The 71,709-nt window shown below is 44.4% G+C and overlaps 2 protein-coding genes and 7 non-coding genes across 9 annotated transcripts; all 9 read right to left on the minus strand.

Moving 5' to 3' along the window:
- Window positions 1-11,310: 11,310 nt before the first annotated feature.
- Window positions 11,311-20,218, minus strand: hs3st3b1b (heparan sulfate (glucosamine) 3-O-sulfotransferase 3B1b). The gene is made up of 2 exons (XM_037277915.1): window positions 19,435-20,218; window positions 11,311-13,315 (listed from the first exon to the last, which is right to left on the minus strand). Exons 1-2 carry the CDS (start codon window positions 19,935-19,937, stop codon window positions 12,697-12,699), a joined length of 1,122 nt encoding a protein of 373 aa, XP_037133810.1. The 5' UTR covers window positions 19,938-20,218; the 3' UTR covers window positions 11,311-12,696.
- A 2,474-nt stretch (window positions 20,219-22,692) lies between these two features.
- LOC119138109 (protoheme IX farnesyltransferase, mitochondrial) lies at window positions 22,693-32,518 on the minus strand. Its single transcript, XM_037277877.1, has 7 exons — window positions 32,401-32,518; window positions 31,778-31,920; window positions 30,795-31,113; window positions 30,606-30,730; window positions 24,431-24,501; window positions 23,582-23,814; window positions 22,693-23,483 (listed from the first exon to the last, which is right to left on the minus strand). Exons 1-7 carry the CDS (start codon window positions 32,429-32,431, stop codon window positions 23,086-23,088), a joined length of 1,320 nt encoding a protein of 439 aa, XP_037133772.1. The 5' UTR covers window positions 32,432-32,518; the 3' UTR covers window positions 22,693-23,085.
- Window positions 32,519-33,822: 1,304 nt separating this feature from the next.
- trnar-ccu lies at window positions 33,823-33,895 on the minus strand. Its single transcript has one exon. It is a non-coding gene; the product is annotated as a tRNA-Arg (tRNA).
- Window positions 33,896-33,982: 87 nt separating this feature from the next.
- On the minus strand, window positions 33,983-34,055 carry trnar-ccu. Its single transcript has one exon. It is a non-coding gene; the product is annotated as a tRNA-Arg (tRNA).
- Window positions 34,056-34,321: 266 nt separating this feature from the next.
- trnar-ccu lies at window positions 34,322-34,394 on the minus strand. The gene has a single exon. It is a non-coding gene; the product is annotated as a tRNA-Arg (tRNA).
- Window positions 34,395-34,484: 90 nt separating this feature from the next.
- trnar-ccu lies at window positions 34,485-34,557 on the minus strand. Its single transcript has one exon. It is a non-coding gene; the product is annotated as a tRNA-Arg (tRNA).
- A 408-nt stretch (window positions 34,558-34,965) lies between these two features.
- Window positions 34,966-35,038, minus strand: trnar-ccu. Its single transcript has one exon. It is a non-coding gene; the product is annotated as a tRNA-Arg (tRNA).
- A 245-nt stretch (window positions 35,039-35,283) lies between these two features.
- On the minus strand, window positions 35,284-35,356 carry trnar-ccu. The gene has a single exon. It is a non-coding gene; the product is annotated as a tRNA-Arg (tRNA).
- Window positions 35,357-35,446: 90 nt separating this feature from the next.
- On the minus strand, window positions 35,447-35,522 carry trnar-ccu. Its single transcript has one exon. It is a non-coding gene; the product is annotated as a tRNA-Arg (tRNA).
- Between the last annotated feature and the right edge of the window lie 36,187 nt (window positions 35,523-71,709).

The raw sequence follows: 71,709 nt of genomic DNA on the forward strand, positions 1-71,709 counted from the left end.
ACGGCGGGAGATTGCGCTAAGTGCACTGCGGGAAACCCTCGGCGCAAAAAGTTACAAATCCAGCACGGCTCCTGCAGACAAACCCAAACACGGAGAAGATGAGCAGATAGCCTCTTAGCTCAGCTGAGGTTTCACATGCGGGGAAATCTAAAGATTATTCCTATCCGCGCTGATCTGGAGATTACGACGTCTGGTTTTGAAGCCCTGGTGGAGTTATCTACATGCAAAACAATCCGCTATTTTGGTGATTTATCATCTCCAAAATGTCTCCTTAGTTTTAGTTGAGAGTGGTTCTAAAAGCTGTGATGGAATTCTTGAGGACTTAATGCAAATCTGTTCTGCCTTGGGTTTCCCCTTCAGGTCTTTTGATTGGAAAATCATGTTGTGCAGAGGTCTGATTGGGCTAATTTTGGCTGGCTGGTTCAAAGTTTGCCAGGTCCATGACATGTCTGAGGTGGAAAAACAGCAGAATGCACTTTGTTTCTGCCACCACCTTTACAAGCATCTCAATGGCACATCGGTAATAGATGCTAAATGTGGCACGTCCATTTTGTCTTCTCTCCTACTGCAACTCTATTTTCCCCTAGTCTTTCTATTCTTGTTCCAGCGGGACCTAAAGACACCTGTTCCTGTGCGAGCTTATCAGGGTGTTAAAGAAGCTTCTATTCCACGCTGGCAGTGGATCGTAAAAGATCCTGAAGGTTTCTGCCCTGCGAGGGAAAGGCTTATCTCAGATTTGTACCCAGGGAGACTGGCAGACCTCCAAGAGAACATCGTGAGCCCTCAGCTGGTTTTACCTCCCTCGTATCTCATGCTGGCATACGTGGTCAAGAAAGTTGATTCTGCTTAGTAATTTGGTTGCTACATTTAGCACCTTTCCTGACCCCTGTGGTAATTACTTTTCAAAAAGAGCGATTAATGACTTCAATTCCTGCTAATAAAATGAGCAAAACCACTTGAAAGGAGCTCACTGACAGCAAATAAGTCAGTCAATAGTTCTGAACACTGCCAAAGATCTAAGATCAAAGCTATTTAGTCACAGTGGAAGCAGTGATTTATTCATCTTGGAAAATTGGAAAAAGCTGTATAAAATATGTGCTACCAAGTTGTCTTGCCTCACCTGTGCAACTCTACATGAGGAAAGACAGAGGTAAGGGGGTGTACTTTTATTGTGTTTACATCGCAAAGACAAAAACCATACGCCACAGCAATAAAGAAAAAAATAAGTATTTATGACTGCTATCGAAGGTAACACTGAAAAATAACCGAATGGAACAAATATCTATCTGAAAAAAATAAAGCAAGGGGAAGAAATATGTTCAAAATAATGCCAGTCATTTTATTTTTATATAAGCTAATCATGAAAAAAATGATTGAAATCGAAGATCTGATTTTTGGCCTCAGACTATGCACTGAATATTATTATATTGAATGTATATTACAATCCCGGAAATGGGATTCGATGTCCACAGGGACGACTTGCATTTTTGCATCAAAGAGCTTCATTAGCGATTGTAAGCGACTGTTTTGTCTGCAGGGCCAAAGATATTTATGATTTCGGTTGCCTCAGAGAGACACGCAGAGTTGTTATTGCAGGGAGAAAAACATTTACAGGAATAAAAACAGTAAAAGTCAAACAAAAATAATTCAAAATCAGAAGTCGTAAAATGGGGAATTTGAGTGCAACACGGTTCACGAATGGACATTAGAGTCCTAACCGAATAAGTAGCCAAGTACATGGAGAACAAAAGAATGGGATTGAATTTGCCATTGGACACGGACAAAGCCCTCATAAACTATATTGGGAGGGGCGACGTTAGCAAGCAGCTATGCAAATATAGCGGCGTGTCCTGTGGTCGAACCAGGTGAACAGACTCCTGGTTGACCCAGACGGAGCTGCCACTCGTTGAATGCAGTGATGTTTTGAAATGTGTGTGGTATAAGTGGAGGCGGTGGGGGGGTGCAGTGGGAGAAGGGACAGGTGGTAGGTGCCCCACCCCACCCTACTACCACCATAAAAGTAATGATATGTGCCCTCCTCCCTTCCTAATGTGCTGCAGGAAATCCAAAAACAAATTCCTGCCTTTTCTTATTAAGATAGATGTGGGCCAACGTAAACACCCAACGCAAACATTCCAAGTCTATCGGGACGTTGACCTTTATCCCCATCGCACTCCACAGTGTCACAAAGTGGGCCAAAGTGACAAATAATGAGGCTGGGTTAAAGTAATTACTATTCAAACATTACATTCTTAGAAGAACTACGACGTTTTCTTGTGTTGGCAAAAACGGCTCCCCCATTTGTGGTTCTTCTGTAATATGATTCAGGGAGAGGCCACTGGAGAGTCGCCTTGAGTGGCGTCCCAAAGACCTTTGGCCAATAGGAGGTCAGGCGAGAGCTCAGAGAGCAGACGCCGTGCATCCGTCACATCATCCGCGATCCGGATTCTTGATGGATGGCGAATGTGGTCCAGCCGAGAGGCGTCCATATGGAGGAAAGAAGGTTGAGAGGCCAAAACCTTCTTTGTCTATCTGATGCTGGTACAGCTTTTATTTTTGACTTGTTAGCAAGCAAAACTCACAAGTTTCATTTTCTAGATGCTGCACTGTTCCCGTTAACCAAAAAAAAAAAAAACAGAGCATCTTGTGCGATTGAAGTAAAGATACATTAACCCAAGGCGAGAGACCGAAGGTGACTCTCTGGTTTATTTCTTGACGTGTTTCCCAGATGTATGACAAGGGTGTGAGAATGAGAAGATGCCAGAAGTCCCAGAGCGCATATGAGAGAGCAATCAGGGTAACCGCGTCATCGACAGGCACGGCGAGAGGGTGTTATCGCCTTGAGAACGAGCCGAGAGCAGACGCCGCCACCTCCGGGTAAGAGTGGTGACACTTTTCAGTGGGATGAGATAGGATATGACGGGAGCACTTCCTCTCAACATACCTTTTTGGGGTGGGAGGATAAGACTGAGGGAAATCACAAGGAAGTTCCATTTCATCTCCCCACCAGCCCCCAACTGCTCCAAATAGTTCCTGTAGATAAAAGCATCCTCTTCCCGAACACTGTGAGAGGTGGAAGCTGAGATGTTGACAAAAAGAAGGATAAGGATGGAAGGGAAATATGATAGAAGCTGCTCGCAGCCATGCTGGAATACGAGGTGCTACTATGCCAACAAGGTTCGCCCAAAACAATGCCATAAAAATCACTGCCTACATTTTTTTGTATCTTAATAATGACAAAGAAACTAAGCTAATGATTGTCAACAGGTGAAAATAAATAGATCTTCCCTCAAGTCATTCCTCTTCATCCCTCTCATCCTTCTTTAGGACTTCCAAGAACAATTGAGTTAAGACACTTAAAGTAACAGATTCATGCTAATTGCCTCCAGAGTCTCTGGGAGCTGGCCAGTCCTGAGGGGGGTCAGTGAGGTCGGCATCAATCACAAGGAAAGTGGGCCGGCCACACAAATCCCCCACACAATGGGGTGGGGGCACAATAGGCCCAGAGGAGCAGGCAGTGGCGGGGGTCACTGTCCTGAATGGATAGCGGCCAGCAATGACCCGTGCTTTATTGCGAGGCAGGCTCATGGACAGCGGCCGACGGGGCGGGATGGAGGCGATTGTGAGACATGATGCAATGTTTTCATAATTTAAGTTCCCAAGTGTCTTAATAAAAACTCTCTGACGTCTTTCTGTCAAAATACAAAAAGAATTTAAACATTACAGAATACATTTAGCTTTTAAAAATTAAGCTTCTGCTTTTTTCACCTCATTTGGCAGCTCAGAGGCCAGCGAACCAGCGCTTCATCTTCAAGAGCAAGATTTATCTTTGTGATGACAGACAAGCTTCAACTTTTATCTCTTTGCAAAGCTCGCGTGGCTTTCAAGTTATTTCCAACGGGGCTCCGTGTGGTGCTTGTTTATTTTATGACACTCACGACGGCAGCGTATCTCTTGAGGAGTAACGTCAGATGTTTGTTTGCGTCATTTTCTCACAAATGTGGCACTCTTGATGATTCATGCTTAATTTGATATTAGCAACGTCAAATTGCCTGAGTGTCTGACACTAAGTGGAAGGCCGTCCTGATCCTCAAACCCGTGTAGCTACCTCAACCGTCGTTAGGAGCGCCTTTGATTGGGACTAATGTAAAACACAGGCTGCGAGCACCCGGGGGCTCTTCCAAATGAGATTAGAGACCCTCACATATGGCTCCTAATCCGCTTGATTTTGAGGGGGCCCGGTTAAAGCGTTTCCCATGTTCCCGCTTCCTGTCAACATCAAATGCCCTTGCATGTGTCTAGATAAATGGAGTTAGTGATTCCTCTGGCATCTTGTTTTTAGGATTAAAACATCACATAGATTACCCTTCAAAATAATTTAGTCATTAAAAATGATATCTATTATGAAACATTATTAGAGAGGCATCAATTACTTTACTAACAGCATCGCCCAAAATATTTTACCAGCTCTGTACAACACAATGCCATTGTTAATGCCATTAAGTAATACAAGTCATTTTATTTCAAAACGAAAATGGAAAAAAAACATTTAAAGTACTAATCAAAATCAAAGACGCCCCGGGCAACAAGAGCCTACATTATTTTTGTAGTTTTCAGACTCTCTGATCATGCACCTCCTGCTTCACCTTTTGCAAACATTCCCTCTCTCAGTTCGGGTTTCGCTTTACGTCGTCATTCCAGCTGTCTCCAGTCTGCCCGTCCTGCGTTTATCCAGTCGAGCCTCGTCTCCGCTAGCCCTGCAGTCCCTCGACTCTGACCTCAGCTCTCCTGGCGGGTGTGATTAGACCCCAGCCAGGGGGTTTATGACTTTATGGACAAGGGGGAAGGGGGGCTGTCCAGTCTTATCATCGCAATGTTGGAAAAAGGTTTTGGAAAGGACCTACCAGTGCTAGTCAGATAGCTGTTCAACTTGGCAATGTTGCAGCTCAAACTTTCCGAAGGACATTTGTGTGCATATTGCAATATGGGAGGAAGCTCCCACTTGACTTTTGCCTGAGGGAGTGTGGATCGGAAGTGAAAGGGTTGGCTTTGGGAATGCGGGGAATCCCAGACTTTAGGGGGCAGGAAAGACGTCCCGAGGCCTACAGGTGGGATGAATGAAGCCACCAAGATGAGAGACGTTTGCTAGATTTTGCGCACAATGGAATTTCTGGCTAGAATTCCCGTTTTGGGGAATTTAACTCGTCACCAAGAACCCCGTGACAACTCCAACCCACAGTTAAATGGAGACAACTGGGAGTTGTCAGCAGGTGTAGCGGTGCTACCTTTTGGAAATTCCCAAACATACCTTGAGGTAAAAACTTTTAAAGCTTGCTGTACACTAATAACTATAAGAATGTTTGACATTTCACCACCTAATCAGTCCTACTCAGAAGAAAGGGCACTTGGTAGACATGTCCATCAAACCTAAGTGTCTCGAACCCACGCCGGAAAATATAGCAAGAAAAATGATCCTAAAATAGCTGATTGAAAGCAAAAATGTAACTTCTCATTTCAAGCAATCTTGTCCTGGAGATTTGGAATCATATTTGAACCATGACTATAATAGACAGATGGCAGATGAAGACCGCACACTGAAAAAATTCATCAGCGCCCCCTACTGGAACAACACTCGTTGCTTGCCACTTTAATTAGAGCTCGTGATCATAATTAATCAATCACGTAGATACAACATTTACAACACTTAACCACACGTAACTGTCATTTTGCTAACGACACCGTTAAGCTGTCAGTTGGGAAGCTTCAATGTGCCGTTCGTCCTTGCTCTTATGAGGCCACGGCGCCCGCTCCATCTCCATCTTGGCCCCGGCACCGCCCATAACGAACCTTATACGCACGCTGGGATTAAATGAGTAATAGAATAATGAATCGGGGCACGTACGGGTTGAGTGGCGCGCCTCAGACGGACGGACTGTTAATATCTGCTATGAGATCCCGAGGCGGGAGATGCCAATTACACAGCACGCAATCCTCTGAACCATTGGCCAGGAAAGAAAACTGATTGTGTGAAATTGACACAAAACAATCTCAGCCTTATGTCAAAACAAATGGAAACACGCTTGCCATTTCACAGAGTGTAGGCAGTATTAGCTGGCGTGCTCGCTGCAGGCAGTGTTAAGATGTGGCGCCTCTCCACGGACGCCATTTTGGATCCAAGCCAAAACTATCTGCAGAATCTGTCACTCATCTTACGGTCGTTTTTAGCTCGTTAATATTTGCATCAAGGATGATTTAATGTATTTGTGGTTTATCTGTAGGATGCTACAAAAAAATGCTGCGGAGTTTGACCTCTCAGAGTAAATGCGGACAAGCTGCATTATGCCCATGTGAATTCCTCACTTCCCCCCCATAGATCACTATCATTCTGACATCTATTCTCTCATTTCATTTCAACACCTCCCCGCCACCTTTTTTTGAGTCTTTGAACCCCAACACCCTCTGATTCGTCACAGCCGTCGCAAGTGTTTTTTCCCGCTCTCCCATCACGGCAAAGTAACTCGAAACCACATGTTGCTGTCATCCCGGTACGTACCTGTCCATCAAATCCTTGTTGAGTTTCCCGGCACCTACCTTGGTCGATCCAGATGCATCCATGATATAATAGTATATAGTACATACAATGTATGATCTATACAATAGCAATATAATATCATAATATAATATAGCAATTTAATATATCTTGACATGAATATATTTATATGTGTATATACTTCATACAAACAAATATAGTGGAATAGAAGAAAGATATTAAAGTAGGGCTCAGCTTATTTTTTTTTTTTAAACATATAGTACATGCATAAACACAAACATTTCCAATAGTTACTAGTAGGGTTGGATAAAACCTTGTTGAGTTTCTCGGCACCTACCTTGGTCCATCCAGATCCATCCATAATACAATAGTATATAATACATACAATGTATGATCTATTGCAATATAATATCGTAATATAGAAATATTATATAGCTTTATAAACATGTATTTATACGTATATACTACATACACACAAATAGAAGAAAAATATTAAAGTAGGGCTGAGCTTTTTTTTTTTTAAACATATACATGCTTAAACACAAACATGTCACTAGTGTGGTTGGATGAACTGCTAGCTATACTGTAGCTATTGAAATTTGGTACTCACTCAGTAGCTCGCCTCTGTTCACAGCCATATTGTTCGTGTCAACAACGCACAGCGGCAAGGAAGTGCTTTCAACTGCCGAAGCTGTCAAATAAATCTAAAGAGAGAGAGAAACAAAATAGCATTATGACAAACCCCTCACAAAATAATCAATAAATCAATTGCTATGTGTATGAAAAATTCAAAAGCATCACAACAAGCAGGTAATGAGACCGAATTGTTTACACACAAAATGGCCGCCTTTATTGACCAGGTGTATTTGCTTTCACCTGATCCATTTATTTCTCCCTGCATGTGGCAGACGTTGGCGGTGGCGGGATCTCTCTCCCGCCTGAATCATTGATGAGCGTTCAGCCCGCCGGCGTAATCCCGACCGACACTAAAAGTCTGTCTAGATTTAGCGTCATCAAATTTTCATCGATAAAAGTGCGGCAGCAGAGCTCAGACTCTTTGCTCTCCCAAGATGCACTCTGGCTTTTACCCAAATTTTGCTCTGTTCGTGCACTAAGCTAAGATGAAGTGGCCAAAATAGTAGAAACAAAACAGTCGTGATAATTGTATTGTCGTAAGATTACACTTCAAGAAAAATCTGCAGTACGTATTAGTGTTTTTTTTCTAGGAACTTGAGGAAAAACTTAGATGGAGGTGAATGGTAGCTAATAACATGAGGCCTCTTATCAGACAGGCCATTAATTGGCTGGCGGGGTGCAACTTGTCAGCATCAAAAGAATGTCGCGACGGGTAGATAACCCCTCGACATGGAGGTAATATTTCTAATTACCACCCACTTGTGCCACTGTCGCTTCCATTTTATTCTCAACAATCCCTTCCCCCCCAGGGCACTCGCATTAATGGTGAGAATAAGGCTGAGTCACGCGGTCGATTCCCCTCATCCTCGTTCCAGCACTTTACGCCTAAATTCTACTTCTTCTTTTTCTCTTTCTCCTTTAGCCATCCACTCCTCTTTGGTGGTGAGAGGGAAGGTGGGTGGTAGCCTCTTTTCGGCCACTTGCACCTTGTAAGAGTGCCGCGCTGTAAAATATGCATGACGACACATTTTCAAGCAACCCACTGACTCTTAGCTAACTAGGGAAAAAAAAAGTATAATTAAAAGTTGTTGTTTTTTTTTTTTTTTAAGTAAGTGCATTTTCAACCTTGCAGGTGGAATGGTTGCCGTACTTATTTAGAATATAAATAAATTATTTAATCTATACGGGTAAAAAAAAAAAAAAAGCGTGAATAGTAGCATCAAACTCAATGACAATGCTCACGTAGCACCCTGCTAGAGAGACTTTTACTCTTCCTTCCTTTCCTCATGCAAAAAGAAATTACCGCTATCCGTCTCCAGATACGGCGGCCTCCGGCAGACCCGATGATTCCCCCTGATGATAGCGGTGGCCGGATGCTCTTGCCGTGTGCATTATTGATGGTTGCACGCTGCCACCATTTTAGTGCCTCAGTAGGCGAGCAGCAGGGGGGGGTGAGCGCCATGCATCAAGTGAATCAAGAAACATTCAAAGTGGCACTAACATGTAAACAAAGAAACCCGAGGATTGCGTGGGAAGAGTTATTGATCTTATGGAGCCATATTTATATATCATGATCTATTCTCACCTTTGTTCGATCAATTTGGCAACATCAGCAGCTGTAATGGCACAAACATCTGTCTCGCTTTTTAAACATATTCTCTTTCATCCATGCAGCACACCTGTCGGCCATCTTGAGCCTAAAAGAGAGGGGGGTTATGAGGAAGGAAGCACATGTGAGAAAAACACTTCAAGTCCTGAGATTATACAGGCAAAAATTGGCTGTGTAAAAATAAAAAAATCTGATAATGTCATTCAAAGTACCTGTGATGATAGTTTTGTTGTTCTAGTAGGCTTTTCTTGGCATTTGCGTAAGACCGTTGACTGTTTTGTAATCTAGCCAAGATCGCGTGTGTGGTGTCCGCTGCATCTGCTATTCGAAAAGAAAAGCAAGCATACACAACTAAATTATTAAATTTACCCACCCCCACCCCAACAACTACCTCTGACCCCGCAGCCCTTCTGGCATGTTTGCCGCCTTACGACAAGTGAATGTTGTGCAATTTATGTGAGGCAGCAGGTTGAAGCTAATGCGATCAAACGCACCATAGAGCGAGCCGCTCCGGCGGGACGTGAGGGTTGGGCGACTCGTGAATCGGTGGGCTTGCGTGCCAAGCGCTGCCAGGTGTCTTCGCCCTTTCCTGGAGCACTTGTATCCATAACAGCCCTGGAGGCATGCCGGATGACAACGCGTCGTCACCTGCAGAGGCTACACTTTGTCATTGTGCACAGCCGCCATGTTTCTTTGTTTTGCTTGTGGAAATCGTTTCCCGCCATCGCCTGGCAGCGTGCCCGGACCGCCGTCGCTGCCGTATCTCCTAAAATCAAGTAGAGTGTTGATCGGGTTAGCCAGCAGTAAGTGCAGGTGTAAGTCAGGCGCTTCCTGTTTGTCTTCCTCGTGTCTTTCAGCGCTCCAGCTGAGCAATTATCTCGACATGTACACATCCATGATGGTGTCTGACAACAGGGTTTTTTTCTTCAACTGCCCCCCTAACCTGATTGTGATGTATTGTTAAATATTTCTGTCCACTAAACATATAAATGTTTTTTAATGTAGCTTTTGGGTTAACCAAGGCTTTCGAGCTTGGTAGGATGTAAAGTTAAGGTTTCTAAATATGGTTTCATTGTTGGGTTCCTAAAGTATTTTGCGGCGTTTTAAAACATCCTGAATGGTTGTTTTTGTGCAAAGGTGTTTGTGAAGCTTGTAAACAAAACAGGTGAGCTATTGCTGCTGCCACGTCTCATTACGGCAACATTGGCGGCTTTTACAAGAAAATAACAATTCCCAAACAGCTGCGGGCCATCTGAAACCACCCGTGCTGCTTCCGTCACGGCCCTGCCACACTGGACCAGAACAGGAAGTATCAAAGCACCCATCGAAATTCTATTACACTGATTCACATTAAGATCACGGGTGAACAATAACCTATTCTGGCTGACTGGGCGAGAGGCTGCATGAGTACACCCTGAACTGGTCGCCAGCCAATTACAGGCCCAGCAACTATATACATTCACGACCCAAGTACCATTAAGAGTCTTAAATAGACCTAACATGCATGTTTTTTAAATGTGAAGTGAAGCTGCACTATCGGAAGAAAGCCCACATACGCACCGGACAAATAGGCTGGAAAAAAAGACTGAATTAAAACCTTGAACCTCAGAACTGTGAGACATACTAACCATGTATGTAAATAAATATAAAAAAAAAATACATACAATACTCAGCTTCATGATGGAATTCGTGTCACTGAAAACCGGAGGGAGGCAGCCCAATCTTGACTTGAGTGCTTTCTGACCTATTTGAATAACCATTCAATTTCAAAAATTAATGAACAAACAACAGTCATACGTAAATTCTATCTAATTATTTCACGTTGTTCATACAATTTAGTGACCATACATATACACACCATTATTTCATAAAATAAATGTAAAACATACTACATTCTGACTTATATCTATACAAAAGTAAAAACGTCTTACCTTGGTTACGTAAATGTGCGTCCATTTTGTGAAAAATAAACGAAAAGGAGCGTTTGAACAGGCATCCAAACAAACAAAATGTCCTCGAGGAGCAACGTTCATGGTGTCAGTCTACACGTCCTTAAATGACCACTACGTATTTCTTTTTCTTATCAATTACATCTCCACGATACGTATTAACCCTAATTTTTAGAATAAATAAACAAATTAACACATCAAATTTGACAAATCGTCCGACGTCGTTTCCGGGTCACTTCTGGTTTGGACCGGAAGATCCGCCCTCCGCTAATTGTTCGCGCCTTCACAACCCGGAAGTGGCTCCTGACGTCATATCATGTTTATAATTATTAAACTTAATCAATGTGAATTACTTTTTAGATACGAGATATGTACAGTGCTGTTCAAACTTTAATTATGCAGTATTTTTTAAAAACCTTTGCGACACTTGATAGATTATAATAATAATTCTACAAATACACAAATATGATTTATACCATATTCATTCTGTATAATAGTAGCATATAATGCGTTGAAATTGTATCCTTCATTTGTGGATATAATTCAAAAAGACAAAGCCACAAGAGTTTGGTAAAATATATACTTATTTATTTCTTCATACAAAGAAATATTATGAATGTTTAGTATTTAATTGTCTAGAAACAGCCGCTGCATTTCGCTCTTTGTATGGTGTGTAAAATTCATTCACCAAAGACAATAATGATCTTTTGAGCATCCGTGTCACACGTGTTGTTGTGAATAACACAAACAAGTCAGGTTGAATAAAACTCAACCGCATAAAAACAATGCAGCTGCGAGCGCAGGGTCACTTTTTAATCTCGTTTTGCTTGATTGCGGCGGTCCCATTTAAACCCTCCATCTCGAAAAAACTTCAGTCTTTCTATGCAGGACATGACAACTGTAAATGCTTCTTTAAACATTGCACCGAGGATACAAGATGTGGACACACGAGTTGGAATCCGGGAGAAAAAGCAACTAAAAAGAGACAACGAGCAGTCGAAAAGAGTGGAATCGTATAAATTTAAGAGGCACAACATCAGAACGTTTTTTTTTTTTTTTTTTTTGCTACATTCAGGCCTCACGTTTTAATACGTGACGTCTGCTAATGTACAGTCAAACAAAAAAGCGCCACGACAACCGCGCGCAATCTCCCTTCTTGCATATTAACGATTCAAGTAGAAAACAAACAAGAAAAAGCTAAAAGATAAGGCGGTGGGATATGTGTAATTTTGATGTATTTTGGGGGGCAGAAAGTTGAATAAGGATCGTGAGATGCGAAAAGGGTTTAATAATAAGGCATAAAACATGTTGGTTGGATGCTAAAACACTTGCCTACGAGTGTTAGTAGTTTTACTAGTGACACTATCATTAGAAGGACAATACTGGTAATTCTAACTATGGGCGCTGTAATAGTGATACTAGTAATAGTAGCATAACTAGTATCACCAATAGCAGTAGTTTCATTGATAGTGTTTCTAGTGAAGCTATTAGTTGCGCTACTAGCATTTGTAACGATAGTAGCCATAGTAGAGATTCTAATGATAGTAAGGAAACCTCTGGGAGCACTTTATACCCGTAACATGGCGTTTTTTACTCAGAGCTCTGTGTTCAACCCATCAATGCTTCTGGTTTTCTAAATTGGAAACCAGTGTAGGACATCATGCGGGCTGGAATCACTTGCCAAATGGACAAAAGGAATGTTTATTGTAATAAAGAAAAAAAAATGTGTGAGCCAGATGCTATTAAAATTATGGTTAGGCAGCTTAGTGAATTAATTGCTTAAAAATAAAAATAAATTATTATAAAATAGATTTCTGTACATTTTACATATATATAGCAATATCTCCACATTTTGCCATTCAATTACCAGGGATCTGACAAATAATAATAATAATAATAATAATAGTAATAATAACAATAAAAAATATGGATGAAGTCTTTTTCTGCCCACATCAATCCCAGCCAAAGTTGTGTGCTGTCATCTGGTAGAACTTCATGTTGAAGGGCCGGTAGAAGTCTCTGAGGCGGCGCACGACCTCGGGGCGGATGTCGGGGTGAGTGCGCCCTTTGGTTTTGCCCAGGCAGTGGGGCTTGCTGCTGCCCTCGGCCTTCTTCAGGCACGGGAAGCCCTTTGTCTGGTTGAAGTAGAAGTGTTTGTCAGTGATGATGCGCTTGAGGCCCAGGAAGTCCTGCACGCGTCCCAGCTCGCCGGCCGGGTCGCTGATGAGCCGCTCGCCGCTCACAAACAGGATCTGCTCCATGGGGAAGTACTGCAGCCAGTTGTCCAGGTGCTTGGCGTAGATACCGATCTGGATGGCGCTCCAAGACGTGTCGATGAGGCCCGTAGTCCTGTTCTTGAAGGTGAGGCTCTCAAAGGACGGAATGTCGGGCTTCTTGGACAGAGTCTGGGTGTAGTCCGAAATGGCCCGGGTCACCGGGTCCCGCACCACCACGATCAGCTTGGTGTCCCGCGACATGGCCGAGATCCGGGCGGGCGCTTCTTTGGTCACGAAGTAGCTGGGGGTCTTCTCCATGGTGATCTGGCCTTCCAGGGTCTTGGGCATCAAGTCCCTGTCAGGACAAAAGACGGCAGTTTAGCCATGTTGTGTCACCTAATCAAGTAGATGGAATGTATTTGTGATCAATGACTTACTGAGCCCCACTTAGCCTCATTGGAGGAGTCAAAAAGCAATTAGTTGCTAAATTAACCTGATTAGCTCAAAGCATTAGCATAATCACTCACTCTTAAGACGTCGCTCTTTGCACAGATTGACCGGGGAATTTATAAATGACCGCTAAGATGAAGAATTTCTGCCGTTGTTGTTTTGCTTTGGGAAGTGTGATAAAACTTTTAAAATGACGGTGCATGAAAACAAGTTTTTTTTCTGATATTTATCACTTGTAATTTATTTTTTGAAGACACAGAAAATGTAAAAAAAAAAAAGAAAAACAAGTTTAATCCTACTCGGTGGCGCAGACATTTGGGTTAGCGATTATGCTGATCCGAGCGGCACGAATCCCTCAAAGGCTTTGCGATCGCAGGAGCGTTAAAAAAAGAGGACGCTTGGATGGCGAAACAGTAAAAAAAAAAAAAAAAAAAAAAAAGCGCCAAATTCCTCAAGAAGAGGCCCTTGTGCACATAAAAAAAAAAAACTCTTCACCTCTGACTTTTCTGTGTTGCCAGAAAAGTAGAGAAAAGAGAGCGGGTGGACTTTGGCTCTTTGGGAATAACAATGGCTATTCTCCTCCCTTGTGATTTATGAGCTGATTCTCTTGAAAGATGCTGTCAGCGAGCTCTTGTGTTTCTTGACCGCCTTTTCAAAGCCGGCCCATTGTGAGCTGCGGCAAAAAGGTCCGAAGCACAAGAGGCGCTTATCGAGAGCGCCGAGAAACCTTTCAAGGGGTACGCTTCAAGTGGAACGTGCAAAAACATCCCAACGCCAAAAATGTTTATATGGACGAGAAACCAAAGACTCTTTTTGGCAACGTTCATCCCGCCTAAAAAAAACAGAGACAGAAAGTCAAAAGCAGCGATAAGACACAAAGCAGAGGCTCTTGTCACATGACGCCATCAAACGGAGGTCGGCCGCCCACCATCCTGCACCCCCCCCCCCCCCCTGCTACCACCCACCAGTTCCCAGCTGAGATAAACAGAGAGGAAGTGGGTTATTTCTGTCTGATGTGTCCCTCTTCCTCCTGTCGCGTTTGATTGGACGATAATGGCCCACCGCAGGCTGGTTTCTATTTGATACAAAAGGTTGGGTGCCGAATGCATTTGAATGTCAAATGATTGTTGGATTTGAATGCAAGCAAATAATCGTGCCGGGGTTTGTGTGGCCTCGAAAAGGCAGAGTGATATTTTGTCTCCGCACTTGAATCCAAGATGACCACTAGCCTAGCTAGCTCAGAACTGTATTTTGTCCAGAATCCGTTGAGTGACGGCTGTGCTGTCAAACATGTTTTATTAATACCGATTGTGTAAAATCAGGAAGTACTGAATTCAAATTTAAAAAGACGAGCACTCAAGAGGAAACAACCTTGCGCCCACAAGCACCATCAACACTTGAGTGGGATCCAAAAGCCACTCGAGCGCCACTCCACATTCATTCCCGCCTCCATTGATCCCCGAGATTTCCCGGCAGGCTCCATAGGTCCGACGGCAAAGTGACATTTCTCAAGAGGGGAAGGAAGAAATGAGCACTGAAAGGCTGCCTTTCTTCTCCAGAGAGCCTCTCATCCTTATCCAGATCCTTCACGTGAACATCAAGTGGGAGACCCAACGATTTTTTTTGTTAAAGGATCCAATAAGGATCTTAAACGCCACTCGATTGTTCACATCAAACATGTGCTAATGTTTACACGGGGACGCTCGCCTTCATATGAGCAAGCTTTATTGTGCGCATTCATCATCAGAACCAAGCCATTGCGGGCTTCTGTTGTATATTTTATAAAGTGGCACTTAAGCACAAACAGAAGCCAGACGTCGTGAAATAAAAGTCTGCACCGACACGGAGTTTAACCGCGGCGTGCGGCGTCGCTCGTAAATCCAAAGAAGACGACGCGCTTTGGAGTCGCGCCCGATGCGTAGTTACAAATGTCAATCCAACCCCATAAATTGAATCCAAATACCGAAGAAAGACGACGTAGACCGCGAACCCTTGATGTCATCCAAATAATCGTAGTATCGGGATGACGTCGAACGCCATGACATCTTTGCTGTGTCATCAGAAACCATTGAAGGAGGCCTCTGCTATTGTGAGCTACAAAGCTTATCAAAGAACACGAACAAAAAAAGCAGGATTTCCCCTTTACAGCGACACTTTACTTCGCCGTGCTACCGATTCGCTTGATAAATGCAACTTCGAAACGATGCCAGTGTTACACCGGCCTGGGAACACGCTGACCCAACCCGAACCGGAGTCGACCCCGACCGCTGTAACCCGTCCCCATCCATCATCAAGCTGTTGAGCAAGTAAAAACAAAACAACTACAGAAAGAAATAGTCGCTTCGAATCCACACCGCGTCTTGGAGGCGACATCAGAAAGTAGTGAAGACATAAATAGAGAGCAGAGATGATTGTGGTTGGGGTTGCGGTCGACTTGTGACAAGCTCAAATGATTCAATTCCATAAGTAGCCATCATGCGTCCTCCTTAAAGAAGAAAGCGGGAGCGCCTCTAGCTCGTAACCGCGGCGGCCCAGAATTACCCGGCGCAAAATGAGACCGCGGCTGAGCTAGCAGCATGTGCTACCGAGGAGTAGTTGCAGGTTCAGCTTGGGAGACTTTAGCTGTGTGAAGGTGAAGAGTCAGTGTGAGTCTATGTGTGTGTGTGATTGTGTGGATTTCCCGACAGTTGACATGCACCATGAGACATGCGACGCCTTGATCTCACTGCAGCGAAGATGAATAAAAGATGAAAAAGCACATGCCACCTCAATCCCTGACTCCACACATGGGGGGGATTGTTTTGCATTACTGGTAGTGAAGCTTTGGAGGGTCAAAAAGGTCATGTCGTTTCCAGGAAGGCAGTGTCCCTTTAACGAACGCTAGCTAGTTAGCATTAGACTTACTGCCATGCATGGCCACCAGTTGGTTTGAATACAGGTGAGTCGCTGCTGGCATTAAGCCAGTCGTCTCAGCGGACAGGGACGTCCACATATTTGAGGACATTGGCGAGAGACTCTAATGAGCTCTGCGCTTTTACTGCCTGGCTAATGGAAATCTCAGGAGACCCCAGTCATGTGTCTCCCGGAGGCGGTCGCCCTTCTCCTGCAGCCTAATGGCCACCTTTGGGACTTCATACCTGGGACAAGGAGTGCGGCTTCATCACAGTCGCCTCCTTCTCAAACCAAAATCGTTGGACGGTAATAATGATTAACGTGCGTGTTATTAATATTAGCACAGACTCTAGGAAAAGCTGAAATTTAACGGACTGTGTGTTTATTTAGTAGCGGTGAACTGGAGGGGAGGGGGGGGTTGAAGGGGGTGCGTACTGGCGTCTGAATTATCACCTCGTTAAAAATGAGACTAATTTGAAAGGGACACACAGGGAGTGTTTGTGTTTTTATTGTGGATTGTGTTAACACAAACACTAATGTGTATGTGTTCGCAGCGGCCGTATTGTCCCGATCGGAGTGCACTGGGGTGCTTGAGGGGGGTGGGGGGGGGGGGGTCTTCCCGCTTTCACAATTAACCACTTGTAATGACAGCTTAGGCCAGGACTGGAGGGGGGGGGGGCATACATGCTGACCAAAGGGGGACACTTGTGGTCAGTGAGGCCTGCAGGGAACGTTGCCCCCTCATTGGACGGGTCAAGCGTGACACAGGACTGAATGAGTGAGCTTCACACATTTAGGGTTAGGGTTGATTTGAAAAGATAAATCTATGTATATTGGAGGTGGAAAGCAACCAAGCAATATGGTCTAGGTATGGTAGCAACCGTCCAATGGTCAGATGGTCAACAGATGTGTGACTGACCCTGCACGCCCTCCAATCAGACTCGGGCAGTCGATAGCCGCAGAGCGATTCCCATAAAGGTTCCGCACCAACGAAGATGTAAACCTTCGTGTTGGCAAAACGGCGCCACAGGAGGAAACGCGACGGTTTGATGCTTTTGCGAAATGGTGCAAAAGTTAACAAAAGGAGCAGGTGGGCCTCTTTTTTTTTTTTGGAAGGGGAAGGAAGGAAGGTCACGGGCGATAGACACTGGACGGGGGTCACCTGCCGGGAAACTCAAGCGCACCCCGCTAAGGATGAATAAAAGAGTGAGCAGCCATCCAGGACTGTCCCGGATGCGTCACGGGGGGCAGGAAGAGAGGAGCTTGGAATTTTAGGGATTTGGGGACAAAAACTTTCAAAGTCTGTCAAGTCTGAAATCACAAGACCACTATTGTTATTATAACAATTCTTACCATTGCTTTATTTTTGATCATTTTACCTGGCACTAGTTGATTTCACTCGAAAAAAAAATCTGAACAAAAACCTTGTGTACTCTACTAGCTCCTCACATGCTAACGCTAGCCAGCCACACACTCCAGACCAGCAAACAGGTGCAAAGACAAAATGGAGATGGAAAACAAATGCGCTTTGCAAGGAGAGGCCTTTAGGTGGAATGAGGATTTGTTACAGAGAAAACAAGTGAATGTATTTTTTTGTATGAACAATAGTTAAAAGTGTCGTGGAAAAATATAGTGCCACCTACTGATCACTGTGAGGAGACAATTAAACTATACCAACTGATCTATCCGTTTTCTATACCGCTTATCCTTATTAGTCTCGGGCGAGCTGGAGCCTATCCCAGCTGACTTTGGGTGAGAAGTAGGGAGAGGAGCACACTGGGCTGGTTTTTCAGCCAATCAGAGGGCACATGGAGACAAACAACCATTCACAGCGATGAACAATTTAGAGACGTCAATAAACCTAACATGTAGTATGTTTTTGGAGGGGGAGCATACAAAAGGCCATTGCAAAGATTAAAATCTTAAAATTGTGAGGCAGACGTGAAACCCACTAGAAAATTTAAAAAAAACATGTTGATCAGTTGAAGGTGAATATAAAGATTTCATTTTATTATATTTTTATTTTACAATCTGATTGAATGAAGAACTACAGAAATCGGAAAACATTTACTGATGAGAGAATGAATTTCTGAGCATTTGGTTACTTTTACATTAGATTAGGTAGAATTGTTCAATTGTCCAAAATAGGCGATCAATAAATTTTCAATCACTCGTTGCATCTCTGATGAAGTTACGCAATACAGTAACGCCATACACAAAACTAATACTGCAACACAAAGATTATTTATCCTTTTCGGGAGTGCAATGTGGAAATATAAGTGAAAATAAAAAAATATTCCTGATTTTACTCAGTTTTTGGGTTAAGTTAATTATGATCAACTCAATCGAACTATTAATACAACTTAAACTGTGTCCTTTAAAATTACACAAAATAAATAACTCAAATACATCAACAAGAAGACATGAGCCTATTAACCATTTTAGCACTTTTAGAAAAATAAATAAATGCAATTATGCATTGTTTTGCCATAACAATGTCAAAAAATTGTTTTTGAGTTAAGAGCAATAAAATGGTCAAATTCTGCAGAATTTGGGAAATTTTAAAGTAAAATGTGCCAAACCAAAGCTGCTCATTTCATTCCAACCAAACATTGGTTTCACAGCAATTTATGCAAGTAATAAGCCAGAAGAGCTGCAGTGTTGCACCGCGTCCAATAGAGATCAGTACACGCTGCACATATTTAATAGCTGGAAAAAATGCATAAAAAATGTATTCCAGTTTGTACCAAAGTGCTTTTTTTTTTTTTTGATTAAAGAGTCGATTAAGTCTTAAATGGTAATCTTAAATGGTAAAATACATAAATCACACTAACCAAACAAATTGCTGCAAAAACTGCAAAACTGGATTGCAATCGGCGCCAACGTACTTTTGCATCGAAGGGTGAATAAAGTAAAAAACGTTTTAAGGGAAATATGCATGAAATGGTGCAAAAACTGTCCTAAAGTGTATTCGAATCTGTGCCAAAGTACTTTATTTTGCAATCAAGCGTCATTAAATTTGTAAAGCATGAATGACGCAGACTAGGGAAGGGAAGAACTTGGTTTTTAAAAAGTCGATCAAATGATGCACATCTGTGTAAAATGATTCATTAAAGGTGAGGTGGCTTTTACCTGTACCACTCGAGGCCATTGTCGTAGTTGCGGTCGAAAAAGTGCGGCTCGGCCCCCACTGCCCTGATGTCCGGGTGCACGCGCAGGAACTCGAGGAGCGCCCGGGTGCCTCCCTTCTTCACCCCGATGATGATTGCCTGTGGCAGCTTTTTGCTCCCAGCGCCGTTGGAGAAGCTCGACATCGAGCTGGGCTCCGGCGCCCGGGGCTCTGGTTCGTCGCTGAGCAGCAAGTCCCGGGACGCGGCTCCACGGGCGGCCCCCGGCTCCTCGTACTCCACGTCCTCCCACCGGAGCCTGGAGAGCAGGTCGGCGCGCTCGGTCCTCTCACTCGCCGCAGAGACCGGAGCCCCGTCCCGGTCCCGGGGCGGGTCGAGCAGCACCCCAGTGGAGCAGGGACCCACGCAGGAGTAGAGCACGAAGATCCAGATGAAGAGCATGATGCTGAGGAGGAGCGCCTTCTTCTTGCGGCAACACGGGCTGGGACGCGGTGGGCTATATTCCATAAGCCTCCCCGGTCACAGGCACGTCCCAGCGGGGCATGTCGCCTCCGTCACTCCGGTAATCCGCCTTGACAATTTGCGCTCATAGCTCACCTGGAAACGTCTCAAATTAAGTGAGTTCAATGGAGAATAAATATTTTAGGAGAATATATCCGACAACGGAGGATCATAGAGTGGATTATAAATCATTTTTACACGACTCAAAACAGTGTCAAAGTTGGCAACGTCAAGTCCCTCCGGATACCGACGTAAGTTCACCTCACATCGGAGTCAGGAGATGAGTCGAGCGGAGCTTTATATAGCAGCGGGGGAAATGATTGGCAGCCACAGTGGCCAATCAAAGCGCTCGCTTGGGCAGAACATGCAGAGGTTTGTTGACAGAATCCAGCCAATTAGAAGAGAGGAGGTGTGGCTGAATTCATGGGCTCATCAAGTACGGGCATTGAAAACTATTTTATAACTTACCTATTTCAAAACTACCCACATTCTGACTTTCTTCTCAGAATTCTGACTTTATTCTCAGAATTCTGACTTTAAAGTTGAATTCTAACTTTATTCTCAGAATTCTGACTTTAAAGTGGGAATTCTCACTGGCTCTAATCGTCTTCCGTAAAAAACTGCACTTTAAAGTGTTAGTTAATTTTACAAAGCATATAATTCAGTAAAATTAAAGTTGTACCGATCTTATTACAGTTATAACAAATTAATTGAAGTATCTCAGTCATTAAAGTCACTCAGTCATTAAAAAACAGGGAATGCATGCAACTGTTGCATTTAATAAAATCAAGCGATGATCTTTTATTTTTTCCAATAAGGTTTGACACTAATTCTTTCAAAGGAACATGCACAAGGGCACTATTTTATTTTTAAAATGGTAAATAATTTAACAGCGAGTCATTCATATATAACTTAAATCACGCTGAAATCAACACCAGATTATAGACTATGTGGTAATAAACAAATAACTTTTTCAAAAACTAAACTTGAAAACAATTTAATTTACTCGGTAGCTCGTTTTGATTAGTGTTGCATATTAATTGTGTAAGTGCATGCAAATACATTAAATCAAAAACTTAAAAAGTTGAATCCATTTCTATTACTGCATATTTTTGTAAAACATAAATATGAATTTTAAAATGGTATATTTAATAATTAAGTTAGACATTTTTGGATAGTTATAAATAAATCAAATATTTACAAAATGCCACAAAAATAAACAAGCCCACTGTCTGTGAATGTAGACTAAATAAAAAAAATATGTGCAATTAAAAGTCTCAGATTTATTTTCTTAAAAACAAACATTTGGACAAAAAGAGACATTTTGGTGACTTTTGGAATGTGCATGCAGGCTTACTTTGGTCCAGCTGTGTGTTTGGTCGGAATCGCTGTTGGCTTTCCCATCTAAATATTGCAGTTCAAAGGACACACACAATCATAGACACAACTTTGCCTTATTTTATAAGAACAAATACGTGACATTTTTTCCATCAGCAAACTCATAAATGTCTTTGTCTCTATAATCTACCCAAAAGACAAAAACACAGATTTCTCACAATCAAGTTTTTCCCGTCATTTGCTTCTCAGCACAATTTAATGGTGACAATTTAAAATGCTAGTGAGTGGACTTTAAACATGCCCATCGACCACCGGTTTTGCAACCGAAAAAGGATCACCATGTCTTTGGCAAGGTTCAGCACAAACTCGAGCACTGTAGTGTCGTAACATGCAAACAAAAACATCTAAATTTCAGATCACTATCTTGATGTTTGTCTTAAAAAAATGTAGTACTTTGCTCATTTTTTTTCCCAAATTTAGTCATTTGCTAAATTAATTTGGAAAATAAAAAATGTAGTCATTTGCTCATTTACTTTTGATGTTTTCCAAATTTAGTCATTTGCAAAATTTATTTGGAAAATAACTTGCCATCCAACCAAAACTTTAATGTAAACATTGATTGCTGAATTTCAATTATTTTTTGCTGTCATGTAAATGAGTTTGTGGAGTCAATAAACACCTAAACACAAAAATATGCTGACAATAAATTTGAAATTTTACCAAAGAGACAAAGTGACTTTTTTGATTGAACTTTTTTGTAGAAAAAGGCTTAGTCATTTGAATATGGCCATTCAAAACACATGTTTTAAAAGTGTGCATGCTGGTGTTCTCTTCCCAAAACAAACAAAAACAGATCACATTGCAAACATTTGTTGCAAAATATATCTCGCGCTGAGTTTGTTTGTGTTGAGGGTAAACTAAGACGACAATGTTACAATTTCATATGATTTTTAATGAGTTTCTCAACAGGATGCTGACATTCCCGTATTATTTACCTTCCAGTTAGCATACGGCTAATAAAATCTGAGATATAGTGTTGCGTTCCACACCGATGAAAAAAAGCAAATATGTGTTTAGGGATGGTTGATATCGGATCTCCGAGCAGGTCGCGTGTTTTTCCGTCTTCTTGTTCTTCGGATGAAACAGCTGGCCTGCTCAATCCCCTTTCACCCTCTCGAATAAAACTCCGGATTCGCTTGGGCACTTTACGAGGACGCCTCAGCTCCGGCGGCCTTGGACGAAAGAAATCCCTCAGACCGCCCCTCCCCAACCCTTAACCACGTCCAAACCTTTTATGGCGACGGGATGGGCAGCGATAGCGATGTAACCAAACACCAAAACGTTGGCCTGAAGGGGCAGCAACAGCCCTCGTGTTGACCAACAGGTGGCGGGGCTATTACAAATTCAGCCAATAGCGTTGATCTTTTTTTTTTTTAATAGTTTAAAATGTTATGTCTTAACATAGTTTGCATAGAAACTACAGTGGCATCATTACAAGACATGATGAATCAACATCTCAGTTTTGCGTCCTTCCTCTTCAAGTCCATCTACATTCTGGTTTCAACCAATCAAAAGAATTTACGATTCTTCCATTAGACTGATGGTCATATGACAGTTTTGTGTGATTAAATGTAGCATTTTCTGTACAGTCAATGAAGGTTTTAAGATGGCCTACCTTCGATGTGGGCTGTTTGACACCCCAGCTTTACAAGAGAGGTAGTGCTGGGCCCTGTTATAAATAAATACATATTTACAGTGGAAACACTGAGGCCTTAAAATGTTCCTTGGTGATGAGTCCGTCATACACGCGATTGCGTTAGCTTGTGCTAGCTGTGTCATCGTCGCGCGGCGTCTTGCACGTGAGCGCGAGTAGCAACAGCATGGGCAGGTGCCACAAGCTGCAGAAGAATAGTTTGCGGGCACTAGCCCGGTCACCCTTCCTGTAAAATCGGAAGGCGAGCAGGGTGATGTATGCGTTGACGGGCAGCGACACGAGTGGAAAGGACCACGTGGTGACGCCCAATGCAGGCGCGGCGGCGGCGAGGCCTATGAGCGCCACGCTGTGCCGCAGGGCCACGCGTCGGCACAATGCCGGGTGCGTGACTGACATCATGCGGTAGCCGCCGCGCGAGTAGTCCTCCCTCAGGTTCCAACTGAGAGAGTTGAAGTGTGGAAACTGCCAGCTGTATAGAAAGCCGCCCAGCAGCAAGGCACCTGTGGCGAGAAAGGGGTGGGGCTTAGTGTGTGCCCACACGCTGCTGACTATTCTTGCTGCAAAAATGAAACAATTGGAGATCTTTTCAAATGAATACCTGGGCCCAGGCAGCCCGTGGCGGCCGTCCAGCCCATGATGGGCGGTATGGCGCCCACCACGGAACCAGCCCACGTGTTAGCGATGGTGAGCCTCTTGAGCGGCGTGTAGCAACACGTGTACAGCAAAATGTTGAGGGCGCCCAGGAAACCCGTCAAAGGGTTGACGACGCAAGTCAGCAGCGTAACGCCGGGCACGCCGCACGCCAACGCAAAAGTGACAGCGTGGAGGGGGCTGAAGATGATGATGGAGAAAAAGAAGAGGATCAGGTGATGTAGAATACACACTCACATACGCGTACACACGAGTCAGCAGAGCGTCTCCAAACAGGAGGCTTAAAGAAAGCTCATCTGATAAGAGTTTTAGGCCGGAAACATCGACAACACGCCTAAGATGAAAGCCCGAAAGTAGAAAAAAAAAAAAAGAAGCCTTTTAACTGGATCAAGACCTCCACATTCTCCTCTTCATCCACTTCTCTCATATTGAAAGCGGCTTGACGTTTGCCACTAAACGCTCCATAAATTAGAGAGTGCCGATTAGCATCTTGACCAAACCCGGGCGCGTTCTTCTTCAAAATGAAAAGCAATTTTATTTTGTGGTGGAGGCATTAATGTAATTAGAGGCGTTTTATGTGGCCTGAGTGTGCGGGTGGGCGGGCAAGAGGGGGTCTGGATCTGTGGGCTTCAAGGGTAAGGGGGGGGCTGCATCACAGGGCTTTGATGATGGGGTCAGGTGGGTAACGTCAAAACAACATTTTGGACTGCAAAGAACTCACATTTTGCATCAATTTGTATGCGAGGGTCTTCTGAGGGGGGAAAAAAAATAGCTGCAACCAATCAGAGCACTGTACCTGATTTGTCCTCGGACTAGTGGACGATTCTTGGTTCGGTTCATGTTGGAGTCAAAAGGCACCTCGAAGTACTGCAGGGGGAAAAAAAAATTGCATGAGACAACACTGTTTACTATATTCTATACATCTATAGTGGAAGTGGGTACGACCCCCCCCCCCGGCTCAAACAGCAGTAAGCGACTGTCACTTCCATTGACATAGTGCAGCCTTCCTCTCCCTCTTCAAGCAACATTTATTTACATTCAAGCGACATGTCTTCAAGTGTTATTTTTAGTGCTGATAACCTCAGGAAGGGAGGACATGAAAGGTCAAGCGGTGAATTTGCTGAGCTGACTGCTTAAGAGTTTCCTGTTTTATTGTAAGTCGTCAAAACGCTGCTGCGAAAAAACGAGGTGGTAGCGCCCAACTATTTGAATTGACCAAATTTCCCGCAGCTAACTGAAACTGGCTTCCGGAGCTACATCAGGTTGCTTCGCGCTCACCCGCCACTCAAGTTCGAATAGTTTCAAGGTGGTAGGTGGAGGCGGTTGGGTGGGAGGTGATGCTGGTGAGTGTTGTGGGATACAACTCTGTGGAAAAACGACTAATACTCCCGTTTTATGGTCCGCTCTGGAGAAGGCTTCAAAGTGCTCCCACGAGATTGGCAATGTGTGACTAAAATGCAAACACATGGGGTGCTTAAATACAGGAACTAGCTATTGTGTGCGTGTGTGTGTGTTTGCTTCCCTCATAACGGCCGAGGATAATGAAGAAAACAGATCAAGCGAGTGTGAAGATCGCTTAAAAAAACAAAAAAACAATGGCAATCCCTCTCGCAGTAGTTTTATCAACAGTAGATGGGGCATCTTCGAAAATACGGCAGTTATTGTGAAAATAGCGCGTGGGCGCTAAAATACATCACACGCCCACAACGGCGGTGCTTTTAATGTTCCGTTCCGATCGCACAGCTGCGGCCGTGGGACCTGGAGGTCGGGGCGGAGGTGTTAATTCGATTTCCTGGGTCAGGAAATGCGGCGGGAGAGAAGCCATCATCTTATTGTTGCTTTGCATAATGATAAAGTCAAATAATTCCTAACTAAGAGCATCTGGTTCGCATCAGCCAACCGCCCGGCCCATTTTCATTGTTTCCGCCCGACACCCACCGCGTGTTACCGTCACAGCGTCGAAATATTTGCATGTTAGCAAGTTCAATGACGAACTTGAAAAAGAAAAAATTGCTGTATATGTACATCCAGCCATCAAAACAATGACGTAAGCAAAAAAAAAAAAAAAAGCTTGAAGTGGAGTCTGTTCTTTTAAACACATGTACTACAAAAGTGTAATGACAATTACGTCGCAGACGGGGGACAGAAAACAGGCGACGGGGGAAGTTAAAAGAAGATCAGAAGATCCTTTGAGCTATTACGGCTGAACGTGATCCAAGACCGAGCGGCAGAGGTCCACTGATAACAGACCGCACGACAGCCTCTTCTTACGCAAACTTGACACTAAAGCTTTGAAGATAATAAGGATGTTCCTGAAAATTCCACTATCAAGGGATAGGGGAAAATTAAACGGTCGATAAATTGCAGAAATTTAATGTGAGCAATTGGGTTGTGCCAATCCAATTGTTGTTGATGCACAATAGCTTTAGCGTCAATGACGTTTTGAAAAGACTTTATTGTGGTGTGTTTGTGTCTGTTAAGTTCTATTCGGAAGTATTTTCCCCAATTAAAGTGGCTACATTAAAGCCAGCGTGTGTGCGCGCAGTTAAACAGACGTCAGAGTTGAGCAGCTGGAAGGCTTTGGCTTCCAGAAACATCCGCCGGTCCAAACACGACGTTCCTCTCGACTCGTTTGAAGCCAGCGCAGGTGTTGGGGGGGGGGGGGGTCCCGACGGTAAACAAGACAACGGGACCGCCTCGGCGCTTGTCGGGACATCGCCCCGAGAGGTTCTGATCGAGCGCTAGGTAAACAACGCGCCAGAGATGGACTCCGATTAAGCTCTCGTCACAAGTCGCTTCAATGGCCGTGACGGGTGAGAACGCGCTGAAACTAAACAGACGCTCAACGCAAACAAGGTTGCGTGGAGGTGACTTTGAAAAGGCACCGCTGTTTGAATACAAGTGTTTGGAAGATCAAAGTTAGCTGTACAAATAATGGAGGAGAGGCTTAAGCTAAACAAATTTAAGGGTCATCCATTGTAAGTCCTCAAAATGATCTTTTGATACGAGTCGAAATTTATATTGTCATTCAAACGCGGAGAGAGGTTTTCAAGGGTGAAGGAATTTGCTCCACTGGCACGGAACGCATGTTTGGACTGGAGTGAGAAAAAAAAAAGAAAAAAAAAAAAGAGCGCATCAGCAGCAACAACGTATGAGCCGCAAAACGATGCCAAACCACGTTCCACAAATCCTGCAAAATAGTCCAAATCACGAAACCGCTAAAGGATTGAGCTGAATAAACTTTTTAAGGGCGCCGTTTGTATTTCGATTAAATATCACAAGTTATGATTTAAGAGCTGTCATGGTCATAATTTCTCCGGGGCAATAAATAAAAGCTGGTAGTTTCCAATAGTTTTGCATTTTAGATGGCTACATAGAAGGTAGTCACGAATGCTTTGGGGGGGGGGGGAAAAAAAAAAAGATTACACAAAATTTTGCCACTAAATAAGCTACTGATTAAATATTTCAATCCTGAAATATTTAAAACTAAATACTTAAAATAAAAATATTTGACAAATTCATAAGGTCTAAAAATCTGATCTTTTCTTACTTAAAAAACATCTGCCTCATGCTAGCAGCGATACACCAAACGCTCACGTGCATAAAAATGGATATATTGAAGAACTATTCTTAGCGCAGCACAAGTGACAGAAGTAATGATAAGACACGCTGGGTATGCGTAACAAACTGCGACATAATTTATTCCCCGCGCTCGTCAAGATTACACAAAAATAGAAAATTCTATTATTTTAAGCCTCACGCCAAAAACCTTCCCGATGTGATTGACTGGATATAAAACAAAGCTTGCCTTGATCAAATGGAGAGGAAAAAAAAAAAAAAGACTAACGTTCTAATTTTAGTCTATTTTTTTTTTTCTAACAAATCTCCATCCTCTTGACTGTATTTTCACCAGCAGGGCTCGCAATAATTGCCTGACTAACGTGAGGAGATTCAAGCTGTGTCCCATCCTCTTGCGGTTCATCGAGAGCGTGCCAACGCCTTTATGCCAATCGGAGCGTCGCCAACGTAGCAACTGTGTCATATTTCGAGAAATTTTACTGGCTTGATCTAACGGGTGTGTTAAAAAAAAAAAAAACCTGATAGGAAAAAGGGCTCGGACAATCTGCATCTCGAGTCGAGCGATTGCTTTTAATCAAAGCCATACCGCAAGTCAAGAGCCACTATTATGGTTGAAGGGGCTTCTTCTGCCAGCTCAAGCGCTAATTACAGGGCAACGTTTAAAAGATAATAGGTGCACTCCAGCAGGAAAAGGAGCATCGTGCGTGTAGAAGACCACAACATCGTCTCAGCGTGAACACACAAAGTGTGACTATTTCATCCTCGGGATCTGGGTAAGATACACAAAGGACGGCGTTCTCCTCCTCCATTAAACCTGAGTGGGAGTACAATAAATGGTAGTCTAGAGCCAAAGGGGTAACAAAAATAAAAACGATGTCCGGATATTTTTTCCACAGGAGACAAGGTGGAAATGAATGCAACGAGAACAAGGGCTAATTGTTTAAATGGAGCGTGCCGAACAAACAATTTTCAGATGTGAAACGCTTGAAATGAGCTTGCGATGTTGTCTCGCGGGCATGGCCTGCACTCGCTGGTCTACTTTTGTCAATTATTCACACGTTTTAGCGCCGCCGCTTCCCTTCGACTGACCTGCCTTCAAAAAGGAGCGGGGCCAAAGTTGAAATTCGATTGTATGCTAATGCGTAAAGAAACTCAAGATGACCTAAATATCTCATAACGCTCACACGGCAAAGAAGAGTATAACTAAAGTCTTTTTGTTTCTGCACAAACAAAAGTCTGACTATTGATGTCATCCAATAAATTTGTTGCGAGTTGTTAGTTTAACGCTGACACGTGCAGTAAAATATGTCGACAATCCGTCAGCGTAATTCTTTCACCCCCCCCTGCTGAAAACGGCAACATCGCGACGCGTTCCGCTTTGTTTCTGGACATTTACTCAGCTGTTGCCAAAAACAGCGGCAGAGGTGTAGAAAGGTTCACTGATGTCGGGCGCCGTTCAGTTGGGCGGGTCCTCCCCTTTAGTTCTGACTCAAGTCTGGTTTGTGTCGAAATTTCAGACGGGAGGGCCGTAATCACCGTGTTTTGTGCTCAACTAAAAGGCTAACCAGCGAGGCGGGACCCGGCGCCTCCACCTGTCTAAAAAGCTTTTTTTTTTTTTGGAGTGGAAGGCAAGCACGCGGTGGCGACAAGTTTGCCCCGACAAGCTCGCGGATGGGAAATAATGACACGTTGAGGTCATTGTCAGTGACGTAACGTTTGAACAGAGACTATTTGCGTAAAAATGATTGGTTAGCGGATAAGACTAAACACTAAGCATGTACAAAACTTACAACCTAATTTCTTCTATTTTTTTCCCATAAAATTGAAAAGACTAATTTCTCTTGGCTTCACTGCTTCCTGTATTGTGATTATTCATTTATTTTTTAGAATTTTAGAATCTAATCTGCTAACCTATTCCCTCGCCGTCGGCGCTTATCATGCAATTTTTTTTGTGGGTGTTTTTATCAGAGCAATGCATCTGTCTGCCATCTGAGGCTGCGGGGAGATTTGTGTAGTTCAAATGGACACGAAACAAAAAGGCTTTAAATAAATTAAGCCCAAAACAAGGCGGCCTCGTTAAAGATTCATCCGTGATGGGAGGGCGGCCGTCGAGGAGTCCTCTGCGCGGCAATTAGAAGAAAATAAAAGGACACTGCATGTGTCCTCCGCGAAGCCGCCGGCATCAAAGACGCTCGAGTCAAAGATCAACGTGCGCTTTTGTTTTAGCTCAGCTCGAGGAAAACGACATCTTAAGCGCGGCATCTGCCAGCGAATGCGTCACATGTTCTTCACCTCTAAAGCTTAACCCCCCCCCCCCCACGGGAAAATAGCCACAAAATAAGCTGGCAACACAACGATGCAGGTTGTTACATTCTGGAGGCCATTTTGAGAAATTGTATGAAACCAGTGATTGGTCGCCCGTCGCTGAAAGCAGACGGTTGCCGCGATGACACTCTTTTTACAGTAACAATGCCAATGGCGATAATGGCGGGCGCTTTCAAAAAGAAAACGGTGTCATTACGCGGCTATGACGAAGTTGAGAATGATAATACGAGCGCTGTCATTGTCGCGCATTGTCAAAGGTGCCACAACGGTGGGTCTTCATGAGATTCTTTAAAAAAAAAAAAAAGAAAATACAATAATCTGCTGTTACGAACTTGACGCTGAGTCACAATCTGACAGCTTGGTACAATACTTATGTAGTATAGCAACAGTGATTATTATTTAGATTATACATATGAGCTCAATATTAAATGAAAATATAGCCACTTTTTTTTAAAGAAACTTTACTATAAAATCCAAAACCGTTTCAGGGCTCCACAGACGCCTTGGCGAACGCTGAAATGAAACGACTCCCTATCAAGACGAGGGAGGGCCCTGCCCAAAATGCAAACAAGCAGAATGGTAAATAATGCATGTCTGAACAGGGCACAGTTTAGAGTGGCCAGGCGGGAGGGGAGGGGGGTTGGGGGGTCTTGCGGGGGCTCGCATATGCGTGCCAGCCTCGCGGCGGGAGACGCCGCGCAGACACAAAAGAAAACAGGAAAACAGAAATGACACAAAACGAGCCCGCTCCAACGCGCACAAAAGCAAACACGGCGAGGCTGACTTGGTTTGGAATTACGCGGTGGGGGGGTGGGGGGTCGACACGTCTATTAGACACCGGCTCGAAACTGGTCTAACTCAATTATCCAATTAGCTCACGTAGGGGGGCCAGACTGCAAGGTGGCGACGGCCGGAACACCTGCAGCGGCCAGAGATTCTTTCCAAGAAGAAACAGAGAAACTTTGTAGTCACACCAAAGCATTACAGGAAAAAAAAAAAAAAAAAAAAGACATGATAAATATTTTCTCTATGTACAAAATAGGCTTGTTGCATTCATGCAAATTCACCTGGTTGATGGAATTGGCGGCACTAGAGGCGAGTCCTGTCCCCAGACATGTTACCAAGAAGATGGCGGGGTCAAAGGGCACCGGCGCCATTGCATAACCAGCCGCCGCCGTGGTCACCACAAGCGCTGAAATGAAGAGCAAGTTGAAGTCGCACGGAGTGAACAATCATGGCCGTCCGCACACCCTTACCCGTGAGTTTGATTTTGGCCAATCGGGCGTAGATGTCGGGCAGGTCGGCCGCTTCCACTTTCATTTGCTTCCACTGTCGGTCCAGACGCGCATCTCGAGCTTCGTCTGTCTCCACCTGCACGTGGGGCGTCTCCTTTGAGGTCGTCGCCGGGTTGGATGTTTCCTCAGCGACCTCAGATTTGGACAAGTCCTGCACCGTGGGCTCGATCGTCGGGATTCTTTGGACCTGCCTCTCTTCGCCGCCGTTGTCGTCCACGTCGGCAAGCACCTGTTTAGGGACGGCACGCTGCTGAAGCTCAGCCGGGTTCTTGGACACATACTGACAGGGAAGAAAAAGAAAATGTAATTTATATTGGATCATTAATTTCGTAATAATACAAATGACCACACAAAAATCTATCAAAATACACAAAAGGTCCCTTCACAAAGGAACTCTGCATAGAAGTGCAGAATTTTATTTGCTCTTAATTAGTTAAAATGTGAACCATATTAATATACATAAAAACCATAAAAACCAAATAAAAAAATATCTAAACGTAATATAAATATATGCATGTAGTGAAAAACATTGGCTTAAAAATGAAATGTGCCCTTACACAACATGAAATGCAAATAAACATTTAACAACAATTAAATAATACTAAACTAAAAGAACAACAAAAGCTGCGCTTAAAAGTTTACTAAACTTAAGGAAATCAAAATAAACAAGTAAAATGTAGTAAATTATAAAAAGTACAAGCAAGCTATGAGAATTGGTTAAATAAAATAAACAAAAATGAAAATCTACATAACTAAATTAGATGATGGATGTTGGCTAAACAAAAACACTGAACTAAAAAAATGCTTTAGAAAAACAAATATGATGTAAAAATAATATATAAATGTGTAAGCAAATATTAAGCCTTGTTTAAGAGAAAGCACATTCAAAAAATAATCATGCATAAAATGTGCATATAAAAAGGTGACAAAGCAATGCAAGTTACCTGCCGTTTGAGGAAGTTGAGGTGTTGATAGGTCATCCAGTGTGACGGTTCTCTCCTGTGCAGCAGAACGCGGCTGCGGGCTGTCTGCATGCATCGCAGACCACATCCCACCAATTTTTGCTTTATGTTTACACCAAACAAACCTAGGAGACAAAAACAAGCAGAATACTTAGTATTTGTAGGAGTGATGAACATTCAATCGCAGAGGAATAATTTACAACGGCAACTAGTTGTGGAAGAAAGAAGTGCAGCACTATTTGCTTTCACTCTGACATCTCTTCTTGCATGCCTGCATGTGTGATATACTTCTCTGTGGTGTGCAACAATCAGAAGAGCACGATCAAAATTTTGCTGGAAAATCGTGGAAAAGCCAATCTAAGCTTCACTAATGAAATAAAATTCGGTTACCGTTACAGATCGGCGTGTATTCAATACATATGCAGAAGTAGACGACCTCATTCTAAAGGTCAAGACACAGATTAGGAAAACATTCTTGCATTGAGTAACCGTGTACGACTAGCTTAGCTACCTAGCTCGTCCACGTTGATTTTAAAGGTACGCGATTGGATTACAACAACGAAGATCAACGTGCAGCCGTGCAGTCCGCGTTTGAGAGACGTTACCTGTTAGCCGACTACATTGCGTCTTATACATGATCTTTGGTCAAAATAAAGCCGGTTTCCTTCTTGGTCTCCTTCACATGCAGTGAGCCGCCATTATGACCTCAGGATGTGACGTTACAAGTACGTCCGGGGCATGTGACGTCATGCGACCTTAAATAATAACAAGTTTGGGGCACATGACGTCATGCGACCGCAAATAATAACACCACCACCACTAATAACAATAACAATAAAAACAGTAACAACATTAACAATACTACTACTATTACTATTATGTACTACTACTACTACTACTACTACTACAAATAATAATAATAATAATAATAATAATAATAATAATAATAATAACAATCATCATGTGTATATTTCATTATCTTTACTAATAGATGAAATATAAATAACATTGTTGTGAAGCCCCCGTTTGATGTACATTATTCTTTTGTATATGTTTAATCCTGCTAAGAAAAGCCAAACGCATGCAGGCTTTTATTGCCTTTTGTCCATGAGGTGCACATCAGCAACAGATGGGCGACATGGAGTGGAAAACATTTAACAATGGAAAGTTTGTGAGGCCATTTTCACCCCGACATGCCTTTTGTCCTAACCCTGGGTGCAAACCCAAACTTCGTCTTAAAACACAGCTTTCAAATTGTACTTAAAACCAAAATTTGAAATCCTCATGCACCACATTCATTTATGTACTTTCCCTCCGCACTTGTCTTGATTTTAACAGAATGTCTACTGGTCAAAACACTGACCTGTAAAGAGACCACCTTCCGCGCCACTCCAATAAAATGGCTTCATGGAATAACAGAGACTCCCCCATGCTTGTGCCTGTCATTGCCCCATTTCTCCCACCCTGATTTACAAGCGGTCCCACTGGCTTGCAGTGCCATCTCTAATCCCAGAGGAACGAGCATCGGAATGGCGGCGGAGTAGGAAGCAGACAGTGCCGCATAACTCTCGAGCAGAAACAGATGCGCCGGCGCTGTCCTGTTTGTAATTGATTTTTAAGGGTGACTCTCTTGTTGTCTAACAAGCCTCCGGCCGGCGCCGTGCTGCACGTCGAGCAGAAGGCTTGTGACTGACTACAAACACTTGTAGTGGCCCAGCCCCCAAGTAAAGAAGCAACTTCCTTTTACTGTCTTCTTCAGGACATGTGTCCACCAGATGCAGCTGTACTTCCTGGACACATCCTATTCTTCCTGTATCATAGTAAAGCTAATATAGGGCACTGGCTTGAAACCTTCATTTAAAAACCTAAACCTGCTTTGAAAGTCTGATCTAGACTACCTTGAATCCCTGACCCCAGCTTTAAACCCAAATCTTGACTTTCTTGAACCCTATAGAAGAAAGACCTTTTAGAAATTCAATAGTACAAGACTAAGGAAATGACAGTACTGGAAAATAATTAAAGGACAACACCCCAGATGGGACTTGAACCCACAATCCCTGGCTTAGGAGGCCAGTGCCTTATCCATTAGGCCACTGGGGCACAAAACTGCCTGTTGCTGAAGAGATGTCATACAAATTCAATAGTAACGGCCGAACAAAGTAGTTAAAGACAACAAAGCAAGGAGATCACCCCAGATGGGACTTGAACCCACAATCCCTGGCTTAGGAGGCCAATGCCTTATCCATTAGGCCACTGGGGTACAAAACTGCATGTTGCTGAAGAGATGTCATACAAATTCAATAGTAACGGCCGACCGAAATCACAGTACAGGACAATAAAGAAAGAATACCACCTCAGATGGGACTTGAACCCACAATCCCTGGTTTAGGAGGCCAGTGCCTTAGGGGGCCAGTGCCTTATCCATTAGGCCACTGGGGTACGAAACTGCCTGTTGCTGAAGAGATGTCATACAAATTCAATAGTAACGGCCGAATAAAATCACAGTACAAGACAAAGAATGGACACCACCCCAGATGGGACTTGAACCCACAATCCCTGGCTTAGGAGGCCAGTGCCTTATCCATTAGGCCACTGGGGCACAGAACTGCATGTTGCTGAAGAGATGTCATACAAACACAATAGTAACGGCCGAACGAAATTACAGTACAAGATAACAAAGAAAGGACACCACCCCAGATGGGACTTGAACCCACAATCCCTGGCTTAGGAGGCCAGTGCCTTATCCATTAGGCCACTGGGGCACACAACTACATGCTGTTGAAGAGATGTCATACAAACTTAATAGTAACGGCCGAACCAAATCACAGTACAAGACAAAGAAAGGCCACCACCCCAGATGGGACTTAAATCCACAATCCCTGGTTTAGGAGGCCAGTGCCTTATCCATTAGGCTACTGGGGTACACAACTGCATGCTCTTGAAGAGATGTCATACAAATTGAATAGTAACGGCCGAACATAATTCCAGAAGTTGACAACAATCCAACAACAACATCCCAGATGGGACTCGAACCCACAATCCCTGGTTTAGGAGGCCAGTGCCTTATCCATTAGGCCACTTGTGTACACAACTACACGCTGTTGAAGAGATGTCATACAAATTCAATAGTAACGGCCAAACAAAATCAGTACAAGACAAAGAAAGGACACCACCCCAGATGGGACTTGAACCCACAATCCCTGGCTTAGGAGGCCAGTGCCTTATCCATTAGGCCACTGGGGCACACAACTGCATGCTGTTGAAGAGATGTCATACAAATTCAACAGTAACGGCCAAACAAAATCAGTACAAGACAAAGAAAGGACACCACCCCGGATGGGACTTCAACCCACAATCCCTGGCTTAGGAGGCCAGTGCCTTATCCATTAGGCCACTGGGGTACGAAACTGCCTGTTGCTGAAGAGATGTCACACAAATTCAATAGTAACGGCCGAATAAAATCACAGTACAAGACAAAGCAAGGACACCACCCCAGATGGGACTTGAACCCACAATCCCTGGCTTAGGAGGCCAGTGCCTTATCCATTAGGCCACTGGGGTACACAACTGCATGCTGTTGAAGAGATGTCATACAAATTCAATAGTAACGGCCGAACATAATTCCAGTAGTTGACAACATTGTAACAATAACACCCCAGATGGGACTCGAACCCACAATCCCTGGCTTAGGAGGCCAGTGCCTTATCCATTAGGCCACTGATTGGGCTTCAGTGCAGATGCTATAGAGGGCAGATTTGATAGGAACCTAATGGTAACGGCCTAAATCCTACAGTACTGGACAGCAAAATCGAGACGGGACAGGAACCCAGTATCCCTGGTATCCATTAGGCCACTGGGGCACAAGTATAGAAAATGTTATAGAAGATAGAAGTTATGAAAATTAATTCTGCACCAATTTTCAGTACCAGCCACCAATGAAAGGACAATAGCCCAAATGGGGCACAAAGAACAGAATACGTTACAGTAATCAAATAGTACTAAGGAATTTACAGTACAGGACAACATCCCAGATGGGACTTGAACCCACAATCAGTGAACGTCCGCAGGGATATTTTGGAGCCTCAGCTGCCAGGCTGACACCAAGCCCCGATCAACGGACAGTAGGTGTTCTCAGGCCCCTGATGTTGACCAGTGTTTATGCACTATCTCTTAGGCTAAGCTTGTAATTGGTCACGGCTCATCCATCACGTAGGGAAGCCCCCTTTCACCCAAACCCTCAGGCAAGCATGGGAGATGAGTGGGCCTCGTGGAGTGGACTCCTGAAAAGCCTAAAAGCCTGCTTTGAGACAGGAGGTAAGTTTGTCTATGGTCTTTGGTTCGGGGGTCCACACACAGTGCCTGGGTTTGCTGCGTCATAAACAAAAGTGCGTACGCTCAAAAGGACCGCATCCAATTCCCAGCAGCAACTGGGAATAATAAGTCGTGCCACCCCTGTCGTAAATCTGAGTGCGGCAGCGGCGGTAGCTTTCCGCCTAGGTGAGAGTAAATAGGCCTCGCTCAGTCGCACTTGCCTCCCACTCGTAAATTCTGTGCTGTCTTTGCGGGATCGCTTTACTCTCTGAAGAGGTGTGCACTTCTTCAAAACGCTACCCTAGTCTTGAAACTCCAAATGCCGATCGTGGCTTGAAACTCTAATTTGAAATCTGCAAAGGATCATGTTCAACAAGTTGTGTCCGTCAAAAGGGCAAAAAGAAATCCCAGTCCAGGCCCGGTGAATCAATGATTGCAAAAGCAGACATTAAGAGACAATTCCTGCTGAAGACTTCCCTCCGCTCTGTCGGACGTTTATGGCTTCACGGGAGGAATAATGTCCCATTGACCTAATCATAACCCATAACCTAATCCGGCTGTGTACTTCTCAACCTGCTATCAATCCACTTTACATTGCCGGGAATCTGCCTCTCCATCTGAATTGAACCCAATTGACTTTTAAACTTGAGGAATGACAAGAAAACCGCATCATAAAACCTCTTGAAATATTCTTACTCGCCGATGTTTTAACCGAAGCGGCATGTTTTGTTTTGCGCAATTCCTTTTCTTCTCCTGTAATATCCTCATGAAAGCCTTTGATTGTGTGATCACTCTGCCATACCAGCCCAACTATTTTCGACTTTTTATATCCCTTTCTGTGTTCAAATGCTGGAAGATGTTCTCCTCATCTACGCACTTGACTGCCTTGCTCCTCCCACACGCAAGGACAATGACTCCAATTTCTCATGATTTAGCATTGCCGTCTGTCGAGTATGTTGGTTCCCAACCGTCTGTGAGCCAAGGCACATATTTTATATCAGGATAATGTCACGGCACACCACCAGACAAAATTGCCCCAAAAATGTATTTAAATAATACAGGTCTTTTTTGTGGGGGCTACTCATTCCAAGATTCTTTGTACTCCAGGAAGGAATATGAACCTTGGTATCTTTAAAGCATTGATTAGTGTTTAACCCTCAACAAATAGTTATTTTTCTTACTCTGTCTTTCAAAAGACCTCTAGTTTTTTTACTGAAGCCTGTAAGTTTTCATTGGGCGGATTTCCATCGTTGTTTACGACACAGAGCCAATCCCGACGCCACTTCTCGCTACGGACATTCAGCAAATGGGTTTCTGTGTTGTGGCTTTGTGTGTGTAGGGTGACCAGTTGGAAACTTGAGCTAGTTGGACTCATGAAGGGCTTCTTTCATGTCCCCCTCCTTCTCGTACACTGCCCGGCTGGAATTGTGCTTCTTTATGCCAAATGTTTTCTCCGGTAGTCGGGAATGTTCAACGGTACTTTTGGCAGGGAGGTTTTGTTCTGTCATCCATTTCCATCAACATTCCAAGCTCATCCAAACCAAAGGTCCACATATGCTAAAACTGCCCCGAACACTGCGCCTTATTTTTTTTCTTCTGGTCACAACTTTTTAGGATATTGGTGCCACATGGAAAAGTCATCATCTGGCACTTGCGGCCTAAGTCACAAAAGCGGAAGACGAAGGGGGCGGAAAAAGATGGACATTCCGTACGTTCTGGAATGCACGGATACTTTACAGGGCTGTTGCGATGGTCACCACACGTGCGGTGCGTTTTAACCGCCGGCACTCCCGTCAAAACAAGAAACCGTCTCTCTCTGTGTCGAGGTCGGCATCTGGAGACTTCGAGGAGAGATGCAGTGATGCATTTCCAAATTTCTGTATGTCAATAAATAACAGGAAGGAGAGGTCATGCATCGTGTTAACGTGCATCAATGAGGGCCTTGAGCAAGTCATGCAAATGTAAGAAATACAAGTACGTATGTGTGTTTTTGTTTAATGGCATTCGAGGTAAGGCAGGGCGATATGGTTTAAGAATAATTTTTTTTTTTTTTCACAAAAGCAGATTTCAGATTTTAATGTTTATTTTCAATCTAATTCCACCTATACGATAGTTTCTGCCCATTTCTTCTTGGTTTTTAACATTTTAGCTGCGATACTCGAAATAAACATTGGGACATTATTGGGATTGCCGTGAAAAGTAATAAATGGCTTCAGAGAAGAAGAAAGAAGCCCAATGTGTGCCGTAATGGATGCAGGAAATGGATCGTTAGAGGTGAAATTAGGGCACAGCTCACCCATATTTGTAGAGATTAGCCTTCTGAACATCTGACACTATTTTATCGTTTCGACACATTGAGGAAATGAGGTAACAAGGAGTCAGTCGAGGAAATATATGCCAAAGGAGACATTGTAAGTAAAAGATACAACACAAAACACAAAAATGATTAAAATGTTGAGATTTTCTTTTGGCAGCAAAATGGCAATGTCACGGGTGATATGAGATTTTATTTTCAGGCATCATCGAAACATGGAAATTAGCGACGCTAATAGCCAAGTAATAGAGGAATGCAAGATATGGATAAAATTGCCTCTATGTGGTCAACATTTGCTGTGGGCATTGATCACGCTGACCATCTTGGAGCGCTCTCTGGCACGCCTCATGAATAACTCGTCCGCTTTTCCTCATGTTTAATTCATCTGTGGTGAAGCCGTCTACATGCGTGCTAACTGCCTAGCGCCCGTCGCTTTTATTGGACTTTTATCGCCGCTCATAGATAAAGGCGCAGCAGTGTGTGTTCCCGGCGCGATCATTAAAAGGAAACGAGCGCGTCAGCAGCGGCCGGCCCGCAATTTCTCCATCGCGATAATTTTCGATTAGACTTAATTGGATTATGTCAACACGCTCGTGGATCGTTTGTAGGATATGTTTATGCAACGCTGGCCCAGTAAAAACAGCAATATTTTTGCTAAGTGATTATGACAAGCTTTATGTACATGTTGACCTGCAAAGAAATAAAACATAAATAAATGTCCCTGATGGGTCCGTTTTTTCACACTGGCAACATTTTTTCCTTATCTGTCCCAGAAACCATCCTGTTTCGTTTCTGAGATAATTTCCACTCCTTCACATTTCTCAATCAATCTAAAGCCCTTAATTGGTCACATAGTCTGGTGGGAAAGCAGAAAGGAGGGGAAAAAGGGAGGAAAGTGTGCAGACTGTCTTGGTAAACAGGCAGCGGCGGGAGTGATAAAATTGTGTCTTCTTGGAGGGTGTCGGGGAAAGAGAAGTACTAATGAATCCAAACTTGTGTGTCCACACACAACATAGTAAAAATGTGGAATTCCACGCAAACCCTATACAAAAAGGTCAAAGCCAAGATTTGAACCCAGGACCTTCAAACTAAGGCAGACATGGTAACCACTAGTTCACGACACATAAACGAACCAGTACGGTAAGCAACACTCATGCGGTTGTCTAACGCGGTATGTCTTTGTAGGAGACAAACATTTCACGCAGGAGCAGCTGCAAGACGCAGAGCAGCTGCACCGCCGTTTGATGACTTCATTACAGTGCGTCTACTTTGTCTTCTTCCAAAGTGGCGCCGGCGTCAGTCTGATAAGAAACCGGCCGGCACTTACCTTTATTAATGGCAGTTCGCCCCCCCCCACCACCAGCAACCCCGTGCCAATAAAAGTTAACACTGTCGAGATGAGCGCCCTGCTACGTTTGTATACGACACACTAGTGTCGGTCGTATTTGTACCAAGTCCAAACAAGATGAGTAAGTTGTCCTTGTCCAGACGCAGGTCGTATTAATGTGTCAGAGGATATGATTCACGGCTTGTCCGTCCTGTGCTCAAACTAAATGACTTTTTGCCCGAGCGCCCTTCTCAGAAGGAAAACAAAAAGGTCATAATGTAACGGAAAATAACGTGGCTTAACACGATTGGACAAAAACAAAGCGTAGTTAATGTAGCTAGTTAGCATGATGGCGCAAAACGCAAACCAAGCAGCTGAACATCAGCTGATACTTTGTAACTCATCCATGCTAATACAAATAAAAAACACAATGCCGGGGTCAGTAGTGTTAGCCATAACCGATTCCGGTCAATGAACGGAGGCGTCGTTGCTAAATCAAAAGTAAACTTTGTAATCCTGAAGAGATTTACACGGCTGCTAATCCTACATTTTGACTCACAAAGAATTTAAAGCGCCGCGCACTAACCAAACAAGGATTAGCGTAGACGAGAAAAGACGCTTTTAAAATCTGGTGGCTTAGAAAGTTGTGTGAAAGTATTGACGTGGGGCCTCGCTGAGCGGCCGATTCGCAGGTACCACACGGCAGTCTATTTCACCCAAAAAGACTCCCTCGAGTGCCCTTGATGCTCTCTAAGAGAACAAGCTTGCACAATAACATCTGCTCCTCCTGAAAGTAACTCCTTTGAGGCAGCAAAGTGCCAAAGGGAGGACTTGTAAGGCTGCCAAGAGGAAGTTGCATCCACCCGTAATTTACTATTGACAGCGATGAGTTGCCTGGGTATCATTATAAAAGCATATATTTGCCTAATGTTCTCAATATTACTGAAATAATAAAACACATAAATAGTTAGCTCATCTTGTTAAAGTTGATCTTAAAAAGTTTAAAAAAAAATTCAATCAAATATTTTGATGCATCATAAACATGGCCACGCAATATATTTCTTCTGTTGTCTTAGCATAGACAAACGACAACATGGCACACTTCTTGATTGATAAGCAATTACTGTCCGGCGCGTGGAGCCACGTGAAGAACAGCCGCCGCTGTGTGACATTTTAATCTCGCTGCAGATTAATAGCATGCCGCCACTGTGCGGAATATTTCCACTATTGATTTCTCTTCCCTGATGAATCAAATGCTTCCGTTCAAGTGACAGCTTTCGCATACATCTAGTAGCTATGGGAGATTTATTCATTCACTGTTCATTTAGTCTACTCTATTGCACCAGGCTGACAAATATTTCGTCCGAAAATCAAAATAGCACATAGCAAGCAAAAAAATGTGTGTGACTTTGGCTTTACTACATTATCACCACCATCTTTTAAGCTTTGGGATTTAAGTGAGTGTGGTATTTGTCACTGCTGTTCACAGCCAACGAAGAAGTAAAAAAGCAAGCTGTCAAAGCAGCTTCCCTTGTGATTTACGGCATGGTTTTAATTGTCTTGTAAAAATCAAACCTGAGTTGTTTGAGGAATTCCAAAGTTTGACTCCCTGGGCATGTTTACAGCAGGAGGGAACCACAGTCAAGGACGGTCAGTAGATAGCATGTCGGAGAAAGCGGAGGACAAGGAGATGTGGGAGGAGAGGCCAACGCGATAGGAAGAAAGTCAGTCAGATAAAGACCTCGGTATGACAACGTAAGACCGGAGACAGTGGAACGGTGCTGACATACCATGCCGAAAAGAAAGATTTCAAATACATATACCGCACATACGTGGCAGTAAAAAAATGTAGGCCACACTAAAAGCTAAGAGCAAGCATACTGTGGGAGGAGGAGAAAGGACAAGCTGTCACAAAAGCAGGATGATAGGCGACAAAGTGGTTTACTCCAAAAACTGTTTCGTTTAGTCCCCATAAGCCTCGGTTCAGAGGTGCCAGCAGAGGAGGGACTTGGCCGCCCTTTGGTGTCAGGACAAAGCCCAGCTAAAGCAAAAGACAGCCTCGAAATTAGCCATGCAAATCCTGCAGCGCACAGCGGGATTACGCTTGAAATGAAACTTTTAGGATGGAGAAGACTCTTATTAGGATTTTTATTCCCTCGTAAGGCATCAGAGAGCAGTTTAGAGCAGGCTTGCAAGAACAGGGAGGGGTTTCATCAGTGCCAACATGCTCGTCCACTAAATTGCTGAAGTACCCTTCTGTAAATATTTGTTTTTTGTTTGTGGGCCTGCGTCAAACTAAATTATACAAACAGTAGAAGAAGTAAAAGCCTGGCGGGTAAAAATAGGGTTCGCTTCAGCATCAAAGTAAGGTGTGATGATAATAAAAATGTCCGCCACGTACTCAAAGGCTCGATGCTAAGTCGGCTGTGAAGATTGACAGCTGAAGTGTGTTTGTGTGTGTGTTTGTATTTGTGCGGGTGCGTATATGTGAGGGTGTGTCTTTAAAGGCCGTAGACCAGACAGGGGGGGGGGATTGGTGCTGTCTGACTGCGGCTTATCACCAGACTGGCTGTCACCTGGCGAGATATGAGCTAAGCTAGCTTGCGGTTAAAGCCCCGCGGTACGATGACGAGCCGATGCTATGCTAGTGTTCGGATGAAGCAACGTCAATTCAAAAAAATAAACACGTAGCATTAGCAGCATACAAGATCAGCGGTTCAAAATTCTGTGACTTTGAGGGTTATTTCAAAAAACTTTAGTCACTGCTAAAATCCAGTTGTGTGCCATTGGAAATAAAAACACAAAGTTGGGGTCATTTACTTAAAGCGTTTCTCACATGGCGTGGAATCCAAACTGTGCCACTTTGTTTTTGCATGCCACGGACTCCTGTCCACTTTGTCAATCAAGCGTAATGCGCGGTGTCATTGCGTCACGCTGCAAAAACACACATTTTCCGTCTTCTAAGCGGTCCTTGATTACCTTTCCTCACCTCCCCGAAGTCTTGGTCATACTTTTGGGGGTTAGTTTTAGGGTTTGTGTGTGTTCCATCAGCACACAGGGCGTGTGATGCGTCAGTGCAGTAGTGTTGGAGTAGTAGTGCCTGTAGTTTGTGCACGCTGCATGCTGCCTCTGCTTGCCACTTTTCTGCTTTCAGCTACCGCCACCGGCTAGCCCTCTGTTTCCGGGGGTGAAAAGAGGAGCCGAGTGTATAAGCCTCCTCAGCCGGTACACAGCCTCTCCATTGCCAAGACTTGCACACGCCTCCTCGTGACCACACACGGTAACTGGCACCTTGCGGTCCCAGGCTAAGTTGTGCAGGATCTCGGAGCAGCAGTGGGCCCCAGAGATGTGGCATGTAGGCCCGGGTGTGTGGACACGCCCTACTGCCCATCAACCACTGTCCCGGCTGTGGGTAAACAGCTCCAGCTATGGGTAAATAGTGAAGACCTCAACGGTGGACCAGGCGGAGGATGATGGCTGACCTGAGGGGTGGCGTCACAACGGCTGGGAAGGCGGATGAAGGCTGCAGCAGAAAAGGGTCACCAGTCGTCTTGGTCTCCTTGCCACTGGACTCTGACCCCGATCTGTCAAGGACAGTGTGGTGACTGTGCACCAGTCTCCCCACTTTAAACAAAGTCACGCACAGGCGTCTTTTTCAGGGTAGACGACCCTGAGAAGAAGACAGTCATACTCGTCCCGAGTGACCGCCGATGATGATGATGAGTTTTAGGGTTAGGGTTTAGTTTAGAGCATAAACTTTTTGAAATATTTTATATAATATTGTAATTTATATATAATAAAATAATAATGATAATAATAATAATAATAATATTTATAGAATGGGGGAAATGAAAATCTGAAAACCAATTTTTTTTTTGCATCGCCATGGTTTGTCTCAAAGACAGAACTCAAAATTTTCTACCAGGGATTCGAGCGGCGTGACATCACGCGACTGCCACATGGACACAATGAGGACTTTGAGGGTATGGTGGTCGACGAAAACAAGTTTATGACGCGGACGTCGACACGTCTGAATAGTGTGCAAAAGTGGAGATGAGAGTCTGGAAAAAATTAGAGAAATGTTTGACTTTTGGGGGAGGCTGCGCATGCACGCACACACATGGATATCAGACAATTTGCAGGGGTGTGTAATGACAGCTGAGGGGTTTAAATATTTAAAAATAAATAAAAAGCAGCGGTAGCGTTTGGGAATGGGTGTCCGACTGGACCGTTTTTCAAAAGGATATTGTAATTGTTTCCATCAGTAATTTGTAACTTTTTCTTTAAACCTAAAACTACAACTTAATCCTCATAATCATACGAACGTTCTTGTAAAACTGCAACTTTAATCTTGTAATATCAAAAACACGACTATGGTTATTTATTTATTTCCCAAAACTCAAAAATAGTCTTTTTTAGAAAACAAATATGTAGTTTTGTTGTTTTGAGTGATATTAGTAAAAAAATGATACATTAATTTTATTAAAAACACTTTTACTTCATATACTTAAAATTGTGAAAAGACTGCAACTGTGAAGACAAGACCGCCAGGTAAAAATTTGAAAACCGTTTTACATTTTTGGGGGAGGAGCCAAACCCACAAATACACACATCAGACAATTTCGAGGGCTGCGTAATGACAGCTGAAGGGTTTAAATATTTTCTCCTCAAACCCGTCGCATTCCTCACAGCTAGTGCATGTATTTTTTGAACAAGCAGGTGTTTTTGTGTGCAGAGCCGTCAAGATTTGCCTTATTAAAACGTCGGCCGGCGCAGGCGCATATTTATGTGCTGTTAAGAAGAGCCGCTGGATACTTGGCTCGGCCCAGTCAGACGCACTGTCACCCACAGATAAGCTTTATTACCGTGCTGTGTGTGTGTGTGTGTGTGTGTGTGTGTGTGTATATGTGTGTGTGTGATGGATGCTCCTCCATTATGATGATGTTCTGGCAAGGTAATATATTCCAGGCTCGCAGTTGTAAATGAGTGGTGTCAAACTGTGGCCCCCATCTTTGCTATCTGTACATCCAAATGAGATGGAGCTAAGGCGGGGGGGGTGTTCCGGTAATTTATGTTTTTTTTGTTCCTCCTTTCGTCCTGGATGAATTAATAAGAGATGTTCCAGGAGTTGATGTGGTCAGGCAGATATAGGAGGACGGAAGCTGGAAGTCTTCACTTTCCATATCTATCAAGTGTAAATTATAAACAAGGGGCTTGCTGTTGTTATAATGATACTCTACTAGCGCGAAGGCCACAGTACAGTGAATCGTCGCTATTTCGCAATGAGATAATCGTCATACAATTTTTTTGTTTCAAGTTTCGAGACTTGAGACAAAATAATTTTGAGATTTTAGCCATCATAATTCCATCACTGCCTTTTAATAACTAGCTGTGGAAAGCAGTCATCCAACAGGATTCCCGAGTGTGTCTGTGTGAGTTGTAAAAAAAACACACAGATGACGATTTCACGGGCAGACGCTGACAATAACAAATGTTCTTCATTACATATTTTGCGGCTGACCGGGTAAGATCTCGTGTGTTGTGAATACGGAGCTCGGCGGGCGAGGAGGTTAGCGGCTCGCTAACGGCTGAACGATGTTGAGTTTACGACGCGAGTGACAAGGACGGATTGCCTCGGGGGATCGTCGAACCATCGTTAGACAACCGAAGACTTCGGGTCTTCCAGGATTGTTCGGGAATCAAATGCAAGAAACCCAAACCCTGCAATCGCTTTCTAAAAACAAACCATTTTGGATTGTCAGCGTCAAGGAATGACATCGCTCCAAACTTGCAAAGCATGTGACTCTGCTGTTTTGAGTACGGTTTGAATCTCTCAGGTGTCAGCCAGACGCTCACGACAGAGTCTCTCTGGCTGCCAATCATCCCGTTTCTCATTAGCCACGAAGTTTTACCCGGCTCCGCTTTCGGAGAAGCCCGCCGTCTCCCTAAAGCGCGACGGATACCGACATTCCTCGAAATCTAGGGTCGGGCTGGCGTAAGACCGGTCTTGTAACGCATCCAGGAAAAGCGGGAACGTCTGCGGTGCTAAATGGATCTTTTTCCAGCCAGTTCAACCGTCCGTTGGTCATTAGCAGCTCATCTGTCTCCTGAGCGAAGGCAATATCCGCCACAGCCTTGTCTCCTGCTGTATCTCTGCTCATATGGCCTTCAGGGAGTTTATTATGAGTAGGGAGGGGGGGGGGGCTGCCTTGAATCTCTAACCTATCCTTCACAACCTATTTTGAAACCCTAACTCCAGCTTGAAACCATACTTCGAAACCATGATTTCAGACCCCCCTGCAAATTCAAACGCTCGGAAGAAACCGCAACACTGAATAGTTTGAAATACTAACCCAAGCTTGAAACCTACTTTGAAAACTTAACTTGGGATTTACGTTCCACTTTGACACCCTGAAACTGGTACAACTGAGCGAAACACCTGATTCAACAAACGCTTAACAAATTCGTCTTGCGAAGCTTTCACATAATCCGGTGTGTGTTTTACGATTGAGCGCGGTGATTAGAAGCACGCGGCGTTCGCTGTCGTTTTTGGATCCGCAGGGTCCGATGGGTATCTTCAGGAAATGGCGGATGGGGACATCCACATATTGCTTTTTAATGAACACGCTCTAATGTGACGCCTCCGCTGCTCATTTGTTAGTCGGCGAGATCGTATCACCCTCTAGCATCTTCAGCTTTTGCCATTTCACTTGAAATTGGTCACGTCAGATATTTTGCTTATGTTATTTACGTTAGCTGGGCTGTACAGAGCTCACTTTTTTTTTTTTTATAACAAAATAATTTAGGTTTGTCTCTGAGGGAATGCAGGCTTACAAAACGATTCTGCTGTGATTTGTGGGGGAGGCACCCTGGCGCATTGTCCCCCATCCCAACAACACGACGGCACATCTGTCCCGTCGTGTCGGGGTCTCCGTCCACTTTCCGCCGCGCCGCCCCTCACATTCTCATGCTAAATTGCCGCCAGGCAGAGCAACAGATGTGAAACATTTGGTTCTGTTCTTGTCCACTTGTAAAGGAATAATAGGGCCTGTTATCAGCATTTTGTTCCTCTATGTGTAAAGAGTTCATGGAGGTGGAGGGAAACTTCCCTGGTGGCCTCCTTGCCGATGGGGGAAGCAAGGAGAACATTGTTGTCTTAAAAAGAATTCACATCCGTGTTGGTTTTTGACTGATTTGTTACTTTTATTGCTTTGGCCTCAGACTGAAAACAGTGAATAGGAAAGATTTTCTCAAACACAACACACAATTTAAAAGAATTTAAAACGATGTTAATTTTGCAATAAATTCAAATCAAATGTTCTGCCTCCTGAAATCGTTTTCTCAAACACAACACAATTTAAAAGAATTTAAAACAAAATTTTGTTATTTTTGTAATAAATTCAAATCAAATGTTCCGCCTCCTGAAATCATCTGTAATTTATTTGACATTTTTTAAACTAAAAATGATGGCTTATCTACAAACAAAAACAATTCCAAGACTGTGCTGAAATTGATATAACACTGCAGTTATTCCAGAATTAAGGTTCCCTCCAAATAAAAACCTCTCCATGGCAAAATTCCGAGTTTGTGATTAATTTCGTCCGTCACGCTGAGTGTTGCCGGTTCACGTTCCCGTGGCCCGGCGAGGGAATAATGGTATAATGCCGCCTCTGCACCCCCCCCCTCCCCCCATTCCCATTAACTCCACTGTGTGTCTAATGGGGCAGTGCTATATAGAAGGATTAGGGGCCGTAATAAAGGTTACCTGAGTGTCTCAGGAGGAATTATTCAACTTTTGCATGGAGTTAACTACCATTAGTGGGCCGGCCCAACCAAACTTTTCCTCTCCACAGTCCACACACACGGAGACTGGCTCCAAGCACACACACCTCCCTCTTTGTTCCACCATGAGAGTGAACATTCTCTTTTTGCCATCACTCTTTCTCACCCTTCTGTTTACCTATTCATCCATTGTAGGATTGCAAGGAGGAGAGGGCGGGGATGAGGGGGTTATATCCATGAGGGTCCCATCTATCCCCAGACGTTGCCAAGATTCCCCGGAATCCTGGACCGTGCCGCCAAGGACGGCCCGCCAACCCCCCCCCCCCCCACTCCGCCGCCTCCTCCTTTTCCATGCTGCCCATTTAAGAGAGAAGCAGCCTTGAATGGCAAAGAGGAATAAATAAGTGTTAAAACAAGCAGGCTCGCTCGGCAGGAGTTCATGTGCTGGAGTGCTCTCCTTTGATTGTGGCCCCCCCGCGACACCTCCCCGTACTTCAGATGGGAAGTGGTTGGCTCAGGGTCACGGGGAGGCATGTCGAGGCTTGTGGTTTAAGCCGGAAATGTTTCCGCCTTTTTACCCATGTCGCTGTTCGGTGTAAACAGCACCGACACTGAGTCGAGGCTACAAAGTGATCTAATCATTTGATTTTGTGATGCCCTGGCATTTGTGTGAAATTTATTGCCAAGTAAATGCCCGCCAGGCAAACTGCGTGAAAGCTGAGAAATGTGAAAATTCATAAAATCAACCATCAACAGCACCGTTTGACGTTCCGTGTTGATTCGAAAGCAAGTCTGACATCTGACTGGTCTTAATTTGAATTCTCATCTCTAAAAGTTATGTCATCCCTCGTCTGCATGCGCGAGGCGCGCATCCATCGCAGGATCTTTGTTTATCGCCGGGGCCAGGACGGGTCGTCGGCGCCAATCCCTCCCCGATGGGAACCCGCCGACCATATTTTAACGCCTCCTAAGCTCTTAATGGGACGTGGCAGCTCCAACAGGCCTCCTTCTCCGAGCCCCCCCCCCTCCCGCACTTGTCCCGCTTGTGGGAATTTCCACCCGGCGCCCCTAAACAGTCGCTCACACACCCAAAAGCAATGATGCAAATCGCTGTCATTTGTCATAAAATCGACTTTTTCCACTGCATGCTGCCTCGCTGTTAGTTTTGGGTGATCAGACGTCCTCTTGTAAAAATAAAAGCTTTCATAATGGACGTAAATATATATTCATACAGTATGTATACATGCCTAAATATATAAGCTACATTAGCTTTCTAGCTAAAATTGTTTGTGATCCATTTTTACACGTGATCCCGATTGGTCGCACGTGTGGAAAAAAACTCCTCGCTAATCTGCCTGCCACGCTTCATCTATCATCTCTGGTTGTGGTCCGCCGACAGAGGAACTGTGCTGCTCTCATTAACATGCAAATCCTCATCTAAGGAGAACACCATAATAATGGAAGAAGAAAAAAAAAGATCTGTGTAGCGAGGATGTTGCTACCATTAGCTCCACGACTCACTTGGAAAGCAATCTCCCTCCAGTCTAGCATGCACTTATTGTAACAATTACCAGCGCAGGATGAGATTAATCGAATTACCGGGCGGCTTCCTTGCACTCGGACGACGGCGCATCAATCACGGGGCCCAACGCACGCCGCGCCGACCGTTCATCAACGTCCTCGCGGGATGCCGGGCCGAGCTGTCGCCCTCCATCTATCAATAAAGCGGTCCGGGGTGGCAAACTCGTTTTCTAGCACGTTCTTTCGCTTTAATCAAGGCGGCTGGCATGTGCGGCGGAAGCTGTCAGCTATCTTTCCCGCAAACGAGCCGCATGACGGACAAGATGGAAAGTAGAAAAGGCCCAGAGTGAAGAAATGTTCATGTTTACAAGTCAGATGATTACACAGTTGCTCCTGCCTGCAGTCATTGAAGACACTCCAACAATTTGCAAAATAGAAGTCAACATCATTTCTATTGATTTCAATGTTCCATTTATTTTATCTGAGTGGCGCCAGAGTTTGATTTTTTTTTTTTTTTTTTTTATGAGTCTGACAGACAGACGGATGTACACACAAAGACACACACATAAGTTGGGCACTCAAACAGAGGTTTGCGCCTGAGGAGGTTCTTGCCGTCTGGCTTGTTCTGTTCTCCGTCCGCAATTCTGCCAGGGCAATTGGCGCCGAGCCGTGCTATCGCTACACAGGCGGCTGCAGATAGCAAAACGCGACCAGAGTGCCAGCGTTTGTGCCTTACAGCGTACTAGCGGTGGATGCTCCGAGAAAAAACTTCCTTCAACAATTTTTCTCCCTGCCAGGGGGAAAAAAATAAACTTTCTTTTGTCACTTCCTGGACTTTTCAGGAAAAAAAAATAGCCTAACATTAAATACTATTTATTCACAACATTAAAACATTAGATATTGACTGTTGTTACTTGGCGATAATAAAACCGATTGAAGCAATTCCAGAGAATCCACGTGTATTTCTCCACACTTGAGCGACAATAAAATGTGACCTCCGAGCACTCCTTTGGAAATACGAATCCCAAAATAAAAGCTGGGTTAATATATAGGCTAATACCTCATAAAAGGCACGACAGCTGCTAAGCGGACCGGAGATATGACGGGAGGACGGGGATTCTTGGCGGGTTGGGGTCACACAGGTTGTCGACTTGTGTACACACAAACGCCGAAAGTGAACAAACCAATGGAATCCTTGAAACAATGTAATACGAGGAGCAAAACTTCTCAACCATCTGTCGGAACTCACAGGGTGGGCACCTTCAGCGGACCCCGCTCTGAAGTCATCGGTCAAGTACCCGCTTAGCTTTGATAACATATCTAGATTATCATCAGAATAGTGACCAAAATGATCAAAATTAGGATCATAATTATGCAAATAGAAATGTGACAGGGATTTACTAACAAGGGGGAGGAGCTCCGGCCACAATATTAGGTACACTTGTCTTAAAACAGCCTTGGGTGAACTCACGAGTGGCCTAACAACAACTCTTATTTTAGCGATGAGTGCGTCAGGTGCTTGTGATCCAGGTGGAGCAACCCTGCACCTGCTACCTGTCCTCAGACCACATTGGAGGGCAGCTGCTGACAGGAACTACTCTGGAGATCCCGGCATGGGGCCTCACAGGTTCAGCTGCTAAAAGAATGTAAGGATGTCTGAGGGAGGGGGTGGCGGAGGTCAAGGAGTCGGCCAGCGAGAAGTGGGGCCGCCTGAGGAGGAGGGCGCCGTGTTACATGCCTTCCCTGCGAGGTGAGCGTCCCACTTTTACAATCGCGACCCCTCGATAATCACTCTCACAATCCAAAGGCGGCTCAAGTGAGATCAGGTTACATCCGCCGTGTGTGCCTGCCAGAGACCTCCGCCTGGACCATCCGCCGGGCATCGCTTCACCTGCCAGCTTCTCACTTGATCTAACCTGGCAGAAGTGACACACTTGCAAGGAAGAAAGTTGAAAACACAGCGAATCCATTGGTCAAGTCTTTTATTGTCTTTTTCCAACACCGTCAAGCTTTCAGCTAGTCAGAAATTCTTTGAACACCCACTGACTTATTGATCCTATTGTTTCCTGGTGTAAAAGTGTCGAGCCCATACGCCTGAAAGACTTTTTTTTCTCTTTCCTTCAATGGGCTGCTTTTATGTGGAAAGCAGACACCTCAAGAACGAGGGGGTTAAATCACCTTTACGGTCAAATCCATTTTTCAGACCCTCCTGTGTGTGCTACTTCTTCGCCACTCCCATCTTTTCCTCCCATCTGCTAGCATCCTTCTGGCATCTGAACAACATTAAATCTTGTCACTGGCTTCGAGATAAACCATCCAACTGTGTTCTTTGTCCGAGGTTGGTCTTGGACATCCTGATGCAAATATCTTTGTGGTCAAAGTTACTAAAAACAATTATTCATCTTGAGGCTATGACATAGAATTGTTTTCTGGACCCTTGATAAGTTATCTCAACCTTCAGGCTTGGGGTGGGCGTCTTCCAAACGATTTGCAATATTGTATTCGCTGTCATAACCGAGTCATTAATAAGGAGGAGTTGCAACAGAATGAGTGAGAGTGGGATGCTCTCGAACAAGACGCCCGCATGTTCTTTATCTAACAAGTACGGGGACCCCCAACCCACATAAACTATTAACCAGGCCTATTAGCAAGACTGCATTATTCAATGGGAAGCTGCAGCAGCATCCATTAATGGTGGCGCTCTCTTCCCGTGTGACAGACCATGGAGGCCCCACCTCCTGGTAGCAAAGTCTACATACAAAGACCTCCACTTTAATCAAATGCTATTTTCCAGAATCCTTCATCAACATCCACTCAGCTTGTCACCACGATTTATGTAGCCTCATATCATTGGAGAATCTCTTTTCCAGTTGTCCCTCGTTTCCGTGGATCGCCAGACAGTCATTTGATAAGAGCCATTTATTATCATTTGCTTATCTGTGTAATTGATGCCCAACTCTCTCACAAGCCCCTGCCTGCCATCATGTCATTGTCTAAACACTCTGGAGAAGTTGAAAATGGCTCATGTCCAATATTCTAAGACTGGGTTAGGGTTAGGGTTAGGGTTAGTCTCACATTAAGTCCCTCGAGATGCGACCGCATCGATTGTGCTCTTTTAGGATTCACCTGCGGCGTTGATTCATGGACCTTCTGAGACAAGCCGGTGTAATTAGGCTGGAGTTGTCGAGCTAAATCCTCCTGCTTCCACCCCCACTGCCGCCGCCGCTTGAGGACCGTGCAACGGGTGAAACATTGTGTGAACGGCCCACACGGACCCTTCTTCTGACACACCATTTGTTACCGTCACACTATTTTCCACTCAGCAGCCCGGCGCCGCTAAATGTTATTTTGCACTTTTTCTGGCTTCTAATCGCTGTCGGCCTGAATCCAGCAGCAGCAGCAACAGCCGGGATACCCCACTACCAACCCCCTCACTCTCCGCATCCACAAAATCTTTTATGCCAGCTTCTTCTTGAATGCACAAAATTGATCTTTGAAAAGCTTTTTAGCCTGATGACCATTTTAAAAATGTTTTAGTGTAAAAGTAGAGTAAAACTACTATAATTTCAAATCCGGACCCAATTTAATTAATATGTCTTTCAAGTATTTTTTCTAGATTATGAATCCAACAATTACGACTTCAATTTTGATGCATCACCAAATTTTGGCTAAAATTGATGTTAAGTTTTACTTATTTTTTCCTTTGTGTGTTTGTGAGCACATAAGTCCTTATGCTAATGTGTCTGACAGTGTGTCACATTAGCCTCAACTGTCAGGAAAATGAGCCACATTAATGTAGTACGTCTCGTTTGCTGCTTCTCTTCTAATCGAGTATCTTCTGAGGGGTGACTGTTGTTGTGCTTTCTGCATTCGTTGTTCTAATTGCGGTGTGGACAGCAGAAGCGTTTATTCGCGCCCGCATTCGTCATTCGAGCCTGGTTGAGTTTTATGACGCAGCCGTGATCTCCCGGCGGAGTTCTATCTCAATGTTAATGTGCTTTTAGGATGATGGGAATATTGAAAAATATCCTTCCGATTGATTCCATCAATTATCCTGCCTATGAACGGCCCATTTAACGTCTCCATGGCAACACAGCATCTGAGTTGAAAAAAAAAGTTATTGGCTTTAAGCTGTATAGATTCAATGGTTGTACTTCATTCACCTTTTACTAAGCTCCGCCCCAGAAATGCAGACTGACCAATCAAATACATTTTCATTTTCAATTTTGGTAAGTAAGGAATAGAGAAAATCCAGTACGAGATATTTTTCAATGGGGTCCTATGTAAAGTGCCTAACGCAAGTGTGATACTTAGAGTTGCTTCTAATATTTGTCTTATAGCAACATGAGAGGAGTGGGACGCCTCACAGGGAGGTGGACCTGCACTACACTGCATCCTTTGTCCTCGGGCCCCCGTCACGCTATTTTATTCCTAACGCTATCCGTCTCCATGCAGCGAGGCCCGACAGGCTAAAACATTAGCACGTTGTCAACGGCAGCTCAGACACCACCATCCTCTGTTACACTTCATATTCAGCCTCGGGATGGAGTTACCTCGCAACAGTCTGGGGAGGAAGAAGAGGAACCCCCCCCCCCCCCCATTGCTTTCTCACAATCTGGGCAGGGGGGTTAATTGGGGGGTCTAGTCGAGCCGCCGGCAACCGCTGGCTCTACTTCGGCCTGGAATATTTTTCAACCTTTTTCTCACCGCGGCGTCCCGCCCTGCTGGTCTCGTGTAATGTGACCTTAAACACTTCCCGACTGTTACAGTAAAACGTCCCCAGAGACTGCATGCTTAGTTTATTGTAGTAAGTGCTGCTGTTTTGGTTAGCAACCGAGTTCACAGGGGCTCAGCAGTTAAGTACTCAACCACAGCAGTTTTGTAGAAAGCAAGTAATCTAATCTATGTATCTTAATCTAATCTATGTCTGAAAAAAAGGCAGTCTCACAAAATAAAGGTGTGATTCAATGGGGAAAATGTCAGAGGTTTCCAGCTTGTACTAAGTGGGGAGCATCTGTAGTTGCTAATCCTGTCTGTGGCGCTCTCGCTGTGGCTTGGCACGAGGATACGGGAAGCGATTGACGCTGCCAGCCGCTTTGTGTTTCCGAGCCTGGGAGAAATGGGACGAGGAATGGCAGAACACACGGAAAAGAAGAGCCGGCATAATCGCATTGACGCTCTTCCGTGTCACGCCGGACTCTCACACCCGCCTCGACTTTCGTAACTTGGGACAGAAACCGGAGCTGGGCGCTTTACACCGGCGGATTTGAGCTATCTCGTAAACTTGTTGGTCGTCCGTTAGCGAAGCGCACGCCTCTGTTTTAAAAGTTTTACTGTCAGATATTTGGCTTTCGCTGCAATTCAGCTCTCTGCTTTCATACGCAGATGAAGTTTCACTGCTTCTCGCCGCTGGCGGCCCGCGGGTTCTAACACACCGAAGTGTAAGGACTGTGTAAAAAAATGGAATGTAATATGGTACGTGACCTTAAACACTTCATTCAACTTGTTCAAAATTTGTCCTTCTGATTCCCTCAGTCAAGTCCAACCAACTGAGCCACTTAATATAAGAAACCCCAAAACCCAGGAAAGGGTTAAGAAATGAAAGACATAAGAAGAGCAGCAAAGGATTTCCGGCAAAAGCAATAAGGGATAAGGAAGATGGAATAACGGGATGGGATTGTCTTTACGCCAGTGAAACACTTTTTTGCGGCTTACGGATCAGTTAACACTCTAACATTTGAGTTGCGCTCACCAACAGGCTCATTTTGGAGCATGTTGCCATGGTAACCAGGCCAAAGACAAAAGCTGCTGGCTAATTATCACAGAGTGAGTATACCACCCCAACTCCAAAGCTCTTTTGTGCACTCCATCAATTTTACTTGATTTATTCAAATCGGGCTTATGTGGAGCATTTTAACACCCTCAGATTAACTCAGCACTAGAGAGAAAAGTATGGGGTGACTGGGGGTTGGTGGTAGTGGTGGTCCTAATGACGCCACATTGACCATGTAAGCTAACATTCCGGGAAGCACAATACGTTAAAAATAAGCTTTGCTATTAAACGTTAAGGTATCTTATCTTTCCGCGAGCCGCTTAAGCCCGCTAAAAGCTGACTTGGCAAAGAGAGGAAGTGTCAGTGAAGCTAATCCTGCTCGAGTGTCATCGCCGCAAAGTGGGTCAGGGAAGTATGAAAAAGTAATGCAAGGGCTCGGAATATGTCTTGGTAGCAGGCCGCTAGAGTGCATGAGGTGCTTAATAGCTCGGCATAAAAGAATTCACAGCTCCAGGCTATAGTGCTAATTCCTCAGGTAACAAAAATTAGCCATGAAAAACAATTCTGAATTTGAGCAGAATTGGGTTGTGGGGGGTATCGGTAATTCATTCTTTTTTCTGCTATGTTGCCCCCTGTTGGTTTGGAGTTTGAGAACTAGCGTGTGCTAGTCAGCAACAAGGGTAAAAATACGATTTTATGTATTATTGATATATTATTCTTTAGTCATTTATTTTTGCATCAATAATTCAAAACTTCACAATATTATACGTACACAATATTTATTCATATGCTAATGTGAACAGAAGGAGTAAGAATACGCAGCGGCGATCCGTGTGACCTCATCATGTTAGCTTCTCACAGGCTAGTTCACCCAGTCCCCCTTTCTGGCTCTAAAATAATAAGCTTCTAAGTTGAGTTATGACATATTTGTGCGACTTCATCCTTCCTCACCCTCAGCTATCTTCCCCACACCAAACCACACTGATACGCCTACCAGCTGAATAATTCACAGAACATGTTGCCGTAAAGATAAAGCTTTTTTTTTGTGCTCCTCTCCCTTACGCAATAAACTGGGGACTAACTGGCACAGCACAGTGTGGCAGAAAAAAAGACAGATCCTGTTGTATAAATAAATTTATAAGGACGCACCAGCAAAAGCTAACTCTATAAAATTTTTACTTTGCTGGATGGTGGCAGCTCGAAAAATGAGGGTAAACTCGAGGGCAAGGTGAGTACTGTATTTATTTTTACAAGATGTTATTTCTACTGTGAGTGTGCGGTACAATACTCTTTCTCATAGTCCATTTATAATCCATATCTCACAAATACCACGTCTGATTATTATTTTTTTCCCTTCCCGTGTCATTTATGGGGCCTCTAATATTTGAGGGTGAGATGGATGTTTTCCAAGCGGAGCCCCCAGATGAGATAGATTGCTGTGGCGAGAAGCCAGATGAACAAAATCGGCTTTTTCTATGGATTTCTTTCCCCCTCTGACAGAGGAAAACTCCATTATAAAAATGAATATTTGCATAAGGATGCCACTGGACATATTTGTCCGACTCTCGGTGAGAACTGTACTAAAGTAGATAAGCATACCACAAAACACAATCACGATTGACTATATCAGCCTGACCGATTAATCAGATGGCTGATTTTATATATTGGCGCGTATATAAACGGCAAAGATGGGCTGATTTGTTTTAGTCAAAATTGAGATTTATTTAAAGTTTTAGACAACATCCAAACTCTGAGCGTCATGATTTCTCAGTGTAGTTGTTCAAAGCTGAAAATTGCCGCATTAGCACACAAAAGCAAAACTTTCCAGACCGGCAGAAACCAAGCAGGGTGGCGCATGGGAACCGTGTCCGGGGGTAGGAAGCAATTTGGAGAGACTAGACAATTACGAGATAAGAGAGCCATCATCTGGTCGTGGAAAAAAACCATGCGGTGACGCCGTCTTGGATTCATCCGCTGGGGAAATGACAAGCTTTTATTTTTCTTGATATAAAAAATAAGCAAACGGAGATAGCGACGTCACTCGGTCGGAAAAACGAGTCAAAGAAAAAGCCAGTTTTAGAATAACAGGAAGTTGATTGTGAGATTGATGGAAATGTCCATAATAAATGTCGTGTGCAGGATAAATTTGAAGTGATATGGAAAATACTTGAGAAGCATGACGAATATCCTTTAACCGTCTTAAACACTTTGAAAATATCGTCTGTTCTTTGAAGTTCTATTTGGATTAGTTGGAAAATCTGGTGTTAAGGGATAAAGTGTGGATGAATCAACTGCTCTGAAACATGCACGGTTTGATTGAAATAAATGGACAACGAATGCCTCATAAATCCATTTTAATGTGTTGTGCTGACGGATAACATATGTTGAAGCTATTAAGGTGACAAAAACAGGCGCTACCCCAAGTGTCATTGCTACTCTATCGTTGCCTGGGGGCTGGCAATGTATATTTCCTATTGAGTTGGTTCTGTGCTCATATTTGATGATTATGATGAATGATCTCCAGATGTTTGCTGATACTGGTATAAATAAGAACTTCAAAGGCTAGGAAAAAAAAAACATATGGAAGTCATTATGATTTAACATAATGAATAGGAATGAATCTTCATAACACTCGATCTTGAAAAAAGTTCCTGGTTAAAAAAACTGAATTGACTCAATAGCACCCAGCCACATGTTGAAATGAACCAGAATCTCAATTAGAACAAGTTATCATATTTGGCGAAGGACGGCTCGGCAGGTAAAAGCTTGAAGGTTTAAAGCCTCTGGAGGTTCATCGCAGGGCAGCCATTACTCAAAATCACAGCCGCGACCTCCTCAGCACACATCCACTGACCTGGAAAATATGCGCCGGGGTCCAAGCCTCGGCGAGCTAGCCTTTGCTTGGCCGGCAAACAGCAGAAATATTGAGCCAATTACAAGATGATTATCTGCTGGAAGTGGCAGGGGAGCTCGCGGCGGGTCTGAGTGTATTTATGCCTGCCTGGCAGTAGGAGCAGGGAAAATGAATCAAAAGGCCTGCCATGTGAAGGAGAAGCACTTCGGCTTCCCTACCGCCGCTTGTCCATTGACAAAACGCTGGCTCACTTCCAAAGACTTTCGTTTCCTGGAAGGATAGGCGGCTGCCGTATTGTCCGCAAGACCTGGTGGTGCATGTAGGCGTTGATTTTGTGGCTTTCATATGACAGGCGTACATGAGTCACATTCATTTACAAGCGAGGGGAAACGAGCGGTGCATCAGACTACTTTTAAGCTACAAAGGCAGCATTGAGAGATGCACTGAACTTGAGTGTGTACATTGGATTTGGTCTATGAAAAAGACAGGGTATGCCTTCGAACTAGCGAATCCTGGCATCTCGTTTGTTCTTTTCCATCAGTGACGTCAAAGTCCTGACAGGTTCACAAGATGTTCCTGCGCCGGTATCCAAATTCCTCCAAAAGTCATCTTGTTCTCGCTGTTTTTCTTGCTCGCCTCCCAAAAAAATGAGGAAATGTAAGATTTAAAGCGGTCAAATAAACACATCAAAGTCAAACGGTAAAACTCGACATTGCCCATAAAGTATCTGTACCAATTATAAAATGTACACTGCCCTAAATATGTGTGATGACTCGCACACTTGTTTGGCTTCTGGTCACACGCCACACGTCGCTATCCACCTCACTGACCCCGAAACTGTCTAACCCCCTTGAGCGGCCCTTAGCATCTTTGCTACATTGACCACAGAACAAGCGTGAGGCTCACCATCAAATATGGATGCCTCCTTCAGCGCAGTCTCATCTCTTTTTCATACACTCAATAACGTTCTCGTGTGAGGTTGTCGTAAGGGCGCTTTACCTCAAGCTGAAATTAGTGCGCTTGTGGTGGCAAGGCAATTTATCAGTGCCAACATCAAGCTTGAACATTAGCTACTCACGTGGCACGTGCCTCAGTACCAATACCATATAAGTCATGATTCCTTTCCCGTCCGAATTCAGAAGCAATAATTGTCATTCGACGGAACTCCGACTGGTATTCCACTGAAAGACCGTTGAAGAGTTTGGTTATTTGGAACCCAGCGACAAGATAGTTTGGGAGCGCTAGCTAGCAAGAAGAGTCTTCAGTCAAGTTTGGCTGGGTGCTCATAGCGGGACGTCCAACAAGGCCACTTTGTCAAGTTTCAGTCCTCGCCTGCCGAGGCTGATGAATAATTGACATCTGTGTTCTGTACTTCGGTGGATTTTAAAACTGCATTCTGCAGAGGTTCTAAATGGCAGAGAGAGGTGGTGTTAATCATTCATGGCTTGCTTTTTACCTGCGTTGCTTCGGGTCACTGGATGGGAAGTGCAGAAAGAAGCGTTGGGACGTTTTGCCAAGAAAACGTCTTAGGCCAGCTTTGTCGGTGTAAATATTTGAGTCTGGATTTATGAAGCGCCTTTCATCAGTGGGGTTTCATTTCAGGGAGATTTGGAATCAACAGTCGGACAAGTGGAACTGCTTAGCTCCTGGATTCTAGTAGACTCCCCATGCCCGCCACCTTATTTCAAATAAACTTGATGGTGAAGCAGAAGAAGTGAGAAAACCACATGCGGGGCTGATCTTGGTTTAAACAGGTGATCAATTATGCTGAGAGGCCCTTCAGACTATCAATATTTCATAAGTGGGCTTCACATTATATGATAGCCAAGGTATCCTCTTTCAAAAGTCCCCAAGGGATCAGCCAGGTTGCTCTCATAAACCCCTTACAACCAAATGGTGGTGGAATCTTGAAGGTGTTCACCGCAAGAATGTCCTGACAACCCGGGACACGCCGACACTGCAAGAATCAATATTTGCTCACACCACCCCCTCTCAGCTGACACCTGATCAAGATCAAATAAATAAACGCGGTCCTGTGTTATTCTTGACTGATTGAAGCTGCAGCGGACCCTGTCACATTTCCCATGTCTGTGTGAAAGGGCGCCATCCATCCATTTTACACCGCTTGTCACGTTCGGGATCAGTCTCAGTAGTGATGTTGTACTATTTGGACTGCTCATGTAACTGATTCCTTCCTGTCTCTCATCCTGGGTGAGACCTAATACCCAAGACTCTGAAAGACCAAATCAGAAGCGCCAGCCCGGATGTCGGCCATGTTGCGTGTCGGACACCAAACTGATCGTGGTGGTGCCATTACGGACTACACACAGACGCTGTCCAAGAAGTCCGAGAACCTCACCTTCAAAAACAGGACGATGGGCCTCATCGACATATCGTGGAGCGCCATCCGGATCGGCATCTACGCCAAGCACCTGGACAATTCCTGGGCCTCAAGTCTTCAACAAGACAAAGTCTCAAAAAGTATTTTTACAAATGTATTTATTCCACATTTGTTTTGAATAACTGTGTCCAACACCTCAACTTGGTGTGTTTACAACACATGCTTATATTTCACTTCCACTCTCTTGTCCTTTTTTTTTCCACACTCCCCGCCACTCGAGCTCCCTCGTCCCCAAGCAGGACTCCAATTTCCTCGGACGTGCCTCCGCTCGATGTCACTTTTAAAGCCTGCGGGGCCGCGTGTGCCGTTCGTGGGGAACAAAGGCCCGCTTGTGTTCCTGCTTTTGTTGTGTGTGGACTTGTAAGACGCAGATGTACATCAAAACATTAACGGGTTTTCTTTTTTGGAATAAATTTTTCATTCTTGTCATTCTTGTAAATGTTCTCCGCAGAGAAGCGGGAAAACAATCTGGGGTTAATTAAAATAAAGTATTTTGAAAATACATCATGCGATTTGAATCACATTTCCCAAAACATGAAGCAGTTAAACAATCAAAAGTTTGAAACTGTGCACGAAAGCTTGACTGGCGGATTCCTCATCATTAAAAACATTTTTGAAAAATGATTTGGTGTGTCCTTGGTTGACATTGGACCTCTTTTTATCCCAGATGACCTGCTAGGGATGTGATTTTGGTGTTTATATTCAGTATTATATGTTTTTTGTATTGGTCTTTGGTATCATCAAGTTTTTCAAAAACACATAATGATTGAGGACCAGCAGTCAAATGGAACTCTAAAGCGTCTTTGTTAGCCAGCTGAATCTCAGCAATCTGTTTCCTTGACTCATCACATACACATGGCCGTGCACCTGTGTAGGGTCACCTGTGCTCAATTAACCCCTCTCCGAAACCCCCCCACCCCCTTTAACTATAAGCCAACAAAATCTAACCCGTTCATCTGCACACACGCAAAACACTGAGCTGGGTCTTTGCGCACAAGACGGGTGGGCTACCACAGCCCCCTGACAGCAGCCCCTCGTATGACGATGACGCGAGGAAGGGAAGGTGGGGCGGGGGGGGGTCATAGACCAGGAATGCAGGCCTTCTTTGTGACCACACGCACGCCCAAAGACTCAGACAAAGCGCGGATCGCAAGTGTGTTTTCTCTCGTAATCCCCCACTGGCCAAGTCTGAGCAAATATCTCCAACAGGCACGCTCCATGCTAACACCAAGCTAATCAAAACAGCCGACTGGGGCGTGCCCCACCCCTCCTTACCCCTCTGGCTCTCCAAACCCTAACCATCAAGCACACATGTACCTGAGCGAGTGACGCTTTGATGCCAAGTAATCCTAGTTAGAAACAAATAAATCGGATATTCCCGTGAGAAAAAGAATTGACAACGCCCACTTTGGCATTTCCTTCGGTCAAAGTATATTGCTTGGCAGAAAAAAAATGCATCTGCCACGGCAACAGTAATCCGGGAACTGAAAACAGGCCTTTTCCGCATCCGCCGTCACGCAACTTGTCAGCGAAAAGAAAGCAGCACAAGGACCAGCCTTGCTTTCGGTGTTTTCAGGAATGCTATGTGTATAAACCGTATTTATAACAGTCTTCAGACAACCGCAGAATTTCTTTCCAGGGTAATTTAAAAAATCTTGCTAATTATCGGCCTCCAATGCAATGTTTGGGACTTCACGGTAGTTGTCTTTGATCTTTGGAATTTAGTCTTAGTTTGGTATTTTCCTTTGGTCTTCCACTTTGAATTGGTCATTGATCTTGTTAAGATTTTGGTCTTGGGTATCAGTCATTGAAAATCTTTGGAATTCGTTTTTGGTATTGATCTTATCATACGCTCTGGAATACCAGAGGCAAAAACATCTAAAAACTGTGAGGGGAATACATCGCAAAGGTTCTTTTGTACAAATGCACTGCATCACACTGACAGCTGTTTCTCATAGTTTTTATGTCTTATTTAGTGACATGAGAGGCTGAAAATATGTTACAACCACAATAACAAACATAGTCAATTCATTAAAACCATTTGGTTTTTGATCCAGTAGTTGTATTTGGTGCAGCTGTACCTAATATAGTGATAAACGTCTCACAGAAAGAACTCTGTCAGTTGGGGGAACTCCCTCCAAACAGCGGGCGTGCGAAGGGCTCACCGCCATGTGAGTCAGAGGTTCCAGGATGGGGCGTTCAGGGCCCGCGGGGAGTTTGAATTGTGTCGCTCGGCATTTGTGAGCGTGCGGGGAAAATGTGAGGCGAAAATGAATGCGTGTTAACCGGAGCGTCAGGCTCAATCAAGACCTCGATGAGAGGGAGCAGGTCCTCGGCGTCTACGATGCAAGAAGACGTCTGGAAAGCGTCCCGTCAATTGCAACATGTGACACTTCAAAGAACAGCCGTTTTATTTTGGAAATCGACATTGCTTTTTTTCATCGCAAACAAACCGGCGGCCGTTTTGACCAAGAACATTGACTGCCTCAGCACGCCATGCCTCAGTTAAAGTTAAAAGTTAAAGTCCCAATGATGGTCACACACACACCTGGGTGTGGTGAAATTTGTCCTCTGCATTTAACCCATCCCCGTGTGATTTTAATCCATCCCCTGAGGGAGAGGGGAGCAGTGAGCAGCAGCGGTGCCGCGCTCGGGAATCAGTTGGTGATCTAACCCCCCAATTCCAACCCTTAATGCTGAGTGCCAAGCAGGGAGGCAATGGGTCCCATTTTTATAGTCTTTGGTATGACCTGGCCGGGGTTTGAACCCACAACCTTCCAGTCTCAGGGTGGACACTCTACCACTAGGCCACTGAGCCATCTTGAAGCACACCCAAAAATGCAAAGAAGGGTCAAATTCTTCAACTAAAGATCAATAATAATGATCTTGAGTATTGACTTTGGTTAGGGTTAGGTTTTGGTCTTTCATTACTGATCATTAATCTGTTTAAATGAAACCAATAAAGTAATAAGGGTAAGATCTAAAGACCAATACAACGGACTGAAGGCAATACCACAGACCCATACCAGGGAAGGGACCAAAGATCAAGACCAAAAGCCAAAAAAGACCAGTACTCCAGAATCTTTGACAGTGTATTCTACTTGTAATAACATTTCCAATCTGAATATTGTGCGGCGAGAGCGTCGATAAAACACACTGCATTGTTGTGTATTGCTGTGAAGGTTGTAAACATTTGTCGTTTGATAAAGTGCAGGCGGAGAGAAGAAATAAATTAGCCGGTGAAACAAATCACCTTAAATAAAACATCAGCAACTTGTTCCCATTCACTGCACCGTGTGCGCGTGTGCCTCATGAATAAATGACATGCGGTACATGTTTACCTCCCGCTCATTACATTCACACACACAAACACAACTTTTCCAAACACACAGAAAGTAGCTCACAGGCCAAACGGAGATCATTAATAACTAACTCAAATGTGAAAAAAAAGGCAACACGTAATTATTCATCACTACAGGGGCGTCTCTGGGGTTCCTGCATGCACCAACCAATCAGATTTGTTGATTACATTGATAAGTTTTCACCCACCCAAATGTCTTTTTGGTTTCGTAGCCACTATAGTGGGGGAACTATTTTAAAAAACATTGTTTCCAAAGTCAACAGCTATCGTCAATGTGACGGTGGACGTTTGACCCCTTCGGTTGTATTTCCCGCAAGGTGCGTGTCAGGTAAGCGGCACAGGTGGACGAGCGTGCAGAAGGGGGCTCGGGTGTCCCGTTTCAGGCGGCAGCTGGTGAGCGAGGCCCGGCCTCGAGGTCACCCCTTCCCCTTCTGCCTCCTCGTCACCCTTTCCCGGGCTCCGGGCCACCTCTCCGCTCCGGTCTCGGCCCGCCGTCACCTGATCTCTGCCCGGCTCGCATGCAACCACCGCACGACAATGAAGTGCTTTTAATTACGAGGGCCCGCGTGCTCAGGTACCAAGCATCCCGAGCGCGCCCCGTGTCAGCAGCCCCGGCATTTGGGCGTGTCGTCTCGCAGGCATGGCGATAATTGATCGCATTGTAGAGGCGTGTAGCGCGCACAAAGGCCACGGAGGTGAGTGGTGTTAATTTTAGCCCGCGTGACAAGCGCACATCACGCTGATGCTATTTTCAAAACAATAGCTCACTTTTAACTCTATCCTGCACAGTGGATATAATAAATAACACAGTGGAAAGATGTCTTGTCTGTGTCAAAGTTGAACATCGGTTACTACAGTAGACAGCTGCTCAAAGGCGTTGGTCTTCAAAATGAGACAAAGGATAGCGTATAGTACAGAGACTGATGAACGTAATGGTTTTTTTATATAATTCATGCACAAAAGGGTTAAGATAAGTTCTAAGGGCAGGCGTTAACTGGAGGCCTTCACATGACGAAGCTCTCGTCGCTCTCGGCTCGTCAAACATTGCTGCCCCACTTGGCGGCGTTACGTACCTCGCGAGCCGATTCCGATGAGCTCACCGGCGTTGGCTTCCCTGAGTTTAAAATGAGCGTTTTAATGACGTGACAACGCTGGCCGAGGCACCTGATGCATAAACGGCCTAGCCGCTGTGGCTAGGGGACCGATGGCGGCCGGGTGGCCATTGGTGCTTCCTTGTTTGTTTGATCCTCGGCCTGTGTGACACGCGCTTCCTGGCTTGAAATAGGCCACAGTTGCATTACGACGTTTGCACTTCCAGCATTGGGGTCATACGGACCTCCGGCTGGGAGATCTCACTGGCTGGCGTCAGCCCTACTTTAAATAGTTTTATATCACAAACCATTTGAACTTGGGTGTGTAGACTCCCTAATATCATTGTCCGTATTAAGTCATCCGATATGTTGCCTCCCACTGGTCAGGCGTTGGGCATCAGCCACTGCTTTGGACAGCTATCCCTAATCTGCTTTCTTCCATACACTGGTGTCTCAGTGTCAAAAAGAGTTTTTTTTGGTCCCCTGACAAATGAAACAGGCTTCACCAGGCTTCACTCAGGGTCTTAAAGCGTCTCCAAGGAAAATTGAGTTAGCAAGCTCTTTGCTCTTTTTTCCCCTCCTGAGCAGCCGTCACAAAAGTTTCTCTTTGAAGGCACAAACGAGGCAGGATCGACTCTTCTGAGGGACTTATGGAGACCCTGATCCGATTACCCAGCAGGCACCACCCTCCTGGAAAATGTGTTTGCAGGTGCCCGTGCCGCTGCTTTTTAACTTTTTGCTCGCTGCACTTGGGCAGAACATTCAATGGGAAGGTTTTGGACAAGGTGACATATGTGATTGGGAAAATGTTGAATTTTATGAGGTTTTGGGGTATGTGACACAAAATGGGCATTGAAGATTAGAGATATGATGGGATGTTCATCATTTGATAAGGAATATTTGGGAAATTTGATGGGGGAGCTTTGGGAATGATTCGGTTTTGGGCATGGGACAGACATTCCATGGAAATTATTCCGTAACGTTTTTGGTATCTGATTGGAATGTTTTGAAATGTGACAGATACAATTTGGGTATGCGATAGACACGTGAGAGGCATGTTTGGGCATGTGACGAATACATCTTAGCAAAGCTTTGGGGCTGCTGTATCTCTCGACGATGAAGGTTTGCAATCAGATCCCAGGAATTCTGTCAAAGTTTCTTGCGAGGGTCAAAGTGTTGGAAAGGCGACTTGATCCCATGTGGGATTTACCACTGATGAAACGTCCTAGCTGATTAAGGGCTCACACAACGTTTGGAGGACATAGCTAAGACTTTAATTGAAGCAGACAGCAGCTAACGATTGACTTTTCAGAGTCTTCAATGAGCAAAGGAACCTGATTAGCGTGTTTACTTGAGCACTTGTCCCCAATTGGGAAGGTCAAGTGTGGGCGGTGGATTGTTCCCAAATGAAAAGTGATGCAGGTGCTTCGCGGCAGAGGGGCTTGTTTGGGGCGACTCCCGAAGAGGCCAGACTTGGAAAAATCACATTAACAAACCGATTGAAGCATCCGGAGTGACTCTGCAGTGGCTGATCCCATTAGAGCGATACGTCCACCCCCACTCCTGACTGCCTTCCTTCTCCTCCATCCTTCCTTTAAACCCACAGGAAATGGCCTTCTATGAAGTTGAATTAATTGACCATGAAACCGGCCCACTTGCACATCTTACAGATTATGTTAATTGCTGATTTATCACATGTTTCTCGAGTCCTGTCAAATTAGGACTGCACGAGAAGTATGGGAGGGTAATTAGCGAATCCCTTCTCAATAAAAGCGAACATTCTCTGTTTTGGGCATTTGGTGCGATTGTATTTCCATCCCTGGCATTGTCAGGTATGGAATTTGTTGTTTATTTTGTTAGAGATAAGGCCCACCAGCAACAGATGGCAAGTTGTGGCTCCATTAGTCCGAGGCGCTCGCTTCGGTGGCTTCCGTCAACAATGAGGCGCGTGCTATTGATTTGTCGCTGATGAGAAAACACACCAAAACGTCTACTTTGCACCTCACGGCGACACAACGCAGGTATGTTTTACTTGATTTTGGCAGACATGATGGATGTATTCAACACTGGCCACCTGTGCTTTCGGAAGCGAAACAATTTAGAATCAGATTCCAGAAAACCTTGAAAAGTTTTGCAGTGTGAGCCCCCCCCCCTGCGGAGGTTCCCGATGTGCCGATGACTGCAGGCCACTAATGGGGGCTAATGATGCGGAAACAAAGAGTCTGTTTGCTAAGTACAAGCAACAACACACAGCTGCATCCTGATATTCAAACAAACTTTATATCATATGACTCCATACATCACTTTACATGACTTACAACAATACAGCTTTTCTTTGTCATATGAGAGAAGATATTAAAACTCATCTCCTGTTCTACGTCACGTCTCCCTCACTGTCTTAGCTAGCATGCTTCAGAGGACCACAGTCCAATGAGATTTGCTGATTTTGCATCCCTGTGCACTACATTCCTGGATGTTCCAAAATGTTCCATTCCCGCATGGTGAGGCAGGGCCACAACAGGAATGTTCACCAATTAGGCATCCCTAGCATCCCAATGTTTTTTTTTTTTCCATCCCTGCGTGTCTCTACTTGGCTACCGCCCAGTCGCACCCTAAACGTCTGTCTGTGTAAACAACTTAATCACACTCAGGCTTGCGGGCTACGAGTCGGGCCGCGCCTGTCAATCATCTGGGTTGGACTTCTTCGGCGAAAAAAAAAAGATAGGACGATCATGTTTTAGTGAAGACTACCTGTTAACACAACTGCAGCAGATGTTTGCTGGCTTCTTCACGCAGATGCGCTTGATCCAAGATGATTGGTCGTAATTACAGGCTGTAAGACGATAGCGGAGGACTGACTGACTGCTTGAGCGTCGGAGTGACGGGTGAAAGCTGCTGCATAATAGGAACACCTGGTCAGTCCAGAGGACCAACAGGGATGTGTTTGTGTGACATCACAGCAGGGGGTGATGCGGGAGGCCACAATGGAAAATGAACTACAACAACACAATGTGCTTTTTGTCATCACCGATCAGAACATGAAGGCGACCAAAACCACTGGGACAAATTCCAACATAGCTACCACTAACCCTAAAAAAGCACTGTGGTATATCCAAACACTTTAAACTTGAAGATACTCAAAGCAGAACGTTTTCAGACATTTTTGTGTGATTAATTTAGCCATCCCTCTCCACATCACGTGTCCTCCGTCACACTACAGGTGCACAAAATGGTGCCATTGTCGTCCATACGCTCCATCTGCCCCGACGATGACAACCCCCCACACACACACACACACACCCCACTTGTTGTCGCGGCGACGCGTTACCGTCACCTCGTAATGAACTCGGAAGGCTGATTTAAAGCGCCATTAGCGTCACGAGGCGGCGGGCGGGCCGCAGGAACGACGGCGGCGGGTGCAGATGGCGGCGCGATCATTGTAAATGTTAGCGAGGAAACGATGAGGAAACTTTGTGTGGCCAATATCCCGCATCACTGGACTGGAAAATAAAAGAAAAAGTCAAACGTGACTCGGCGTCTTTGAAAGCACAAAGAAAAAGTGCGGGATGACACTCCAGTCGAGTTTGTTGACTTGCTGTCGGCCCTCCGCATCTTTTTTCATCTTGCCAGGCCGCCATTGTGGAAGGTCGTGAGGGGACGAGGCATGCTGAGATATATACGAGTTAGTAGGAGCCTTCAGCGGGGTTGGCGGCATCGGTTGCTAGGATACGCAGGGGAGCTGGCTAGTTAGCTACCTGACAGAACCGCTATGAATGTTCTATTAAAAACACAAAAGTAGCTTTTAATATCAATTACTTTGAAGCTGGAACTTGGACTAGAAACCATTTTATATCCATTCTTTTCAGCCTTATCTTGAAACTTTAGCTAGCTTTAAAAGTGATAAAAGAAAAGGTACAAAAATATAAACCGATGGTGTCCTCTTACTTTTTCAGTTTTATCTTTGTGGAGTCATAAATACATATTTCAGCAGCATCCTTAAGCGGGGTATGGAATTAAAAGAATATATATTAAAAGGCAGTTAAACGAGACGATTGCTACAAGTGGAGCGAGTAAAACAAATGGAGCTTTTGGCCGCCGTCTTTATGTGATGGCAAGTGCTGAGTTAGTGCCGTGACTGAAGAGATATGATTAAAAAAAAACAAATGGCGTCAAGTCGTCATTCTCCAGCTGGCACGCATGCACGCAGGCAATATGAAACGCATAAAGCCTCGCTGTATTCATGACTCTCCACATAAAAGCCGCTAAACGTCCACATAAACATCCTCGACTGTGCCGTCCTTCAGTTCCCATGAAAATAATAAGAATAGGAGGCGAGTCTCCAGTAACTCGATAGCGAACTCGATGACATGCAATCAGAACAAGGTGATGACAACGTCAGAGACGCAAAGATTCCTTCCTATCCTATTTCCTCCCCCACCCTGCGCTCTCTTTATTCTTCCCGCAAAACCGCTAGTCATTTTAATTTGGACTATTTATTTATATTTTTATCTGTACTTTATTTTAGTGTAGCAAAAAGTAGCCCGCATGAGTAAATACTAACATGATGCTTATATTTAAGGTTTCTATTTCGATTTTAGTTGTTATGGAAGATAACGCAAAAGTGTTTCTGTGGTGTGCAGGGAACATCCAGGGAATGTGGGTAAGGTCTTCAAGTAGCAGTCAGGCCTTTAATCAGTTCTGTGGTGGCAGGGGGATAGGTTAGGCTGTCATCTGTCCGGGGGTCCCGGTAGCCTCCTCAGAGGGAAGCCTGAGTCCCGAGAGAGCAGCTCTCATCTCAGCGTTACGTTTTCAGGACGAGGCTGCAGTGCAATCAGCGTCCACTCATCGACTTTAAGCCACATTGGCCCCCGTTTAACCCTTCGCATGTCTACCTCTCTGGAGCCCGCAAGCTGGCAAGGGTGGCGGTGTCCCGTTTCTCTGCTGCTTTAGCCTCTGAACTGTGAGGACAGATGGGAGGGGACCTCCTGGGGGGCCAGACAAATGAGAGAAAATGCATGTTTGGTGGCCCGGTAGCATTCTGTATGGGAATTCAGAGATGACATCTTCTACAGTACACTGGAAAATGATTGAAATGTCCTGTTGATTACAGTCAGCAATTCAAAGAAGTGGTATGGTTTTAAGGTCGGTTCTTAGGGTTTGAACAAGGGTTACAAGACACATTTAGGAGGGTATAGGATTTTGGAGAACTAGCCTACTTGGTGCAGCAGCATGCGGCTCATTAGCCAAGCTTATTCCTGTTGGCAAGCGTCAACAATTGTATGTTTGTCATCATCGCATGATATGACAACATAGCAAAGCCGATCCATTCAAGTCGTCACACGGAGGCATCATTCATAAGTCATTTACGGGCTGTCTCATAAGATCAGCACGAGTGGCTGTTTACGGCCCGCTGTAATTCTTAGCGGACTTGTAAAAGATGGTCTGGGTTGGTGGAATTCACTTAAGCTAACAAGGGGCAGACAGGCTGAGGTGAGAGGACACATCACAAGGGGGAAGGCCGAGCGCCAACCGGTGGGACAGCTAGTATGACAATGTTCATTAATCGATAATCTATAAACGACTCACCATTGCATCTGTTGTCATTCATCCATTCACACGAGTAGAATGTTCTTGGAAGATTTACATTAGTATGTAAATGTTAAGTTCCTTATTTTCCATCTAGTAAATATCACGGCCACGCCTTGAAGTCTCAAATGCAAGCCGACCTCAAAGGGCAAAAGTGGTGCAGACTTCAGTTTTTGAAGACAGAGCGGACCTCAGAGAAGCTTTTCCTCGCTCGATAATTCAAACAAACCAGCGGCCCACAATCTTGGATCCAGCTGGCACGGCCCGTGTAAACAGCGCAACCAAGAACTCCTAAGTCGTGGCGGCACAAAGGCCACATCTGGGATCGGCGTGTTGAGTAAAACTCAAGATGTTTCAGAGACGGATGCCCGGGAAGGTCTTTTCCAAACGGCCGGGCAAAAGAATCCATGAGTGTTTACTTCTAGAAACGTGCTCGCTCGAGCGGTATGAAGACGTGACGGCTCGCTCTGATCCGTCCCAAATGGGCACGCCGTCAACGTGACGGAAGGTGAAAACAAATATGCCTTCGGTCTCAAGTGAGTCTAACTTTTCCCACATGGAAAGACAGACGTTCCGGGAAAAGTCTGGCTCGGACGAGAAGCCCCAAACCTGAAATTCGGTTGGTGATAATGTACGCTGGCAAAACACTCATGTCTCCGCCCACAAAGGACGAACGTTCGCCAAAACGACGCTACGCCTGGCTTTTATCAACATGTAGAGGAGCTATTTTTTGGCATCACATCCATGACAATGAAGCCTAATATAAACACGGCAAACATCCAAAAAGTTTGAAATTAGTGTCACGGGTCATGAGACACAATATTTAACTCGTGTAACCAAGAAACCATTTTTTGTGAGATGATTCTGATCACTGATTTCAATCCATAACTGGCATTGGGTGCTGAATTTTTCCTACAATCCCAAAGAACAGAATCTACTTTCAATTTTCATAAACAAACAAGAACCCGGAGGTTCATCTTAGTCTCAATAGCAGCAGACTTCCAGATTCTCTTTGGGCAGCTTTTGAGACAGACACGCCTATCAAATTTCACACTGCTAAGTGAAACTAGCTTCTGGTGGTGAATTGAAAATAAAAATCTTGTGGTTATTTGAGTTTTGGGTTTGGTGTTGAGTCATCAAACGTCTAAAGAAATGACCCCTTAAATGGCAATTGTGTAGGGTGCCACTTTGAAGCTGAAGAGCGCCGCAAAGTCAGCCGTAAAAAATGGACGGGATGAAAGCGTCTTTTATCAGTGGAGTGGGGGGGGTGGGGGTGCAAAAAAAAGCAGATAGGCGTCATGGTAACAAGGTCACTGAGCGCTGCAAACAAAAACTCTCAAGGCTGACTAATGTAGCTTAAAAATGTAAACATTACAAAATGCATACAATGATTCGACAAAAGTATTTGGACGCCTACAGGAAAACGAAACTGCCGAGTGTGCAGGAGTTAGAAATGTAGAGTGGCTAGACGGAAGCACATTGCAGTCCGCTTTGAGTTTGGCCAAAGGCAGCAAAAGATTCGCAGACCAGAAGAGAAAATTGTGTGGTTTGATGAGACAAAGAAGACTTGAAGCTATAATTTGCTGGATACGC

This window comes from Syngnathus acus, chromosome 19 (genome assembly GCF_901709675.1).
Source record: "Syngnathus acus chromosome 19, fSynAcu1.2, whole genome shotgun sequence".
In the NCBI taxonomy this organism is placed as follows: domain Eukaryota; kingdom Metazoa; phylum Chordata; class Actinopteri; order Syngnathiformes; family Syngnathidae; genus Syngnathus; species Syngnathus acus.

Excerpts from the sequence above, each read along its gene's own strand:
- hs3st3b1b (XM_037277915.1), bottom strand. The coding sequence starts at position 19,937 with ATGGAATATAGCCCACCGCGTCCCAGCCCGTGTTGCCGCAAGAAGAAG. Across the intron at positions 13,316-19,434 it reads AATGGCCTCGAGTGGTACAG|GGACTTGATGCCCAAGACCC; the intron begins GTAAAAGCCACC and ends TTGTCCTGACAG.
- LOC119138109 (XM_037277877.1), bottom strand. The coding sequence starts at position 32,431 with ATGTATAAGACGCAATGTAGTCGGCTAACAG. Across the intron at positions 31,114-31,777 it reads TCAACTTCCTCAAACGGCAG|TATGTGTCCAAGAACCCGGC; the intron begins GTAACTTGCATT and ends CTTCCCTGTCAG. Across the intron at positions 23,484-23,581 it reads CACGGGCTGCCTGGGCCCAG|GTGCCTTGCTGCTGGGCGGC; the intron begins GTATTCATTTGA and ends TTCTCGCCACAG.